The sequence below is a fragment of the Anopheles cruzii genome, chromosome 3 (genome assembly GCF_943734635.1).
Source record: "Anopheles cruzii chromosome 3, idAnoCruzAS_RS32_06, whole genome shotgun sequence".
Classification (NCBI taxonomy): Eukaryota; Metazoa; Arthropoda; class Insecta; order Diptera; family Culicidae; genus Anopheles; species Anopheles cruzii.
In genome coordinates, this window is record NC_069145.1 from 74089321 (window position 1) to 74156161 (window position 66841).

General features: G+C 50.3%; 12 protein-coding genes across 15 annotated transcripts in view; 6 read left to right on the plus strand and 6 right to left on the minus strand.

The window, feature by feature from the left end:
* Window positions 1–1968: 1968 nt before the first annotated feature.
* LOC128273766 (uncharacterized) lies at window positions 1969–2671 on the minus strand. The gene is made up of 3 exons (XM_053011803.1): window positions 2587–2671; window positions 2362–2523; window positions 1969–2299 (listed from the first exon to the last, which is right to left on the minus strand). Exons 1-3 carry the CDS (start codon window positions 2638–2640, stop codon window positions 2099–2101), a joined length of 417 nt encoding a protein of 138 aa, XP_052867763.1. The 5' UTR covers window positions 2641–2671; the 3' UTR covers window positions 1969–2098.
* A 556-nt stretch (window positions 2672–3227) lies between these two features.
* Window positions 3228–3905, minus strand: LOC128273925 (37 kDa salivary gland allergen Aed a 2-like). The gene is made up of 3 exons (XM_053011998.1): window positions 3813–3905; window positions 3560–3727; window positions 3228–3494 (listed from the first exon to the last, which is right to left on the minus strand). The coding sequence occupies exons 1-3, from the start codon at window positions 3864–3866 to the stop codon at window positions 3294–3296; spliced, it is 423 nt and encodes a 140-aa protein (XP_052867958.1). The 5' UTR covers window positions 3867–3905; the 3' UTR covers window positions 3228–3293.
* Window positions 3906–4453: 548 nt separating this feature from the next.
* On the minus strand, window positions 4454–5005 carry LOC128273944 (uncharacterized). The gene is made up of 2 exons (XM_053012018.1): window positions 4932–5005; window positions 4454–4865 (listed from the first exon to the last, which is right to left on the minus strand). The coding sequence occupies exons 1-2, from the start codon at window positions 4998–5000 to the stop codon at window positions 4497–4499; spliced, it is 438 nt and encodes a 145-aa protein (XP_052867978.1). The 5' UTR covers window positions 5001–5005; the 3' UTR covers window positions 4454–4496.
* Window positions 5006–6024: 1019 nt separating this feature from the next.
* On the minus strand, window positions 6025–6621 carry LOC128273905 (uncharacterized). Its single transcript, XM_053011978.1, has 2 exons — window positions 6511–6621; window positions 6025–6445 (listed from the first exon to the last, which is right to left on the minus strand). Exons 1-2 carry the CDS (start codon window positions 6568–6570, stop codon window positions 6065–6067), a joined length of 441 nt encoding a protein of 146 aa, XP_052867938.1. The 5' UTR covers window positions 6571–6621; the 3' UTR covers window positions 6025–6064.
* A 12267-nt stretch (window positions 6622–18888) lies between these two features.
* Window positions 18889–19842, minus strand: LOC128274081 (beta-1,4-galactosyltransferase 2). Its single transcript, XM_053012168.1, has one exon. It carries the CDS (start codon window positions 19840–19842, stop codon window positions 18889–18891), a length of 954 nt encoding a protein of 317 aa, XP_052868128.1.
* Window positions 19843–21013: 1171 nt separating this feature from the next.
* Window positions 21014–22901, minus strand: LOC128272466 (WD repeat-containing protein 55 homolog). Of its 2 annotated transcripts, none has more exons than XM_053010283.1 (3): window positions 22749–22901; window positions 21733–22644; window positions 21014–21668 (listed from the first exon to the last, which is right to left on the minus strand). In XM_053010283.1, coding segments are annotated over exons 1-3 (1413 nt in total). In that variant the 5' UTR covers window positions 22751–22901; the 3' UTR covers window positions 21014–21169. The 2 variants fall into 2 exon arrangements, with proteins under 2 accessions (XP_052866243.1, XP_052866241.1); XM_053010281.1 differs by having other exon boundaries at window positions 22704–22901.
* A 412-nt stretch (window positions 22902–23313) lies between these two features.
* On the plus strand, window positions 23314–25993 carry LOC128271982 (programmed cell death protein 10). 2 transcript variants are annotated; one of them, XM_053009684.1, is made up of 5 exons: window positions 23314–23821; window positions 24449–24626; window positions 24705–24837; window positions 24902–25066; window positions 25146–25993. In XM_053009684.1, the coding sequence occupies exons 1-5, from the start codon at window positions 23747–23749 to the stop codon at window positions 25228–25230; spliced, it is 636 nt and encodes a 211-aa protein (XP_052865644.1). In that variant the 5' UTR covers window positions 23314–23746; the 3' UTR covers window positions 25231–25993. The 2 variants fall into 2 exon arrangements, with proteins under 2 accessions (XP_052865644.1, XP_052865645.1); XM_053009685.1 differs by lacking the exon at window positions 23314–23821 and adding an exon at window positions 24280–24348.
* Window positions 25994–34731: 8738 nt separating this feature from the next.
* Window positions 34732–42212, plus strand: LOC128272541 (protein timeless). Its single transcript, XM_053010366.1, has 13 exons — window positions 34732–35923; window positions 35993–36465; window positions 36543–36684; window positions 36799–37017; window positions 37090–37158; window positions 37224–37447; window positions 37513–37711; window positions 37793–38405; window positions 38479–38679; window positions 38898–39012; window positions 39848–39910; window positions 39999–40229; window positions 41321–42212. The coding sequence occupies exons 1-13, from the start codon at window positions 34769–34771 to the stop codon at window positions 41412–41414; spliced, it is 3798 nt and encodes a 1265-aa protein (XP_052866326.1). The 5' UTR covers window positions 34732–34768; the 3' UTR covers window positions 41415–42212.
* Window positions 42213–58235: 16023 nt separating this feature from the next.
* LOC128270971 (uncharacterized) lies at window positions 58236–59171 on the plus strand. The gene is given in 1 exon segment (XM_053008401.1): window positions 58236–59171. A coding segment is annotated over 1 exon segment (936 nt).
* An 801-nt stretch (window positions 59172–59972) lies between these two features.
* LOC128273476 (trypsin-1-like) lies at window positions 59973–60907 on the plus strand. The gene has a single exon (XM_053011442.1). The coding sequence runs from the start codon at window positions 60000–60002 to the stop codon at window positions 60834–60836; it is 837 nt and encodes a 278-aa protein (XP_052867402.1). The 5' UTR covers window positions 59973–59999; the 3' UTR covers window positions 60837–60907.
* A 378-nt stretch (window positions 60908–61285) lies between these two features.
* LOC128270972 (leucine--tRNA ligase, cytoplasmic) lies at window positions 61286–65064 on the plus strand. Its single transcript, XM_053008402.1, has 2 exons — window positions 61286–64724; window positions 64792–65064. Exons 1-2 carry the CDS (start codon window positions 61286–61288, stop codon window positions 64998–65000), a joined length of 3648 nt encoding a protein of 1215 aa, XP_052864362.1. The 3' UTR covers window positions 65001–65064.
* A 784-nt stretch (window positions 65065–65848) lies between these two features.
* LOC128271911 (cytokine-like nuclear factor N-PAC) overlaps window positions 65849–66841 on the plus strand; it is a 3618-nt gene continuing 2625 nt past the window's right edge. For both annotated transcript variants that reach the window (XM_053009592.1, XM_053009593.1), the window contains exons 1-3: window positions 65849–66167; window positions 66562–66687; window positions 66778–66841. The exon at window positions 66778–66841 is cut by the window's right edge and continues 63 nt beyond it. In XM_053009592.1, the coding sequence (XP_052865552.1) occupies window positions 66127–66167; window positions 66562–66687; window positions 66778–66841 (231 nt within the window). In that variant the 5' untranslated portion in view covers window positions 65849–66126. The remainder of the gene's footprint in view (window positions 66168–66561; window positions 66688–66777) is intronic.

Here is a 66841-nt window from a genome sequence, read left to right on the forward strand (position 1 = left end):
TAGACGTGTTCTTAATATTGAATTATCTCCCGAGCGAAAGAATATTAAAAGTTTCGTGTCTTCCCGCTATCGCGTGCGAATCCAAAAAGCCCCCTCGTTGGTGGCACTTAGGCGCTTGTCCCGAGACAATTTCTCGCGCGCAGGCCGATCGGGCAAGGACATTCACCCGGTCGGCCTGGTGGTATTAGTAGCGGCGTTCGAAGCGAGATCGCTCTCCCGTGGCCAGTAGCGCAGTCGTTGCGACAGTTAAGCGGGCAGATCGATATTCTCGCCGCTTAACTGACAGTTACTACTCTTGATCAATCAATATAACAGTGATGTGGTTTTTGAAATCGTTATAAGTCATCGCTACACTGCTGGTCAATGAAATAGGTAATTGTGTGAAGCTGATACAATTTGAAATGTACTCAAGCCATTACTAAACCAATGATCACCAAACTAATACTGTACTTAGATATACTAGTTTTTGTCATTTTTTTGCTATGTTGGTGATACTTATGTCAAAAGTGACAGGTGTGTTACCACTTATTATGACAGCAGTCTGATTTGGCCTGGTCAATAAAATAGGTAATTCGTTGTATACAATGCAATTTCACCAGACGTTTTGAACGAAATTGGTTTAATTGGTCTTGTTGTAATCAATTTTCAATTGTGAATCTAAAAAAAAGGGTTATTTCCTGGTAGAACATCTAGAATGGTCAGAAGAACTCATTGCAATCCTTGAGGAAAGAAAGATTGTGAATAATCTACGCAACGAAGGCGCGAGGTACAAAAGCATCGCCGAACTACTAGGAAAATCAGTAAATTTTGTGAGAAATGCTTTGTTGTGAAAAAAAAACAAAGGAAACGCGAAGTAAACCAAGAAAAACCAGACCAATGATAGATCATCGCATATCATTTTAGGCCAAAGCGGATCCGTTTGGTGCATCCAGAGCGATTTGCTCAGTAATAAATAACATTATTAGCCCAAAACCTGTCCATAGGCGGTAACAAGAAGCTAATCTAGCAGGGCTAATTGCAAGAAAAGTGCCACTATTGATTTAAAAAAAATTTCAGATGAGGTAACAGTTTGTTGCTCAATATCGTTCATGGCAAGGTACCGAGGGTTACGAAAAATTGGCATAATATTTTATGGAACGACGAAACCAAAATAAATTTGTTTCGTTCGGACTCTCAGTGTAATGTTTGACGACCTGCTAGCAAATAATTCCATCCCAGGTTTACAAAAAAATGTTTTAAACATGTAGGTGGAAGTATCATGATTTGAGGATGTTTTTCATGATCTGGTATAGGTCCCTATTTCAGAGTAAAGAGCACCATGCATGCTCTCGAGTATAAAACAATTATGGAAGACGTTTATACTAGCTTACGTAGAAGAAAACATGCCACTGAGATGGATATTTCAACCAGAAAACGATCCCAAGCATACGTCATAGCTTATGATATCGTGGTTTGATGGCAATAATGTGTCAGTTTCGCCTTGGCCAAGTCAGTCTCCTGACTTAAACCATTTTGAAAACTTGTGGAATACCTTGAAGCAAAAGTTAGCTGGACAATAGTTTTCAAACAAAGATGAATTGTGACAAAAAGTGCAGCAGGAATGGTATTCCATTCCAGTAAAAATTTGTCAGGATTTGGTCGATTCGCTGCCAAGAAGAGTGCATAAAGTGCTCCAAAACAACGGTAGACATACGGAGTACTGACTAATTTTGAAATAAAATATTGATTTTTGACAATAGAAAAAGAATAAACCGTGTAAATTCATTAAAATTTGCCATATACGCAGAATTACCTATTTTATTGACCAGGTACTTTTAACTGTTTCCTATTGTAATAAGCAAATTCCTAGAATTTTTCAGTTATTTTAGACTATCTTTATCTTATTTTTAGTACTTCTATCTTATGCTATCATTGTAATACCTGTGAATTCAATAGGTTTTGAAAAATGATCAAATAACGCAGCTTAAATACAGTTACCTATTTCATTGACCAGCAGTGTATATCAGTAAAATATTCATTAAAAAGTTGCAACAGGCCATTACTGGAAGTTTACTGTTTTTTAAACAGTTGACACGGGTCCGGAGCTGCCATGTCCCTTTCAATTACAAACTCTGGCATTAAACACCTTCTTGAAGGAGTACTGAGACTCGCCTGCCATCATGCACCTGTAGAACGCATGTGCACGCTGAGGTTTCGGTAGGGTGTACTTCAATCGCCGGGTCATGCACCCCTCGAGATTATGGTTAAGCCTCCGGGTTTCATCTTCGAAAACGGCCATCGGATCGAACAAACTGTAGAACTGAAAAATTTACAAAAATATGGTTCAATTCTCCCCAAATCTTGACTATCCTGAGTACTTACATTTCCAGCTCCCTTTTCGTCGACAATTTTCGTAGTCTTAAGGATGCAGTTCAACGTTGCATCCATGTCAACGCCCGGAATCTCGTCATACTCACTTGCAGCACATAGCGTTTGCTTTGTCGAATCGCTCAAGCCACATGTATCGAGTGATTGTGTATTTACCTGTCAGGATACGGCTGTTATACTTAGTTTGGCTAATTTTATTCTACCCCATATAAATATTACCTGCATAAAGCAACAGGCCCACAAAACGCACAGTAGAACATGTTTCAGCAACATCCTGTGAATAGCTAATCGTTCGGTGTACGAGCCTTTTGAAGTACTGCCTTAAATACGTCGTTCTTTTATACCATTGATTACATTTCTAGTCCTTGTTTACTGTTTGTTGCTAATACTTCTAGTCGTGATTGTTCTTATCTCGGACAGGTTGTGTTAATATTAGTTTTTACACATTATATCAGACAAATCAAACGCACGTCAATCAAACACCTCCCAAGGGCAACTACTGGACATTAAGTAAACTTTTGAACTTTGCTTGATCTTGACCACCACGTGAGGTAGTCGCTGATGTACTTGTGACCTTATTTTAAGATTTACATGTTGTCATAAACATGGACGACATTCTAAAACCTCTGAAATACGATTCTCCCGTTTCTACAGATAACTAAGGGGAATTCGTTTTTAAAGTCAAGATCTGTTCCTTATGAGATCAATATGTTGTCACAATACGCATCACATCAATTAGCATGTGGCGCAGTTGACCATCTAAGAAGCAGGTATTATGTGTACAAATTCTTTCTGTTTCACATTTTCGGATTCCCACTTAATTTTACCTTTTGTAGCACGGTAAACAAATACATATTTTTGTCAATTGCTCTCTATTTTATCATTTTATCATATGATGCATCGGAACTCGCATTTCTTATACACTTTCATTGGCATACTTTTTGGTTGAATACCTTCTTGAACGCAGCTTTTGACTCCGACTCCATTACGCATTTGTAGAATGCGTGCGCTCGCTTGCCTTGCGGCAGGTCTTCCTTCAACTTTTTAGACATACAAGACTCAAGACTGAAATTATGCTTCCGACCATTCTCTTCGACAGCGTTCATCGGTTTAAACAGTGCTTGGAACTAGTAAAATTATTCAAAGAGATCAGTTTTGTTTAGATAGACACCGCCAATATGGAAATACTTACATTGCCAGCTCCACTTTTATGTACCATGTTTGCCGCCCTCATGACACAATCCAGTGTTTTGTCCATATCAACACCCGGGATACGCTCGTACCGATTTGCTTTGCACAACTTCTGTTTTGTGGACGCATTGAACACGCTTTTGCATTGATCCAACGGTTTGGCAGTCACCTAGCAAAAGTAAAATTGATTTGAATATGTTTGCTTGACACATTTCTGAGAGAGATGGTTTTCAAAATCCCATGTCTTATAATACCTGCACAAAACACCAGACCAATAGGCAGCACAACAACACTTTCTTTAACAACATCTTGCTGTGTACGGGTAACTGTGCAAATGACTATTCGAGCATTTCGCAAATTCGCCTCCTTTTATAAGCGTGTGAGGTTTTGTTATTGCTTGCTGTAACTCGCTAAGGATTATTTACTTTTAATATAGGTGTGTTTTATTTGAATAAACATTTCATCATAAATATTTGTTTGAGCAAATAAATCATACCTAAATCAAACACGTTTGGATTAAACAAATTTCAAACATACTTTCTTGATCTTCTCATATTGTCGCTGGTAGAACTATGCCTATTAGGACTTTGAATTAATTCATGCGATTTTACAGTAGGTAGCATTACTGATTAAATGTTACAAATTATTTTTTATTTAATACGTGTTTGACAACTACTGTCATTAAGCATTCAAGTTAGGAATTTTAATTCAAGAAGTTATGTTCACCCAATGTTCAAACGGTAGTATCTTTCATCTTCATCTTCTATCTTATATATCTTTCATTTTCTTCTATCGTCTCCCATGCTCCCACGTTCGTCAAGTGTTTAATATCTTGAGTTTTTTTAATTTCGTAAAATAAGTTAATTGTAAAATAAATGCTTCTAACAATGCCATAGTCCTGTAAACACTTTTATTAGTCTGTGTTAACCTTGAATAAATCATTTTTTACATACTTTCTCATTGAGCGCTTTCTTGAACGCTTCCTTTGAATCACTTTCCATCATGCACTTGTAGAACTCGTGAGCCCGCTTAGTTGGGGGTTCCATGTTGTGGCTACCTCCAATGCACATTTCCAAAATATAATCGTGTTTCGGGTCTCGCTTGATTTTGTTCATCGGATCGTACAGCGCGTGGTATTCGCCCATACCGGTTTGATCGACCACTTTAACGGCCTTCAAGACGCAGTCTAACATTTTGTCCATATCAGCTCCCGCAATGATTTGGTACTTCGTTGCATCGCAAAATTTCTTTTTTGTTGCCGAACTGAACACACTGTTGCATTTGCCGGCAAGTAACTGGCCAGTTACCTAGAATAGTATCGAATGTATTACTATTTATTCCTGTAAAATATGGCCATTTTTACGCCTTATTACCTGCGAAACGGCAACAAGACAGAGTGTCAGCAAACAGCCTACGGGAAAGGGCTTTATAGTTGCCTTCATTTTGAAGCGATAATAATGAAGTTTTAGTTTTAGACGCAATTCCTTTTTATATCATTGCTGTTAGTCCCAAGGCTAGGGTTTGTTTACCGTAACTCAACACGGTGCTTTACTTATAGGTGCAACTATTTATAATAACAATATTTGCAATTGTCTGCTTCAAAGTATTTGATGAAAGCATCGTTGATCGATAATCGACATCAACAAAAACACTTACATTACAATTATAACACACTAGCAGATCCCGGCGCGCGTCGCTGCGCCTCATTTCATCCTTATTTCTCGATTGGGAGGCGTTTTAGAGGACTTCTTGGTGGGGTATCCGAACAGCTTCGCTTTTCGCTTCCCGTTACTCATACTTTTCAAACGATCGGGCTTCCCGGTGACGTATTCGTTCAATTTCCCTTCCCGCCTCCCGTTACTCCTCCGTTTCCCGGTGACGTATCCGATCGCTTCCCGTTGGATACATGTCAAAACTCGCACCACCTGAGTTTGGCTGAAATTGCTTGAAAATTATCCGAGCTTTGCTGACATTAACCCAGATTTTGTATGGCAGGCCACTTTTGTAAAGAGGGGAGGGGTTTGAAACATTCACCACAACATTTCCGCTTCCCCAAAACTCCCGCCTACCGAGTTTGGTTCGATTTGTTTGAAACGTTTGGACGTAACGTATGGGCGTTACGGTACGTTACGTTTGTATGGGAGCCCCCCCTCCCCGGAGGCGTGGGAGGGTCAAACTTTCCTATTCACAATCCGGGGTCACAAAACTACGCTGTGCAAAATTTCACGCGGATTGGTTCAGTAGTTTTGGAGAAAATGCGGTACAGACAGACAAACAACCATTTTTATATATATAGATTGGATCACAGTTGGGTTATGTTTGGATTATTGGTAATTCCAATAACTTGAATAGGTTTTAAAATCAATAAAACCTAAAACTAGGTATTATTTTACTGGTTATATATTATGTGCGGTAATAATAGGCAAAAGGAAAAATAAGAAAAACATCTCCAAAAGAGTTGCTTTTGATAATATCATTGTCAAGTCAAGATTTTTATTACTTTGCTTCAAACCTGCGGAAACCATTTTTGACATATCTTCTCATTGAGCACCTTCTTGAACGCTTCCTTTGAATCACTTTCCATCATGCACTTGTAAAAATCATGAGGCCGTTTGGTTGTCGGCAGCAGATTGTGGCTCCTGCCCATGCACGATTCCAAATTATAATCATGCTTCCGATCTGGCCTGATTCTCTTCATCGGATCGTACAGCTTCCGATAATCCGCCATTCCCGTTTGGTCGACCACCTTAACCGCTTTCAAGACACAGTCCAGCATCCTGATCATGTCGACTCCCAGAATGGTTTCGTACCGTGTTGCATCACAAAATCTCTTCTTTGTCGCTTTCTTAAACACTGTGTTGCATTGCGCAGTTGATTCGCCGATCGCCTAAAAGCAGGGTAGTTTTATTATTTACTTTTTGCTAAAACTAAACCTATTTAGTCTTAATTTACCTGCACAATGACAACTAGACTCAGTGCTAGTAGACAGGCTACGGGAATGCTTGTCTTCATTTTACAACCGTTGCCGAACCGTTGGTGAAGCCGTTTAATGGGGTATTTATTAACGTGACTAATCTTTTCTATATCACTGCTAGCGTTCTCTGACGATTGAGACAGCTGTGGTTTTGTTTGTTTCAACTCCACAATAAGTTTTTTTAATTTATAGACACAACCTTAAATGTAACAACTATGTTTGTGATCAATATAACAGTGTCTGATCAACAATGCTTTTATTCTTCGTTGATCATGCCTATTGAAAATTGGTTCCTCAACTAATACAATTAATATAAATCTACCAACCATAACGTGCAAACATTAAAACAATTCCATTACAGCAAGTACCATGGGGCACAACGCATCCAGTGAGTACGATGAACACGGCGATCAATATTGACCAACGACACCTGTTAACGTTCAAACATCGTGATCTGGAAACACCTCGCCGGCGACGGTATCGTTCGCGCCGACACTCGCTCCGGACTAGAAGTGGACACCACTTGGCCATCTCTCAACGATGCAGTTCCTGGTGCTCGTCCAAACGGTTTGCAGCATCGTTTTCTTCCTACGGGCCTGCGCGTACCTGTACTACGGCATCGACGGTAAGGGGTGCCCCTAAAAGTGCAGCGCCACACGTCACTAATGAGCCGTTTTCCGTAGCCTATCGCGCCACCCATCGCAATCCGATACGGGCCACGAAACGGTCCCCATTAGCGCCCGCCGGTGCTCAGCCGGTGGCCAATCAAAATTACATCGCCTGACAACAAGCATCCAATTGACGCGTATCGAGAGCGCCGGAGCGCTCCTTGTGGCATTCTACCAGAGGCGGCCACACCACGCCACGTCGTCGCCCATTAAACTGTGCGGCCCACCGCAACTAGTTCGCCCCCGGGCGGCCAAAGGATTATGTTACCTTCGCACTGGCTGGCGACCGTCTGCCGGGCGTGTGATCTCATCGGGGGCCACGCGAGCAGGTGAACCCGCAAGTGTGAAAGTCGCATCGATCGGTCAATCGAAGCGGAGTTTGATTTCGATTCCCAAAACCGATCCACTCAGTCGATCGATCGACCGAAATGGTACGGCTAATTTATTCCACCAACCAGCCCGATCGGTCGAGTGTCGTAAATTTGTTTATAGTATCAATTAAAGTGAAATAAAATATTATTTAATTTCAAATATCTACACTCATTATTTATTCCGTTTCGATAAATTAGCGGGCTTTATGTCGAGCACGCAGCGCAAGAGCGATTAGAAGAACGTGGGGTCCCCGGGGGCATCCCGCAGCCATTGTTTTAAGACGATTTTGGGGGGCGGGGGGGGAGCTCCAGCTCTGTTCTGAACAGGTTTTGATCCGCTGGCTGTTTGCACTGCCCCTGCGAAAGGCACCCACGCGGCCACTCGAGAAAGTCTTGCGACGCTCGCGACACGCGATAGGCCACCTCCGTCCGGTGGCTGATGAGTTATTCGATGGAGGCATCCCGGTGCCGGACGCCTCCTGCATCGACAGGGGCTAGTTTATGGTACCTCGGACCGGATGCCTCCGAACGGTTCCTTTCTTACAGTGCACACCCGACGATGAGGTGACGATGGCCGCACGGTGACACTCGCCCAGCCGCCGGCGGCGGCAGGTGGGAATATGTAAATTGGTGGGCACCCGAAATGGTGTCCGCCTGAGTTGCGAGACCACAGCGTCCGTCCGGTGACACTTGTTTTGACCCGATGAAGTCACTTGTTCGCGGCCGAGTCCAGCAACCTGCAGCCCGGGCCGACGGGCTGACTCGGAATAAACGATCACCAAATAGTCGTCCTTGCCCAAATGTGGCCGATCGTCGGATTCCTTTCTGGAAGCCGAGTGGTTTTTTGTTTGGAGGGAGGCACACAAGATTTATCACGACATCTGTTTGCCTAAAGCGCCTTTTGGGCATTGTGTTGCGGTGCATACTAATCGGACAACCGAGCTAACTGAAGTTCTTTTTCGTCCCGGGAGGATGACACACTCTCTCTCGCTCTCTCTCCGTGATCGAGCAACACCAATGCGGAACGGTGCGGAATGGTGAGTCTCTTATTTATGTCATCATTAAGCGCGTCCGATTTGGTAGGCCTTGGGCTCCGACGGGTCTTTTCTCAATTTTCAAGCGCTGTGTGTCCTGTCTTTCTGCCCGCCTGACGGATGGATGGACCGGGACCGGGGTCCCGAATCCATTCGGCCGCGCGCGGTTTACGCACTTGCTGCGTGGCGAATCCACGCTGCGCTGCGGTGGTGTAATTGATGGGTTTATTAAAATTGTTTATAATGAGCAAAGGAGCACGTGTTTTGGGAGTGTTGCCGCGCAGCACGGGGCACGACGTGCCGTGTTTGGGGACACCAAATATCAAAGTGCAACGAACACGCGCCGTTTGACAGTTGAAGAATTGAATCTGATTTTTGCGCCAAGTTCAGCCCTGGGAATTGACATGCCAAAAAAATGGAAGCTGTTACTCTCTCTGTCTCTGCCTCTGTCCACAGCAAACGGTTTCCAGCGGATTACGTAAAACATACATTTGTCGGTGAAGTGTTATGACGCTGTCCCATCCCGCGTAATGATTTAATTCGACTGTCGACCCAATTGCATATTAGAACGCCGATCGATCGATCGGCGCTTTCGAAACACGCTTCGGAAGCCCGCGGAAAGGAGTAGGAAAGACGTACTGAAATTGAAACATGAACGACACACACACGCTAACACACTTCACGGATCCGGTAGCTACGCACGATCGACGGCCCCCGGGCAGGCTCAACAACCGGCTTCTCCAGGAGAGCACCCTCGAGCGACGCCTCAAGTGCCGCATCGATCGGGGCGTCGATGATGCCATCATTATGCTACCGTGATTTGCACTCGAATTTGGATGCCCGAGTCCCAAAAGCTCGGCGGGGGGCGGGGCGGGGCAGGGTGTCCGTTGTGCCCTGCCGAACGTGCCTACGCCCCTGCGCCCGATCGCGTCAAGTGATCGGTGACCTTCGACTCTGACTCTCGGCCACGATCGGTTGGGTGTAAGCGATCATAACGCTAATAGCCCCACGAAATATAACAACTCGTAAAAGCTCGGCTCGCAACAAATGGTTGCCCTCGGGTCGGAAGGGTGCCAGATGGTGCCGCTGGAGCCGCTGGACCACCGGCGACGTTGGGCGTGCGTGCGAAACGTTCGATCGGGGCCATCATCAATGAAACATGAACGAGTCCCAGAACAGGATCATAAAACGCGGCGGGAAAGAAAGCAGCAAAAAAACCGACGGACCATCCCACCCATCCGAAGCCGGCGCATTTCACTTGGCACGCTCCTTGGCCGGGAGTGTGCCGCGACTTAATGCAAGATGCCAACTTTTACGATGCGGCCCATTCGGGGTTTCGGGACCGTAAACATGTTCGCATACCGCGCGCCTCCCCCTGAAGTCGAGTCGCCGGATCGAAGGTCTGGCGAAGTGAATGTCCAGCGCACCGGGAGTGCAAGGTGCCACTGAGGCTCCAAGTCTGCGAATTACATCGAAACGCTTGTTGTAAGATAAGACCACTCGGTGGGTTTACGAGTTACGCCGGTCCGTTCAGGGGCGTCCGCCAGTCCGATCGCGCACCAATCTAATAAAGATTACGGCCCTCCGAGTCTGATTGCGTCATTTCCTGGCGCGCGCGCGCGCACACCGGCTCGGTCTTACGCGAGTGGCCTCCGCGAGGTTTGTCTCCTATTTTGGTGTTGTGGAGCCGCAGGAGACACTACACTTCGAAACATTCGTACCTCTCGTGGGGTGGATACGTCCAGTACGAACGAACCGAACCGAATCGGCTCCGCTCCGACGCACAGACGAAATCCTATATTTAGCTGGTCACCCTCTTGTCCGGAAGCCCGGCCACGAATAGTAATTATTTAAATCGTCGCCAGCCTCATTGTTGATTCCATCTTCAAGTACCCGATTTGGGATTCTAAATGGCGGCTCCGGAAGAGCGCGCAGAAAACTTCCGATGGCCGTCAGGCGTCAGACTACGCACGGTACACAGGTTGAGCTACGCGCAGAAACTTGATGTGGTCCTGCACGTTCGGAGTCAAACCCATTCATAACAGAAACTTCCTCGTTCGGTACCGCGTCAATCGTCTACACGACGCAATTACGTTCCCCGTCGCAATTGCAACAGAACGCCTCCGCCAACGCCTGACCGAAACCACGGCGTTCAATGAGCCGTGAATCTAAACTTCGGTGTTTATTCAAATTTAGATACATTTTTGAGATTGAGGCTACAATCGTTTTGATAGCTATAAAGTTGCTAGAACTTTAACCCTTACAGTAAGACCTCTTAATGACGTTCACTTTTGGACGTTCAGCAGAAGCTGCGTGCTAACTTCATCGCTTATCGACCCACCCAGCAGCAGCGCCAGGCAAATACGCCAACAACCGTCATCTTTTAGGCGCAAGTCACGCCGTGTGGTTGGCCGCGTGTGTGCATATGCCAAACCTGACCCAAAGAACCGAGCGACGGCCATGGCGGGTCCCGCAAGTGGCGCCAAGCCGATCGGTCGATCGCTGTCCGAAAACATTAACAGGTTGCTGACAGATCGTCGACTGGCTGGCTCTGACTGACTGACGCGACTGACGCGACTGGGACGCGAGGGTCGTGTGTGTTTGATTTGTTTTGTATTTGGAAGCGAAAAGGCGACACACAGTGCGCCACCCCTTTGCGCCATGTTGCCCCAAGGCCCGCTCGCCCCGCCCGAAAACGCCTTTAAATTATAGTTATGGACCTCGGAGGCACCAAACTGGTGCCATTGAGGCACTAACGCCCGGTGCGTCAGGTCCGGTTGGGACGTTGCATGGACACGTTCCGTTCGTGTTCCCGGTTTTTAGAGAGAGAGAGAGAAAGAGAGGCCAGGATGGTGATGGTGGTGGCTTGAATGGGGGGTGGCGAGGCGGCTAGCCTTTCGATGTTCATTCATATTTCATGCGCTTAGGCGAACATTGGCGCACAACAAATTAAAGTGGATTTTATCGGCCCAGGCCAGGCCCGGGCTCGGCGTCGATACAAGGCTTTCGGGGGCCGGGGCCATTTCCATAAATCCGATTTGCGCGACCGTTTGTTTGCAGTTCGTTCGTTGTGTATTCGCGTAAAGCGAAAGCAGCAAAAACAGCACCAAAGCACTAACCAAACCAAACGGAAACAATATAATCCAAACTCGAAATCATTAGCCCCAAAACGGCCGCGCCAGGCGCGCAGAGATCGATGCGAGTGGGGCCAGCAGCTCCGGAAAGCCAATTTATTGTGACAAAATATTCGCTCGGCCATTATTTTCATTATGTTAATTGGTCCTGCTGGCCGCCCCACGGCCAGACGGCGCGTTTATGGGTGACAAAATTAGTGCTTTGCATATTGGCGATCGCAGCGATCGTTGCTTTTGCTACTATCTCTATGGTAATCTCGTGCTCGTGTGCGCGCGCTCCCCCTTAAAAGCATTAAATATGAAAAGGCGTTATAAATATTTCAAAACGGGTCGATCGTTGAGTTTGTCAAAAAATCTAGCATTTGACGTTGACGCGGTTTTGTGCCACGTTCCGAATTCAATCAAAATAAGGAAAGATTCGCCTTTAAATCGCCCGTTAGGTGTCCCCGTCCCAACGGACGGGAATTGATGCAACAAAATTAAAATTAAAAACATTCAAATCACTGCGCAGTATGACTGCCCCGACTGGGCCGCCAAAAACCGCTCCACAAAACCCGAAGTGTCCGTGCTCCGCGGGTGGCTTTGGCAGTTGCGCTGCTGCTTCGGACGAGACAGCACCAGAAATGGCTGACAGATTGCAACTCACCAAACACCAAACAGTCCACCGATCATACGCAAGAAGGAACTGGCCACCGACAGCGCCACCGTCGTTGCCCAATTTGGATCCCGGTCGGCGCCCGAACGTCGTTCTTGCTCAGACCCGAAGCGATCGTTTAACGCGGCCAGACAGGCCACGCGCGCGTACTAGGCCGGATGGGGGATCGGGGCGCCTCCATCACTTTCGGTTTCGTTGCGCAGCCACGCAGATGCAAATGCATTCTCACGCACCGGTGAGCAATAGATCACCGGGACCGGCGGGGAACGTGCCTCGAGACGTACTAAACGTTTCCCGCCGGTGTGTGAGACAGTTTTGGCATCGCGCGCTTGACAATCGGGGCCGTCGTCATCGTCATCGTTCGTTCGTCCGGAATTAATGATGCATACGCCGTTTTAATTAAAACATTAATCTAACCGCCCAACAAGCCAGCCCGACGAGCCTTCGGTGACTCATGGCAATCGATCCCGATTCGATCGGGCCCAAATATGACAATTATTTTTCAATTAAAGGCAGATTTGAATAATTGCCATTCGGAAGGTTGTGGATCCGCGCCACGGGCATGTTGCGGTTGCGGTTAGCATTGATGATCGTCGCGCCGGGCACGCGCAGATCCTAGTGCTTTCGGTCGGTCCGCCGGTTGTCGATCAGCACCGGGGGCCTGTCAATTCTTCGCCAATCGCTGGCGAGACCGGGCTGTCAGGCCCGGTCAGTGCGGCCTGCTGACTCATACCGACCCGGCGCACATTGTACACACATTGCTGCAACCCCGGGCCAGGACGTGTGCCTTGTTCCTACAGCTTGGCAGGCAGGCTGGCCGACCGCGTCCGGGGTGTATTAATAATCATGGAGCCCCCCGTGGTGGAACAACCAACCACTACGGGTTCCGATCGATCCGCCACGTCGCGCCACGAGCCGTACGTTTATTACTTGTTGCACCTCGCACCCTGCAGCCATACGGCGGGCTATTACCAATTCCTCCCCCACCCCTGGGCGGGTGGGCAAAACAAAATGGTAAAAAATAACAGGTGAGTGACGATCGACTCGAGCTGATCTCGAGCCGATCGCGATCGCGGCCGGCGCTATGAAGTGCAGAGAGCGTGCCGCAACCGCTCCTTGACAGATGGACCATTGTTTACGTTTGTTGCGGATCATTATTATTCACTTTCAACATTGTCACTGTGCGACGACTGCCCGGCCTACTACTAGATTGGGCCAGAAGAACGGGCTGATTATGCAAAGCGCAACGAACGGGCCAACAAGATCAACTAATCGATCGTTAAGCGAAACAAAATAACCATCGCACAAGAGAGCACCTCAAGAGAGCAGCGCCGGCCGCCGGGCACCGTAGCAGTAGAACCTCTTAATTTGTAGCGCCCAACACCGAGTGCGTCCGAGTCTTCGAGCCTGCCCGTGGTGATAGTTAAAAATTTAAATTTTCCCTCCCAAAGAGTGTCCCAGGGGGACTTGACGTGCCTTTGCGATCGGGAATAATGATGGAATGAATGCAACCCGACATTTAACAACAACCTTCCATTGTGCCGCGGTTCGCGGGCTGCGACATCGGTGGTATTTGACGGTGGTGCCAAAACCATACTTGACCCAGTTTCTCCCAACCACCGTCGATCGATCGATCGATCGATCGATCAATTATAATTTATCGACGCCACTCGGGGTGTCCGGCTGTTACCGGAGCCTGGTCTACCTGTCGGAACGTGGACTCATCGTGGCAGCATTATGCACGAGTTACCAGCTGTGATTTCGGAACTTGCGGGTACTTGCACTTTACATGAGCCACACTCAATTCAGTTCGGCTCGTGAATGATTTGTCAATGAACGTGGAGGTTCCTACGTACTCCCCGGCCATTCTGGAGGCTGGAGCGCACCAGGTAGCTAACCTGGACGGGCGAACTAATTTATGGCCCCCGTTCGCAGCTTCCGAAGGGGGGGCCATCGGGCAAGTACTTCGGATTCAAATTAGATTCGCCAGCGCGAGTCACGTTTCACGTTGGCCCTCTCGGGGATCAGCCCTGGAACCCGGGCGTGTGTGTGTGCATGCCCGGTCATATATCCGGTGGCAGCAGGGTCTCTCGATTATCATATGGCCACCGCATACACTCAACTTGTACACCTTCGGCGAGCCGGCCAATCAAGAACCTATTCGAGCGTTACGACTGGCCGCTTCCGATCGGTCGCCCGGACCGATTTTCTTCATAAATAAATTAACAAATAAACAAGATCGTAACCGTAACAATAACACGGCCCAGTGGTAATAGGCTCCCCCCACCGACCGGTATCACTGCCGGATGCCGGAGGAGGTGAACCGGACACCCGAGATTTTATGCTCTCATCGCGTTCGCGCTGCCCAGGCGAAAGATGACTTTGGACCCAACGGTTTCATTGTTGTCTGGCCACGTCCTGACACTTCCAGACCGGTCCAGACTTTAATCTCGAAATGAACACCAACCCCTCGAGGAGTGTGGCTGACGGTCTGGCCGATGATTCAATTTTGTGGCCAAGTCTATGTGGCCCATTGGTTTGCTCGTTCGCATATTTATGAGAGAAATGAGTCGACGGTGGCGGCGGTGGCGGCGGCGGCGGCGAGTCGGGTCGGAGTCGGTCGGCCATTGCCTTGGCGCGACAGTCGGCGTCGTCGCCGACGGACACCGGACCGACGTCGCAAGCGTGGGTGTCCGCGTGCGCCACTGGCGCTCCGGCGGATGGATGCCCTTCAAAATGGGCCACGGTCTCGACTGGCGTTCTCGCCTCGAAGCCCGTTCTTCCCGTCCAAAGCCGAAGCGGTGAGACCCACAGCAGGAAGCAACCTACCGACCGCGGGTGCCCCAGGTAGGTTTAAATTTTGATAGCTTTGACACTCGCACCCCGTATTTCCTCGCGCTGCGGCTGTCTTCATCGGAAAGCAGGACTTTAAAGGCCGTAACTCCATTCCGTTCGAAATCTCAATCCACCAAAGGGGCCCTAATAAAGTTGTCCTAGCTTCTTGATCTTGATGCCCTGGCGCTGAATTATCCGCAGCCGCACTCGGGAGTAATCTTCCAACGCGCGCGCGCCAAGCAATCGCGCACGATATAAAGCGGAGTGTTAAGCTGGAAGACGAAGAAGAAAAAAGTGGACGTGTAATAGACGTCCCCGCCTTCCCCGGCATGGGACGGGTGCGGCCACCTCGCCCGGGAGCGTGGCCACCGCCGTAATCTGATTGCCATAAAATTTTCAAATGACTGCACAAAGAACATAATCCCCTGCAGCGCTCGTAACATTATCATGGCCCGTGTTCCCGTGGCGTTTGTCGCCCGGACCAATAAACTAAACTCCATTTACTCACCCAACCCCCCCGCCTCACCAACAGCGTCCTTCCAGTCCGCCAAGCTGTGAACCGGTGGGCGCCGGGACCGAAATCGCAGGCAGGCGCTTCTGAGCCCGGGCGGCCACGGGCTCCATCAATCATAAGCTCGTAATTCACCGGATAACGCATGCACCGTGCGTCACCACCCGCACACGGATCGTGGGGGTAATTTCTTATGTTTTGCCAACATTACGCCACCCTGGACTACCCCCCGAGTAGCCGCCGCGCTGGGTGGGTACATTGTGTTTCTTAGTTGTGCGCGGAGCTATTGCGCAGTCTGGCCGGCTGCTGATACGCCTTGGAATGCACCTTACGGAGGTTAGAGGTCGCCAAAGTGGGCCACAAATCATACGGCCCCGACGACGACGACGACGACGACAGAGATTGATTCGTTGAGACACGCAACACCTAAAACCTGTGGCCCCCTCAAAAAGCTCCGAAGCTTTTGCGCACTCATTAGCCCCCCCGTCGACGGAAGATCACGATCCTGGGGCCACGCCAAAAGGATCCGGCCCGCGCCGCATCAAAGCAAACAGCGTCCCATCCGTCACGTCGATCGCCGGTGCATCGAACGTGGTCCCACGTGGTCCGTGGGAGCACGTTTCCGGCGCAGCAGTAGCAAATGGGAGCACGGCCAGCAACGCGTCGGTCGAACGGCCACTCCGGGAAAACCTCCTCCTTTCTTCCTGGGGTGGAGGAAAAAGAAAATGGGCTCACCGGAACGATGGCCCGGGTTCGTAAATCACGGCCAGCCAACTGGAAAACGATTAATAAAAATTAATTACCCTGGTGCGATAATTCACGCCACGCTATCTGCTGCTGAGTGGTTACCGGAGCGCCAAAGAGCGACGCCGGTGAAGACATGCACTCACGCGTCGTCGTCGCCGTCGTGCACGAAACGTGTCTTTGTGCCGATTGTGGCGGCGTGAGTTATGGAAAAACCCTTGGCCGGTAGGGCGAAAAACTGGCACCTAATTGGTGCGCGAAGGAGCCACGGGCGAGGGCGATCTCCTCTGGTCGCGTAACGAGCGGGGCGCGTCCCGCCGATGCACGATGATCGACGGAGTGGCGCGTGAGTCGTCAACACCTTCTGGTGCGCCAGCATAACGCGGGTGATTTATGCGAACGGGCTTGGCGGTGGTCCGCTCGAGAAGGGTTGCGCGCTGGATAACGGACCCCAGCCACTAGATCATTTCATCGACGCGCGTGCGAAGATCGTGGGGCAACGAGCAGGAACGAGAGTCTATTGGGCGATAAAGAAGCAACTGTGGCGAACTATGTTTAGAAACGGTGACACTTTATCACGCCGTTTACCTACCGTAAAGTTGCCCGCAAAACGGTGCAACGGTGCCCTGGTGTCTGAACACGGAGGTAGCGCGCGCCGGAGCGTCTGTCGGTAAATCTTGTGACAATAATGTCCTTTCGGGTACCCTGTTAATACCCTGTTGTATGATTTTAGCGCAAGACAATGAGCGCTGGATTTTTTTTTTAATAATAGTGTTCTTATTTGAAGAACTAAGTGTGTCCAGTCCCCCGATACACGGTCCTTTTCAGGCAACCCAAGAGGAGCGCTGGATTTGACCTCTCCGTCTGGCCGATAGTGAGTCACAAAATATTGAGTAACCGAGCTCGGCAACCATGGTTTTCTATACGTCTTACTGCGTACCAAAATATTCTGACCTTTTACTGGCACGAAACAGAGCAAAGGGCATTATTTTAATGTTTTCTTAAATTCGGATTCAAATCAATGGAAGACAAATTGAAGGCTGTCAGTTTCGTCCACTTGTACGCCAGCTTGTGTGCACGACTGACAGCCTGTCAAGTTTTCTTGCACGCAACGAATTTCACGACGGCAACAACACGGAAACGGCAACAAATATTCAAATATTGGGCAGCTGTTACGCAAAAATTCGGTCAAAAGTAATTTGAATAAATTTGATTTGATTTATTAAGATTTGCCAAGTTCACCTTCTTTCCCAACGCACCAAACACACGCACGCTCACCGTCGTCAAATCGGGCGCCCGCTAATATTAATAGTAATTATTTGAAATTTAACGTAATGCTGTTCCTAAAAATTGCTCCTACCCGTTCGTCCGGTATTATCACGCAAAGGTTTTTTTGTAGTTTTGCTCTAGTAGTTGCATTCCGTCCGCTCGAAGATCGTAGATCTTCGACACTCGACAAAAGCGAAAATCAGACAGCTCTATTGTGATAAGCTTACTCGTCTATCGTCCGCCTTCAATGTCCATTGGACGCATGGCAGCGGGGAGCACCGCTCTTCACACTGGGACTTCTCTTCATCTTATGCTCCCCACCAAGCCAGTGTGGTCAATTTCAATTGTAATAGTACCTACTTACATACTATGCGTTAGAGTTTAAATTCTAGATTTCATATTCCGCGCGGGTTCTCCGCACGCCCTACAACTACCCTAGAGAAGAGAATAAATAGAAAAAACGATCTAATCATACTCCTTCCGATAGTGCTCGACTGCGGATCGCCAAATGTAGCCGACTGCTCTCCGTAACCCCGGCCACAGCACCGGCAGCGATGGCAACGGAGGGTTGTAGCGCAGCGTTTAATCATAATTGCAGGTTTTTGGTATTCTTTCGCTCGGCAACGCTGCGCCGGGCTACGCTAGGAGCGAATTATTAATAATTTGTGGCTTATTAATTGTAAAGTTTGCGATATAACAGTTTTGGTTTAATTGTTGTTGCTCATGTTGCTGGTGTGTTTACGTGTTAATGTCGCGTTTGTCTCGTAAGGCATTGTTTACTTATTCACGTGATAAAAATCCTGACCCTAGGACATCTTCCAAATCTTAAAACGCTGGCGCTGGCAACATAAACAAAACCGCCCTCCAGGTCACGCCCGGCAACCGAACGCAACGAATCAAGTACAACTCGCACCCTAATGTGACTCTACTTAAGATGGTGTAATTATGTTGAAAAATTGACTATAAAACGACTACGTAACAATAGCGAAGCGCTAATGCCACGGAACAATACTGAACTTTCTACTAATTTACTAGTTGTGCAACGCAAAACACCTACAGTTGCGACCTCTGACTCAAAAGATAAAACCCAGTTTTGCTGAAAAACCGAAGGGGCCGACGAAAAGCCAAGCCGAATCTAGGTCTCCACCAGGACGTGCGTGAAGAGGTTGTGCAGTTTCAGGCCAACCTGCTTGTAGACCAGCGAATTTAGGCCGTCGGTGTGGAAGCGCAGCTTGCCGTTTTTGAGGAACGCATGCCGATCCTTGTTCGGCGCCTCCTTCCGGTGCTTCAGCATCGTGTACTGGCTGTAGGCCGGGCTGAAGCGACAAATTTCGATCTGTTTGTTATGCAACCGGGCGTACAGATCGTCATCTTCGCCGCCCCAACCGCTAAACATGTTCGACATGCCGTTAATGTTGAGGAACACGCTCGACTCGATCGCAACCGCTCCACCGAATAGCCCGCGATACGGCAGATTGTATCGGAACACGTCCAAACTCGAGCACATGTGGCGCGGTTTTCGCGAACACGCGTACAGATGGCCCAGATTCATCGGCATCAGGTCGACATCGTGCAGCACCAGGCAGGGATAGTCGAGGCTCATCGCAATCAGTGCTCCGATGTTGAAAAGCTTCGCCCGATTGAACGGTTTCGGGTCGTACTGTTCGATCACGAAAATCCGGTAGTGGATCCGCTGCCGGCGCAGATAGTTGTGCATATAGATGAGGAACTGGTTGAGTTGCCGCTCGCGCTGCCGGTACGGTATGATGATGGCCGTACTGAAGCTCGGCAAACACTCTTCCGGGTAGTACTCGCCCCCGAGCCGCACATTGTTGTTGATGATCTCTTCCGTGAACGGGGGCCGGAAGAGGGACAGATTTTCCTCGATAACTTCACTGTAGTCACACCGGAGACCGTTGCGCATCTGGGAGATGTTTTTCGTCGTCTTGCGTATCAGCTGATCGTAGATGTTTTCTCCCTCGATGTAATCGTACACGCTGGCGAACCGTCCCGGCCACAGGAAGTATACCATCAGCACCAGGTACGCCACGTAAGCGTACACACTACTCGACACCCGGAAGGTAATCATCGTGTATTACGCCAACCGATTTTCACTCCGCAAACGCGAGTGGGGCACCTCTATTTCGGGGACCACGGAAGTCGGGAAAGATGTGAGGTCGGTCAGTTGGTAGGACGAATGATTTATTGGAAGGATTCGAGCGGTACCGCAAGGATTGGAAGGAAGTGAACGTAAACCCGACCAACAGCACCGACACAAGGTAAGGAAACACACACACACAAAAAGTGCATTCGAGTGCGGCCAGAGAGAAGGACGGAGTAGAACAAACAAGAACACAAACAATTAGGACGAAAATACGGACGTTTGTGCACGTAGCTGTGTGTGTGTGTCTGTGTTTGGGTCAAACAGTGGGCTAACAGAGAGAGGCCGGAAAGTAGTCCGCTACATTGGACGCGGAAGAAACGGGCCACCCGACTAAATGCGTCGATTGCACTTCGGCATGCTCGTCGGCACCGGTTTGGCCACGGCCGACTGCGATGATTTTGGTGATTGTGTCGATGACGCTGAAGTGAATGATTATAGCGAACACCGGCTGTCCTGCTCGGATTTCCTGGGCTTATGTTTTGGCCCCGTCTACCACCACCGCGCGGAACATCAAACGGAAAATGTTTTCGTGACGAAATTACAACTCCACCGTCGCACTACGTCCTTCAGTACGCACCTCTGCACGCCCCGGACGTCTGCCTTCTTGCCAGACTAAACTCTCAGACGGCAATTAGTTGTCCTTTTCCAATGTTCTATGCGGCGCGCGTCCTGACAGTGCGGCACATCGGAATCGGATTGTTGTTTGTTTCCGAAGCACACTCAAAACAAACACGAAGCGGGAACAGTAAAGTGAGTAACTGCAAGAGTGGTTTACTCAGTAGATTCGGCATGAAAGTGAAACTAGTGCTCTGCGTTTTGTAGTGTCACTCGTAACCGTTTGTAGGGTCAGATAATGAGATAAATCCATCGCACCCCTTTTTGGACAAAACCCGTGGGTCAACGCACGAGATCTACTGTTGTAGCATAAACAAAACAGAAAGTTGACAGCTGCTCAAGCGTTTGTACGAATCTTTCGATGGCGTTTATGACCACGTGCCCACGGCTGTTCGGGGTTAACCTGTTTCCTGTGGAACGCATTCCAAGCATTCGCTTTAAGATACTTTTTATTATACTTAATATTTTTAACATAACCTGCTTTCATGGTTTTTCGCAACAACCGTTTTGCGACCGTAATCATCATTGCGACTGCTTCGCCTACGGGACAGTGGCACACACGCAATCTCATTCATTCCTCGTTGATTCTGCTGCACTGCCAGCTCCTGCAATCTTGAAATGCTGCGTGAGCGCCGATCTATTCGACGTTCATGTCGGCAAAGAAATCGCGCGTATTGGTACGCTGCGAAGAGGGCAAATTGTGTTTCATGGCCCGTTTGTCCGGTCGGCTGTTGCACTGGATGTCATCGAAGTCTTCGAAGTATTTTACATTCCAGAACCGCACGTCATTGTCGTGCGAGCTGGTCGCGATCAGCTCCCCACTGCCACTGATGTCCATCGTGTCGACCGCCATCGAATGTTGGCCAACGATGCCCAGCATCCTGCCTGGTATCATGTGCATCGCTCGAATAACTCCGTCTTCACCGGCCATCACCGCAATCTGATCGGTGATCGGCACCATCCGATTGGCACTCGGTTTCGGTCCGCTAAACGCATCGCAATGGTACCCAAACTGCTCCCAGTTGAACGTGTAGTAGTTGCCCTTTGAGGTACCGACCACCAGTTTGCTTGCGCGCTTGAACAACCCCATGCAGTTCATTTCCTCCTCGTAAGGTTCAGATTGAATGTAAAGCCGTCTAAAAAAGGAAAAGAATGAAATAAGTTAAAATAAACACTGGGTCTCTCCCTTCGCCCAATTACCGCTGTGCAATGTTGATCGCCGTCAGCATTCCATCACCGCTCGTCATTAACAGGTACTTTTGGTTCCGATCGGTCGTGCAGATCGACGAAATAAAGTCTTCCACCTCATGGAGCGAAAACACTGGCTCCTTCTGGCGCACGTCCCACAGCTTCAGCGTGCCGTTGTCGTCACCGGTGGCGAACGTTTGCGCGCCGATGTTGGCCATACTGTAGACGGGTTCCTCGTGTGCCGCTTCCCAGCAGTGTGTCATTTTGCCCGTCGCGACGTCCGTCACCACTATCGATCGTTCGCGGCCGGTCGTGATCAGGGATCGCCCATCGCGCGAAAACTCCACACAACGCACCGATTTCGTGTGCAGTTCATGTGTGGCCTCGAGTTTGTTCTCCTCGTTCCCATAACGATAGAAAAGCACATCGCCAACGGACGTGCCTATCGCGAGCAAATCCTCTCGGGGGTGAAATGACAGATCGATGACGAAATCGTCGGTCTGGATGTCGGGTGGTTTCGAACGGGGCTTCTTAATTTCCGCAATGATTGCCTTCACCACCTCGTCCTCTTCCATCTCTTCATCGTAATCGTCAATAGCACGATGGGGGGTGTCCGTCTCGTCCTCCGTCGACGGCTCAGTGGGAGAGATGCTGCCATCGATACTGGGATCAGAATCTTCATTACTCATGGAAGCATCGGATCCATCATCTTCATTATCGCTTCCGGCTTCAATCGTAAAATCCGAATCGTTGGAATCGTTGTTCGAATCGTCCTCCATATCGATGCTCTGCTGCGTATCGTTCTCTCCCAACTGTTCGTCCGGACCACCAAACTGCTCCAGCAGGTAAGGGTCGTCCACTGTTAAGTCCTCGTCCTCGTTTTCGCTCAACGCATCGTTGAAATGGGGCGATTGAAAATTCCTCCTACAAAAAGCGAGAGTTTTCGTGGTCCAATTGCAGACTTTCTAGGTTATGGTGCTTACATTGCTTACAGCCACGGGGTTTGCGACAGCGAGCCAAACACTTACATGCCCACCAGTTGCCCCGCGCAGAATGCTAACAGCGTTCTCTGCCTGAGGCCCTCGCACACTACCCGATTCACAACAACAATGCACGCAGGTACACGAAACAATAAAAATGACCTTAAGACGAACAACACGAAGCAAGCAACAACAACGCGTTTTCCGTACTGTGTGCAGAATGGCCGTGACAATTATTATACGCCGTAATCCCGCTCAACGCTAGCGAATCCGCTTTCCTTTGTTGTGACAGCATAAGCAGCCGCCGAAACAGGGTGCCTAATGTCGAAGCATGCTCGCCATGTTAATCGCTCGAAGCAGCTATTATTTGGTGTAGATCGGTCTACTTCATCTACCGATTTAATACGAAATGACCCTTATTCAAAGCCAACCTACAAGTTTATCGCAATTCTACGCCAAATAAATGCGAATTGCAATGGAAAACATTTCACTAGCCGCCTGCTGGTCGGCGCAGAGCCCTGTCGCTCGCCGCCTGACAGCCGCCAGTTGTCGATGTGTCAGAAAATATTTACGTGAACTGGTTTCTCCGAGCTCCGTTCAGTTTTGTCGACAGAGTTTCGTCCCCAAAGCAGAAAACAACGCTTCCTGGTGCTTCCTGGACGTGTGCTGTACCGTTTCGCGCACTCAAAGCGGTTCCATGTTGTGCGGGCAGCTCGTGTCCGCCGTATGGTATCGGTGAACTTTATAGTTGGCCATTCTTTTCGCACCACTCTGCGCGCCGTGCTCGAGAACGAGTGTGTATGTGTGTCTGCTAGTGTTTCCCTTCCGAGGTCGATCGAGAAACTATCGAGTGTGAACCGTGAAAGTGGGTGCAGAGTACAGTGAATCATCGGAACGGGCGAGGTTTCTGTGACTTATCCTTATCGCTCTGTGTCTAATCGGACACAATTGCGCACACAGTACGGGACGTTCGTTGCGGGTTTCATCCGGGAGATCGCAACTTTCCAAAGGTGTCTGCGCCAAGGGAAGCCCCCCGAAAGCAAGCGATGACAATGGGGGACGATGCGCCCGTCGTCACATCCCTGGTGCTTCCGATCCTGATACGACCGATTCTGTCGCAGGTAATGCGCCGCTTCTACCGATCGTTCGACGCCATCAATCCGCGACGAATTCCGCGAATAACCACCGGGGAAGGAATACACGGTGCAGGGAAAGCCGTTTTACTAGTTTTAGCGACGCAACAGCGGCAGCAGCGAAACCATGGCCACAGGCTGCAGTTTGTCGTACGACGTACATTTAGCATAAACCACTTTTTTCCTTCCTGCTTTGCACGCCCGCTAATGGAACAGGCTCTGGTTGGTCGGTCGGTCGGTCGGGGCGGGTTTCTATCTACGGACCAAACGGTGCTGCACCGCAGTCCATTACCAGGATGTTTACGATTCACTTTTCATCGCTAAACGTTTGATTATGGTGTGCCCGTCCGGCGATGAAAGGTCCGGTCTTCCACTCGATCCACTCCGCTTGACGAATGAATTAAATTTGATGCGCTCTCCTGTCCCTGTTCGCTCTGCTCGAGGAACCGGATGTCACCGGTTCAGTGGCCGATGCCGATCGTTAGCGTTCGCAGTGAAGCGGTTTGCAAAAAATGGTAGCCACAGCCACAGCCAGTGACATTTATCGCTCCGTTAAAATCTAATTTCGAATACCATTTCGTTGCATAATGATGTATCTCGTCTTTTCCGATTCAGCTCGAACGACGCGATGTGGTTGCATCGCAGACACTTCGGGCCGCACTGACCAAAGCGGAACAGAGCCACCCGGGCCTGACGTACGATCTGGTGATGGGCATCATCAAGAAGGGGGACATTAACGTTAACATGAACGAGAGCATCCTCCGGCTACAGGGTGCCGCCACCGATACGGACCGTAAGTGTTTGTCCATCTGATGTGATGTGTGATCTGAGTGTAATGATGATTGATCAATTGGTTCTTACTGATTTCTAGTGATCGAATATCGCCTCAACCGAACGGAGGATGCGTTTCAGGAGCTGAACAAAAAGTCTGCCGCCCTCAAGCGAATTTTGAGCCGAATTCCGGACGAGATTGCCGATCGAAAAACATTCCTGGAGACGATCAAGTATGTGTGGAAAAAGGGCACTCAGGCCACTCCAAATTACGCTCTTTTGTGTGTTTCTTTGCAGAGAAATAGCTAGTGCCATTAAAAAGCTGCTCGATGCGGTGAACGAGGTGGTTGGCTTCATACCCGGTTCCTCCGGCAAACAGGCGGTCGAGCAGCGCAAGAAAGAGTTCGTCAAGTATTCGAAAAAGTTCAGCACCACTTTGAAGGAATATTTCAAAGAAGGAGAGTAAGTTGTCACCGGCGGCCGAGTTACACCATTCACCCTTACCCGGGCACCATAACATTCCACTTTCTCTCATCCTCAGAGCGAATGCCGTTTTCGTAAGTGCCCTGTACCTGATACACCAAACAAACCAGATAATGATCACGGTGAAGAATAAGTGCGAGTAGAATCGTTACAGTACACCGTCGCCCTTGGCGGCCTACATCCTAGGCACATTCAAACGGCCCGCATCGGTGGCAGCTGCAGCAGCGAATGTGGCGAATGTTGAATGAACGAAGTGGTGCCTAATGCTAGGATTTTGTTGTTTGATTCCAATTATTTTAGGCTTAACGTTATTATGATTACTTTCATTTGTTTTTCTTTTACTCTACATCTTCCCGTGCACAGAAGGAAGGCACCGGTTTTGTTTTCCTTATTGTTGACAGTGTTGTTAAAGACAAGTAGTGAGTGTCCGTACGGTGTTAGGTTCCGCGCGGATTATGTGCGTTCACTGCAACCAGTTCGAAAGGATGCCTCCTTTCGTAGATCAGTAATGCAAAACAGTACAGCACTAATTTAATATTTACATTGCAATAGGAATCATAGAGGTGCGAATATTACATTAAACAATATAGGAAAAAGATATAGACCGAGAGAGGTAAACGAAGGTAAAAGATTGGCGCCGCACGTTAGTGAGAAGCTATAAATTCTTATTACAATTAATGCTATTAATAAAAATATTACTGTTCGTTTGAACGACCCAACAAGCCAACGGCGGGGATAGTGAAATAGGGAGCAAAACATAGAAACCGTATCTAAAGAGGAAACTGTGGCGTCTTTCAGTCGTCCGCTGGCCGTTTGAATGACGCGAAACTTATCGTTCGTTCTACTGCACTCGAGGCTATTGTGGTAGAGCAGAAAATCCAATAAAACAGTATAGTTTTACATTCACGATGTGTGACTAACGTTTCCTTTATCCTGCGTTCATTGCCTGACATACGTCTTTCGAGTTGTGCAAATTAAAGCCAAGGTCATGGTCTCTGTCCTTTCCGGGGGCGTCGTGAGTGTAAGAAAGTCACTTGATTTCCACCAGAACGCACATAGACGATAAAATGCAAGAGAGCAAACGTTAATGAAGCTCCTACGGGCCATTTCATGCCTCACTGGTCAGTAGCTTGATGTTTCAATTAAATGTCAACACGCCAGTGGGAACAACCGACCGTAACCCGTGGCGCCACATGCATTGTATCGTTGGATCGTTGGTCCTACAAGTGGTCATTAATTAAATTTTCCTCTTGAGACGTCATGCCAGGAGCGTGGCCGGAAATCGCTGCTGCCGACGAGAAGAAAATTAAAACTAGAAAAAGGGGCCTCCATGTCCAAGCCGGACAAAAGGAGTTTTTGACCTTGAACCAACATTGGAACAGTGGAAATCTTTTGAAACAGGTAGGGTAGTGGGCAACTCAAATTGAATGCTCCGTTAAGCAAATTAACATGGAAAATGGTACATGATTCGATTGTGAATTGAGCTTCGTCCGAGTGAAATTTCAAATTGATTTGCACAATGAGAATGCAAGTAGCTTGTATAGTTTCAGGAAACTTGCCAAGTTTGAGCCTTGTACAGCTTTGGGTGCAAATGTCCATCACCATTAGTTGAGTTCCAAGAAAATACTTAATTTTAACTTTAATAAGTAACCAACGTTCAGGAAGTCCCATTTGGCTAGATTTATTTCAAAACGAACAATTTTCTTCAAATAATCGGATTATGGCAATTAAACGCAAATGTGAGATCTGAGATGGGTTCGCTGCAATAATTGTATTGCAATTAAAAGTTTGCCGCAATTTATCAGAGCGTTCCATTCAGCTTGATATGATGGTTCACGAACGGCAGGACCAATATGGCCAGGTTTGTTGAGAAATAACACCATTAAGACCCAGCCACTTACACCCTCAAGATAGGCCCCTTTGCCACAAAATATCCTCGGTTGGAACCCGGGTAGATATTCGCCGAAATATAAAACACACCTGTTCGTTTAACATCACGTAGTTCCGTAGTCAATCACGTATCAACCTTTTTTGCCTTTTTTTTAACACATGAACGCGCTTCGACAGCACTTTGCTCTCGCATCAGCGAATTGTTGAATATGTCGATTCCGAAAATGCTTCATACCTTTGTGATTCGCTTCCGAGGTAACCAACGGAAGCGTTGACGCTAATTGCGTTATCATTGGAAAATTCAAAGAACCGAAAGTGTTGGCACGGTACATCCCAACTTTTATGTCCAATCAAAATCGGTGTTTCAAACTTCAACCATAATACGTGCATTTTCTATATTTAATATTACATTTCCTTCCAGGAACATTAATAACAACGTACCTTGATTCACTGAAAATAGAACGTACTATTTGAAGCTCTATTTTCGCAGAAACTGCGTTAAAGTGCGAAACGCAAAACCAAACACGTTGCCTCACATTGTTATCACGTGTTTTACGCAGAGACGTCCTCGCCGACTGTTCGACATCGTGCTCAGAAACAGTGGCAAAGAAAATGCAAGAAATTCCATGCGTTCTCCCGAATACGGTCGGCGCGGTTGGTGATGTAACGTGCAAATCCGTCCGCCTCCGGCCCCGCCAAGCAACCATACCGAACCAACCAAGCATGCTTTCTGGAGATTCAACATTTGCATCTTGAGACGCCGACAACGTCCGCGTGAGATTGCGAAGATCCGTGTTAGATTCGGAGCCGCGGGGTAGGGCTTATGTTAGGCGTTATCGTTGGGACCTCTTGGATGGATTTTCGGTATGCATATCAGAGCAGAGCATGGCGCTTGGCGGGTGAGCAAATGCACGTGGTAATGTGTGTGCGAATTTAAATGTAATGGCCTCCGAAAGTATGTTGCCGGCCGGGGGCTATGTGGTAGACATCGCCACTAAAAAGCCATGCGATATCAACAGATGCCCTCCTCTCCGGGGAGGCCCAGAAACCGGGTACTAATGGGAGCCGGCTGGACCGTGAGTCGCGGGACGGCTGGCGAGACGGGTGGCGAACAGAAACATGAGCTTGCCCAAGCGCACGTTGCCGGTCCACGTGAAACATTCGCCCGTCGTGTTAAGCTGTGTGCTGGCGTGCTACGAACAGGCGGCAACCCATTCGTACGTGTGTGTGTGTGTGTGTGTGTCTGATGATTTGTTTTGTATACGGGGTAAGCCCTATGTACGGACAATACGGAGCGCAAACATTTGCAATAATTTTTTTCGCGATTTTGGTGGTGTGTTAGTGCGCGAAATACGCATTGCGATCCGGCGACTTACGTATTGCGTTTCCGTTGAATAAAACATTGACCAATAACGACGGCTAGTAGTATGTACACTCTCAACCGGATGCTACTCTAACGGCGATCTGTGTAAAGACGAATCTGGGATAAGGTAAAATAAAATGTTCAAAATGTGTCACAAGCCACGGTCCGGCACATACGTCCACAGTAACTTGTTTAGGCTTTTCTAAATTTTTAATTCCTTCCCATTCATGGCGACTCCCCGGGCACCGTGAAACAGAGTACGCAAAGAATTGTGCAACACTAGAGAACAGCGTGGATGTAAATAACATTGGCATACATTCGATGGTCCAAATGAATAGATTTCCTTTAGACGTTTCGAAAACAATTTGGGATCTATACCTAGCCGCGCGCTCTTAGTCTAACCGCGTAGTAGCCGCGTGTCTAAGTCTGTATCTTAGTAGCCGCGCGCAGTAAACGAATGCCAATCGACGACGGGGAGCCTCTAGGATGATTTGTACATAGGCTACTAACGTTCTCTCTCAATCACTCCTCTCTTAACTCAGGCGTTTTACTTCCCTACTGTCCTGCTCGCACCCGCGTGGTGACACTTTCATTCAAAAAGCCGCTCGTTCGCGCTGTTTACTAGTGGCCCGTTTTGCTGTCCCGCTTTCGCATGCTCGCTCCATTGCGCGTGTCCTTTTCGTTCGGTTCATTTCCGGATCCTACGGAGCCGAGCAAAATCCGAACTCCTGACGGAATCCTGCGTCTCGTCGGGCGGTTCGAAACACACGCCAGCAACCCGCCAGATTCGCTTAACGCCAGCGAACATTCAGCAACGGTCATTCGTTTCGGAAGGATCCCTTTGCTTACGCGGAGGTATCTCGAAGTTCGAATCGCGGAGAAGTTGTAGCGTACCGTGTCCGAGAGATAGCGAACCGCCATCCAGTTGTGCATCGTACGCCGATCAGCGTGGGAGCTCTAAAGCGGAGCTCACCTTCTACAACCTAACTACTAATTGACGGTTTGTGCTAATCCAAGGTCTAATACTATGTGTAGCTAAAGTCTGTTAAAGAAAGTAAGTTGCAAGTAGTGTTGGACATCGCGCAGATTGCGGATTGTCACTGGTGGAGCCGTTAGAGTGAAATTTAGTGCGAAGTTCAAACAAGTTTCATCAGGTGCAGCCTAAAACATAGAACACTACAAACATAGAATGAGAACAGTAACGTATTAGAACCGCTTGCCGATCTCTTTGCAACCACTAACCGTGTGTGTGTTGGCCGACTATCAGCGGTATCTGTCCGACGGCGTCTCACTCACCTTCCGCGCCACCGTAGAATCTAGCCATCCACTCACACAACGGTTGAGCAGATACAGATTAAATTACTTGCAACTCCGCCGGGCAATAGACACTTCCACGACGTAATCGTGCAGCGATCTGTGTGTGTTGTGCATGTAAAAGAAGAGGAAAAATACCCCGTTTGAAATCACGTTTTTGCATCGCGTTGCAGTCAGCTACGGTGCGTCATTCTCTGAACAATCATCATCACTCTGAACCGGCTCCCAACCATTTGAAGTGGTCGTCGGTACGATCTGTATGTGAAACCTTATCGTGCCCATCGAAGCCAGTGATCGTTGGTCTGTTCTGAGCTGTGATCGTCTAGAAGCGATAGACGAGTGGATCTAAGACGGCCATCGGGTACGAAAAACAAAAGAAAGACAGTCCGGGTGTTAGAAGATCCCAGTCGATTACATAGACCATCGATCAATTTAGTGTCGGACAAGAACTAATTCTCCCGGGAAGTGCACGACGAACGAGCAGTCCTACGGCAAACGCAATTTGAAATCGACCAGCACAACACCAACCTGATCGGTGACGTGTGTCATTACGCATGCAACGGAATCAGAAGAAGGTAGGTAACACACATCACATGTTCTGACCAACGTTGTCCAACGGAGTCCCATCGGTCACGCTCCACACCGGTCGGTCTTGCACATGTCCTCCGGGCGTGGGGTTTATGTAACGATTGCGTTGGTTCTTCTGCTGCTCGTGTGCAAACACCACATGAGGTGGAAACAATTTGGCCACCATTTGGACACCAGGGATACGGGCACACATTGGGTGTTATAAACAGCATTCTGGGACGGCTTCCAAGAAACATCGGCACCGGCAGACCAAATCCGTACAGTCAGAAATCGGAATGCCGCTAACGGTATGTCGATCATCTTCCACGTGAACGGAGTCGGATATTACATTGGGTGCTTCACGAAGCATAAATGGCGCATCGCGCGGCACCGTTATTTGATATCTACTTGCAGGATTAAAGCGTCAAAGTTCAAAGTCTTCCCGAAAGCATCTTCACCCACATTAAGCAAATCCTTGAATTCTTCGAACGCGGGATGCTCTCTGAGTGGCATTCAGTCAAACGAGGCATAGGGCTGAGAGGATGTTGATGCCATCACTTGGAACAAACATCATTGGTTGTTGTTTCCGGTTCGGAACAAACACATCGGCGAATATTCAACATTTATATTCGCAGCATTGTGAAGCGATTTGAGCTTAATGTTTCTATTGAAAGGGCGAAATCTCCTCTTGCATTGTTTCGTCAGATTATATAACTTGCTCTAAAGAACTTCCCATCGCTAATTAGGGGACTTGGTACTTGGAACACGCAAGATGCAAAGGATACTAATCCGATTTTGTCTCCTCTTTTCGATCCATGCTTCCGAGATCTCTCCGGTCGACAATGCTTGGCTGATTTTTTTAAACTTTTAAAACTATTCCGCTACCCACGGATCCATTCGAATGGTATTCGGGAGGACGTGCGTGCGTGGAATGTGAACATGAAATTAGATCAATTTCAATCAGTGAAAGGGTGCAGAACTTTACGTACAGTTTCGCTGTCTTGTACGCAATGAAAAGTTCTACTTTCCGTCTTTTTTTATCGAATTATTTAAACTTTCAAAAAACTACCAACAATGAATAAGACCCTCAATGATTGTTGCGTTGACTTGGGATTAATAAAAGCTTGCGTATGAAATAGTTAGAGTTCATTTGTGCCTTAATACTTATTTGAAAAATCAATTTCCATCAGTCACTTCCCACACGATGAACTCCCAAGTTCTCCTCCGAGTTGCAACCTTAATGGGATATTGGCAGAGTTTCACTATTGACTATTGACATCGAACGGCAAACCGCCGTAACAAAAACGTGACAAACTTACGTGAACTCCGTTTCTCACCCACACGGACAGACGCAATATAATTGTCCCTACATGCACGACGAGAGAGGCAACTGTAGCAACTGATGTCTCGGCGAGCGTTAGTTGTTAGTGTCCGCAATGGATATCTTACTAAGAAAATAAGCAACGTCCGCAGTTGGGGGAAATAGAAAATTGGAACCAAAAATTCCTCCTTCTATCAGTGCCAAAAACAGCCCAGGTCTAGTTCCTAAAATTAAAGGATAAACTTAATTTCAATCAAACTCTCCCAATCGGCCAATGTGACGCAATTGGGCCACAAAGGATGCCACCGTGTAAGGTGGGAAAGCCGTGAAGCTACAAACCGCGCGTAATTGTTTTAAGTTGGTGAAAGTTTCACAACCGTTTATTCACGAACTACATCCTGCTTTGGTGGGTGAATGAAAGCCACCTTTAAGTTTTATTGCGCGGAAAGACTTAAAGGTAGGTCTTAATTATTTAAGAGAAGGCGAGTATCGTATTACAAGAGACGAGTTTCGTTCTAACCGGGAAACAAATACTCGACTGGCGAAAGCAATAACAAATATCCGTTCGAAAGGGTCATTCATCAACAGGTTCGATGTGCAGTTTCTCTCTCGCGAAACGCGACAGTTATTTCTGACAACGAACAGAAACTTCATTCAACAGGTTTATCATGTTTACTTTATTCAATTTTAATGCCACAAACTGTTTCATGTTGAAGTTATCGACCTTCGAATTTATATTTTCTTCGAGATTTCAAACCTTTCAAACGAGAATGTTTTTCAAAAGGAACACGATGCAAGACGCCACGCCGCGATTTCCAGTGTCAATACTTCATCTAGTGCTGCCAAGCGGGCCAAAGATGCACTGTGCCAATATTTGCATCGCTTCTTTTGTCTTGACTATCTCTTCGTCGGGATATTGCATCCGCTGTTTTACATTCCGATTGTGACTCAAAAATCCCACGGGTACCCTTGAAAGTATTTCGCATAATGTCAAGCGACCAGAGCGATTATTTTCATTTTCAAAAGTCCATTTTGGTTCAAAACAGGAGTTCACTTTTAGCCTACGTGGCGGAAAATACCGTTTTGAGGCATGTTGACGAGACGAGTCCCGGTACAAGAACAACTTCAGTCACGAGGATCATAGGATTTCCAGTCTGCGAATTCTATTTCCGTCCAGAGCGACGCTGTCAATCCTTAGCGGATCAGTTCTGCTCCACTTCAAATGCCTTTTCCTTTCGTAAAAACTCTTTTGTAGTGTACGACTATGTTATTCTGGCCCACCACGAGACCACAACGGGAGTTCTATTTATTTCTCCGTGGACAATGGAATCCACGTGGGAAGCGGTAAGGAAAGTTTGTACCTCGAAATGCCGCCTCAAAAGGGAACAGCAACGGAGCTGTTTTCGTTTAACAATAGGTTTCCGAGAGAAGTCAGCTTTGTTGGTGACAACTTTTAGCCGGTTCTATACCGAGCTTTTACACGGCTCGCCACGTGAAAGTGAGGCTAATTTAAGCGTTCTAAACTCGGTTACAGAGCGAGTCCTTTTTTTAAACACCAAGCATGGCCAAGCCCGGTCAAGTTTGTCGAACTTTTCCAGACTGTGTTGTGAGAAGTTTTCCGACCATCACCGCAGGTGCTTTCAACGTGCCGAGCGCCGCAACATAAGCGCACGTTTCGGCGTGAGTGCTGTGCAACAGTCTGTCGGTCTGGACCATGTGCTTGACATTTTGTCTTTTCCCCCAGAGCAACAGATTTCCCGAAGCCCGGAAGCTGTATCATAATTCTGCAGTTCACGATTGAGGCGAGGAAGCGAGACATGGAGGACAGAAAGTTATTATAAAGTGTCAATCGCACACCAAAATGATCAACACCCACGGTTCGATTTGGCTTGGCTTCCGCAAACCGGAGGACCGATGGGTCTGGCACGTCGCGGGGGAACCGCAGTCGATGGCTTAATAAAGCACGTTGTGTGTTTTCCGTCGCCGTGTGCTTTCTTCCTATTTTTCCGATACTCAGCGGCCACCGGCTGAGGCAGAGTTCACTTGTAGATGGCTATTATATACCACTGCGGGTAAGTAGAGTGTGGTTTAGGAACCACATCGAAATCGAACAAAATTTGTAACGGTCCCTCCGGCTTCAACTGGCCCTTTGCTATGGCTTCCTGCGTGGGCCACAAAACAGCCGCAAGCACGGAGCGTAGCGTAACGGATGGTGGGCAGCTTAACCTAACAAAGACCGGACTCAGCACGATATCAGAACCGCCGCCTCCAGTGACTGATAGTCTGGTCTGTCTGCTTTGGAAAAATTGTGTCCGCTTCATCGCGCGTCGGCGTTTTTTATTTGTCGCCGCTGAAGTCTGGACAGCGCTGTCAACGAAAGGTCAGCAAAAGGACACCATTATTTGTGTCCATATCTGTCCTAAGACAAATTCCATCTTGGCGTGATTAGAAACACAGTTGGTGCTGCAATCCTGAGACGTTTGGACCCATACATGGACATTCCGGCAGAGTAAGGCGAGCAGCCTTAGAAATTAGTCTGGTTCCAACCCCTCCTGCTTAGGTGGTTATGCCACACAATTCCCAAAATCTAAAATCGACAGTTACATAAATTTGTTTAGCATTGCAGCGAGCGTTGGCTTCTTCCGGGGAAATGGAAGTCGAATATGGAACAGGAATTTCGCCAAAGCGGCCAATATTTAAGAAAAATCGTTTCATGATTGAGGATTGGTGTTTGTCCAGTGCTCAATTTAATCAATTTTATTTTCTCCCAGAGGAAGGTGAAAATTCTAACCCTTTTTTTGGGTTCATGATTTACTGTTCTACAATCGAGGGCTTCAAAAAGGAGGGCCACAAAAATGTCCTTCTGAATAAAGCTTAATTTTTAATAACTTTTAATATTTATTTCGTTCTAAGCGGCCGGACCCAATGGATACAGCACCTCGCTACCAGCAATCAGATCCTTGTTCTCACGGTGTCATCGTCCATTCAAAATATTGTCCTTCCAAGGCAGCCTAGAGCGCGAACGTGAACCTCCCAGCCCGAAGAGCACCCGAATAGGCCCCCTGCCCCAGTCTTGGGTCACCGGCCGGCCAGTGCTATCTTTCCATTGCCGTTTGTCGGCTTGCTGGCTCTTTGAAGCGGAACGTGTTGCCCATCGAGCCACCGGCTTCACTGTCGTGATACGAAACAGCGGAACCGAGCTTTCCGGCAGCTCATCAGCCCCGCCATGGAATGGCTGCTAGCGAACCCGCAGATCAACAGCACGTTCGGCTCGCTCGGCACGCACGTCGACGATGCGTTCCACGTGAGGGAGGACTGTCTGGTAACGCTGGAAGAAATCATCTGTAAGCTGGCGGTGGAGGATGCGACCCTGCGTACGTTTCGCCGGGCGATCGGCTTCGGGCAGAACGTGAAGAATGACATCGTGCCGCTGCTGGTGAACTCGAAGGATGCCAAAGTGATCGACACCACCATCCGGCTGCTGGTGAACCTGACCGTGCCGGTCGAGTGTCTGCTTCCGGTGGACCTCGTGTCCAAGTCGGAGATCGGCCGGCACACGATCTTCGAGCTGAACAAGCTGCTGATCACGAGCAAGGAAGTGTTCGTCGACTGGAAAACCACCAAAGCGGTGATTGACCACATGAAGGGCGTGCTCGAGCGGGACAGCAAGCTGTCGATCCAGCAGTGTGACAGCATGAACAACTGTCTGCTGCTGCTGCGCAACATCCTGCACGTACCGGAATTGGGCCTGCACACGCCCGGCCACAGCACATCGTTCCAGAACCAGATCATCTGGAACCTGTTCACGCAGAGCATCGACAAGCTGCTGATCTACCTGATGTCCTGCCCGCAGCGGGCGTACTGGGGTGTTACGATGGCCCAGCTCGTGGCGCTCATGTACAAGGACCAGCACATCAGCACACTGCAGAAGCTGCTGAACCTGTGGTTCGAGTCGACGCTCTCGGAGAGCTCGGAGGACAACGAGAGCAACACGTCGCCCCCGAAACAGTGCAGCGGGGACTCGAGTCCCATGCTCACGTCCGACCCGACCTCCGATTCCTCCGACAATGGTGAATGTCCACGCAGGCGGACGCCACCCCACCTGCACCACCAACCCGACAGTCTTATGAACGCTGTTTGCATTTTAGGCAGTGGCAACACGCCCTCGTCCATGAGCAAGGATTCGTCCGAGCCGACGGAGACCATTTTCTCGCGCGCGATCAAGTCCCACCAGATGTACCACCATCAGTCGATGAAGGCCAACGCCGGACCGCCGTCGGACTGTTGCGGCCCCAGCGGCAGCAGCAGCAGCAACAGCCAACAGCAGCAGTACTGCGAGAGCCCGCCGCAACCAAGGACCAGTGCTACGGACGCACAGGAAGTTGGCCGAAACTTTGTATGTCCTGTGTGCACTGTGCTGGGTTTTTAATTTATTAACTTTTGCTTTCAGACCAAAATGTCCAAATGTGCGGCCAAGGGTCCATTGGAATCGTTGGTCCCATCTCCCTCCGGGCCCTCCGCCTTTTCCAGCCCACCGCACCACCACCACCACCACCACCATCACCACCAACAACCGGCGACCGGCAGTGAGCCAGCATCATCGCTGGCGGGCGCCACCGACAGTGGTCACTCGTCGCAAACCACATCCGGTGGCTCGGCGTCGCCGGCTCAGCAGACGAAGCAGAGCCAGGTCTCGCTGTCGGAAAACTCCGACTGCGGCTACGGGACGCAGGTGGAGAAGGAGTCCATCTCGACGTCGAGCAACGAGGACGACAGCCCGCACCAGAAGCCGGTCCATCAGAAGCCACCGACAAACCAGAAGCAGCGCTTCAATGCCGCAAATAAGCACCGCAATCCCGCGCCGGCTCAGGAGAAGAAGGAACTGCGGCGCAAGAAGCTGGTGAAGCGGGGCAAGAGCAACATGTCAGTAGGAACCGGAAAGGGCGCCCCAGTCCCGGCTCGTTCACCGCAACTGAGATTTGTTTTCCAACCTTTTCCAGCATCAATATGAAGGGTCTGATGCACCACGTCCCGACGGACGATGACATATCGCATATCCTGAAGGAGTTCACGGTCGACTTTCTGCTCAAAGGCTACGGCTATCTGGTGCAGGAGCTGCACTCCCAGTTGCTGTCGGATTTGGTGAGTCCTGGTCCGATGGTTCACTTTCCTGCGGTTTGCGGAGAAGGTACCCTGTGACGGTTTTTAATCATTCCGTTCGAATCCCTCTTTCCGACGTTCCGACTTTATCCACAGCAAGTGCAGATCGATACGTCTCACTTTTTCTGGCTGGTGACGTACTTCCTGAAGTTCGCCACACAGCTAGAGCTGGACCTGGAGCACATCAGTTCGGTGCTCAACATCGACATCATCAGCTACCTAACGTACGAGGGTGTGATGCTGTGCGAGCAGCTGGAGCAGCTGAGCCGTGTCACCGAGACCGACGTTAAGCCCTGCCTAAGGAGGATTCATTTGGTACGTGACTCGCAGACCATCAATTCGATTACCAAGTGTTTATTAATGTGCACCGTCGTACTCTGCCCACAGGTTGTAACAGCGATCCGCGAGTTCCTGCATGCGCTCGATACCTACAAGAAGAGTACACATCTATCGGCGGTAAGTTCAGCCTCGGAATACACCCGTTTACTTCATTTCTGACTGTGAACCGCCAACCGAAACAGGAAGACAGAGAGAAGCTCAAGCTACTTCAGCAGCAAATCAGCTGCACCGAGGACCTACGCTGTCTGTTCGTTCTGCTGCTCCGATGCTACAACCCCAACATTCAGAGCCGCCAGTATCTGCAGGATCTGGTCGTGACGAACCACACGCTGTTGCTGCTGCTCGACGGTGTCCGCGAGCTGAACGCCGATGCGACGCCGGGCGACATGTTGACCCACATTAAACAGTGAGTAATGCCGGGGATTTAGAGGCCTTACAGCTTGCCAACTTCACCGTCCTGTCTTGTTGTAGGTTTGCCACCGTGGAGATCATGCACCAGTACGGGCTTCTGTTGGAGGACTTCCGCGAGAATGGGGCGTACGTGAACGATTGCATCTTCACCATGATGCACCACGTCGGGGGCGACCTGGGACAGATCAATGTGCTGTTCCAGCCCAGCATCCTCAAGACGTACTCGCAAATCTGGGAAACGGAGTACGAGCTGTGTGATGTGAGTGTTTGCTTTCAGTCCGAACTGTTTCCATGCTAATGCCCGGTTCTTTACATGCTCCACCACCACGACGACGAACAGGATTGGTCCGATTTGATCGAGTATGTGATCCACAAGTTCATCAATACACCGCAACCGGCACCGTTGACGCTTTCGACGACGCTGCCCGAGATCAGCACCCAACTGCGGACGGGCAACCTGCTCGGGTGGACCCAAGAGGAGAAGGACTCGCTGCACTGGTACTACGTGCAGTGCCGGCAGAGTAAGTGTCTGGTGGGGGACATCCTGAAGTTGTTCCAGGAGAACGGGAACCAGCAGAAAACGCGCCTCTCCATCATCGAGCAGCTGCTCGAGCAGGACATTATTGCGCTCGCCCAGTACGACGATCTGATGAAACTGGAGAACCCGGAGTACGAGCGCAACGTGCAGACGCCGGCACTCTCGGTGGCGTCGGTCGATTCGGTGGGCCGCCGGGAGGACGGCGACTCCAAGTCGTCGCCCAAGGCCGTGGACGACATTCAGGTGTTGCGCGACCGGCTGCAGAAGGAAAACCGTGGCAAGCTGATAGCCTGGCTGCAGAAGAGCCTGCTGGACTGTTGCTTCGTCAAGCTGAACCTACTGAGCGGCCATGATCACGTGAGCGCCACGAACACCGGACCGTCCGTCATGGAGCCGGTGTCCTTCCACTGCATCCGTAAGAACCCAAGCCGTCGATGTTCCCGGGGGACAAAGATACTAATTTCTGCCCGTTTTGCACGAACCCACAGTGAAGAAGAAATCGATCCCGGTGGTACCCTGGAACCAGGACCAGTTCGCGATCCTCTCGTACCAACCGTTCATCCTGCTGCTCCACAAGCTCGGCTTCCATCTGCCGGCCGACGCGAAGAAGATGTTCGTCCGCATCCCGGAATTCTGGACCGCCGACATCCTCTACAACATCGCCCGCAAGCTGGGACCGCTGGACAAATGTAAGCCGAGTTTCCTGGGCCGAGAGCCGGGCCCTCCAGCACGCCGGAAATGGACCGCTCCCCGATCGCCCCCCACGCCAAGCTGTGAAGCTGTACCGATAAACTTGTTTCTGTTTTTTTTTGTCTTTTTATCTGCCTTCCACCCTCGGCTGGACCTCGGCACGCCTCCACTTTCGGCTCGGCTTCTCCGCGCGTGACCTCCCGACCGCGATACGCAGCGATTCTTAAGTTCGATCTCAAGTACCTCAACAAGGTGCTCTCGATGGAAAAACAAGCCAAGGCCGACTCTTGCCCGCCGACCGATTCTCGGTTAGAGAACTTTGGATTATCAAGGTCCAGTTAGCCAAGTCCTACCATCAGGTTAACTACTTTCAGTTTGATGTTTTGAGGATGCCGCGTCAGGGGTCGGCGCACCGGGCGAGTGCCTATAGTAGTGCTGCCGGCCCCTGACCGCTGCAGGCCCGGTGCAACGCCCGCCCTCCCCCCGGAGGTGGTTTGACCATCCGTGGCGCCCGTGCCTGCACTTAAAACTATCATATCGAATGTTTGTGTCGTTGGCGTAACCGTTTCGCTTCTGTTTGTGTTTGTTTCTAATGAGTTATGTACCCACATCCGCACACCACCACCACCACCGTACACACCGGTTCGAGAGGAGTTGCATTTCACCTGCACGCCGGCACTTTCGGCATGTTTCCGCCCGTGTCCCCACCGAGAAGATCCAAAAACAAAACACAAAGCATAAAGAAGCATAATCTTACATCCCAATCCCAATTGGCGACGAGCAGGATGCACCACACACCCACATCAGTATGTTCGCTCTGCACACGTACGCACGCACGCACACACGCACGATTTTTACCAACCCATTCATTCTCATTCCGTTCATTAACTTAACTTCATCAACCGGTGACGAGGACGAGCTGCTGTTACGGTAGCGAGAAGTGGCCCTCGAGTTGGTGCGGCCGGGATCAATAATTCCAACGTTAATTTAGTGATCCTGGCCGCACCGAAACCTTACTCGAAGGCCACATTCGCGTTCCCGTCAACAACGCCGTCGTCGTCGTGGTCGTCGTCGTGGTCGTCGTAGTAGTAGTCGCACGATAATCCGCACCTATGGAAAATGGCACCGTAGTTAATAATGTTTCCATCGCCTCCTTTTCATCCGCAGGTTCACTCCGCAGATCACCACCAACTGGCTCGATGTAGTGATGCGCAATAAGGCCGCCCAAAGGTGAGTCTATTCAGGTGGGGAACATCAAAGTCTAATGTCTAATCTGTCTATCCGTCTTTCGAACTTCCGGAACTTCTCCTTCGCGCAGCGGAAAGCGTAAGTTCGATCTCGCCGGACCTTCGAAGGTGATCGAAACGGCGAACGTTGCGCATCCGGGGGCCAAGGCGGACGGCAAGCTGCCACCCGCCCAGACGAAGCTGCTGCACGACCTCTCGATCATCGTCGAGTCGAACGATGACGACGACGACGAGCTGCCTGAGGATGACGATGGGCTGGACAGCACCGAGGTGCCGGTGCTGGAGGAACACGACGTCGTCAGGTGCGTTTATTGTAAGCGCTTGGCCACGAGGCCACCGAACCTCCGGTTGGGCCGAGGGATAAATTATTCGTTCAAGCAATTTTCCAGCGCGAATCGATCAGCGCGCCAATAACTGCTGTGCCACCGCACTGCCCAACATGGGCACTCGAATTAGTGCAACGAGCACACCGTTTGCCGTCCGTAGACAAAAAGCGGGGTAAACGGTTTTGTCGTGTAAGGTCAGCTGCTGTAGGGCCCAACAGCTGACATGACTTTGCTTTCACGCGAACCGAAAGTGGTCCGAAAAACAGAGCGTCAAATCAAACATGGGAGCCCTTCGTCGAATGATCGATCGATTGGACAAATTATGCTGCCCTGCTTGGGCACACACACACACACAGAGGTATTTGTTTGGCCGCGAACCCTTGAAGGCGGCCGGCTACTGATTCCCGGGTGGTTCGAAAGATCATTTATTTTCATTTTTTACCTCCCCGAAAGTGCCACGGGACTGAGGGTGGTGGACCGATCGGTATGATTACCCCACCGTTAGCATAACTTATGTTCTGCGGCACGTTGTTTTGTAACCGACGACGCGGACGACGGTTAGTGAACATAATTCTTTTCTAACAACTTCCTTCCACGGGAGTGAATGGCCACATAGTTGGGGAGGTACCGTGGCATAAGTCAAACAACGCACACTCAAGGGTTTGGCTGGACGAGTGCCTAGTGCGCGTCTAGAACAGAAAACGCAGCATAGTCCAGGTCCCGGGCCCGGGGGCGGACGGATTGAAATGTTCACTTAATGGTGATTTATTTCCAACAACGATTGCAGCAGCAGCAGCTGCCACAGCAGGTGAGGTAAGGCATGCCGATGTTTGACTTTGAGCATGATTTTGCTCCGTGCTCCGGTGATCGGTTTCGGTGCAGCATAATTGATTGATTTTCGTGACGATCGTTATACGATCGCGCAGCATAGGCAAGCGCACAAGGCGAGGGATAAACGGCACTCAATTGAACCAGGAGGATCAAAGTTCGAAATTAAAACAGTGGCTTCGTGAAATGTAATCTCTCTCACTCACGCGATCACCTTTACTCTCTCTCTCTCTTTACAGTGCTTGCGAAACGGCTTCCGTTGCGTCGGACCTGACCCGTATGTACGTGAGCGATGAGGACGACAAGCACGACATCGTTCCGCCGATTCTGTAAGAAGCCACGTTGACATACACTACAAAGCAATTCGCGACCAACGCAAACCCCGAATCACGGCACACTGTGCGGAGACGAACTGATCGAGGATTGGAAGTTGTGGAACCAAAATTTGCAATTTAGTGACCAGTGACCCATCTCCAGTTCCAGTATCTCAACGTGTTAGGTGCAACGCACACATATCCTTCGGTGTCATAGCACCCCATCGGCGCCCCACCAGAAGCAGCTTCGTACAAAGCCAACCACACAATAAACGTCCCGGAAAGAGAACCCTAGCAGAGCAACTGCTAGCCAACCTGCTCCTTGTGCGAATCGGAAGGATGATCAATAGAGAGAGTGAAAGAGACAGAGAGAGAGAGAGGGAGTAGAACTAAAATCAAAATTCAACAAATAAATTCTCCCAAGCAATGCTGGTACAAAGCATTTCAGTATCTTTGGTCAAACCAAAGCCCTAACGATAGTAGCATTAGTAGTAGTAGTAGTAGTAGCAGAAAGGCAACGTTTGCGCTGCGAAAGATGTATTTTTAATATTTCGCTGTTTATTGCTCTCCATTGGCTGTTGAAAAGGAAACCAACCATCCATTCGCCGTTCCAAGCGAGGAAGGACCTGAACGGGACCGAGTGGGAATGAAGGAAAATCAGAGGAAAAATGGATTATATTTACAAGCTAGTGAGGTGGTCCAGTACCAGTTTTACACACTCCAAAAGCTACTGTTATCTTTCTGGTGCCTTTTGGTAGTGCGCCGTTTTTACATACTTTCTAGTGTTGTTGTTTTCGATATCGTTTCCCTATCGGCTAGTGTCCCGAAACTGGCAAGCCCTCCACTGAGGGCCACTCAGTGCCACAGAGGGCTTTTTTGTATCACAATTCGCGAGCAGCCTGGCAAGCGTAGTAAAATGATGCTCGCAGCTTCGTGATGTGATTCGAATTGGCTTACCGAACATCGAACAAAACTGTGAACATAGAGCTTTATTTTATTCGTACGCATTCCTCTCCGTTGGCGAGGGCCTACGTGGTGATAAGAAGGATGTTGTGTGTTAGATATTAACAGTGGATTTTAAATAAATGTAGTTACTTTGGTGGATTTACTGTGATCGCATTTACTGTTTGGTTTTACCGAGAAAAGCTAACGAAGAAACGGTGAGTAAAGCGAATGAAATTAAAGGGATTAAACATCAAGTAGAAGCTGGGAATGGTGCAAAGAATAGTAACTGTAAAACTAGAAAATTAACCAAACATAGAACAAACCAATCCAGCAAATGAATCCGGTAAAGATTCAATCCCTACAAACTGAAACGAAAAACTGATGAACCAAAGGCACATCGAACCCCTGGTGGCCGATGCTAACCGACAGCCTGTCATGTCCACACACGTCCTGTCATCCCGTGTGCGGTTTTCGGTGACGGCTGTGTCGGTCCGAGGGTGCCCACCGTTATCGGATTGCCGGTGCCGGTGTCAACCAATTGCTTCATCTTTCGTCACCATCGCCAGGAGCCCCCGAGCCGGGCGGGAATCGACCCAAACCGAGAGAGTGCAGGTGGCCGGTACGACTTCGGTTGACAGTTACCGGTGCAGCTGTCCGTAACACGTGTTGGTGGAGTTTGCAAATTCAAACGCAGCGCGAAACCTGAGACAAAACCTGAGCGCACATTTTCTGCACGTCCTTCGGTCCCATGTCTAATTGAAAAGTCGTGACCGATCGACGTGCGCGGTTTCGCGAGCCAAAATGTCACGTTACCTACATCGCTGGCATCGCATGCTAATGACCCGTGCCGCCATGTGCCGCCCTGCTATCCGATAGCGGCGCGACCGAAAGGAGCAAAGGGTTCGAGCTCAGAACTCTCCCCAATCGCCTCCACCGTCGGCCCTCGAGGGCAATTTTCTTCCGATGACACGTCCACGCCCTCGATGGCAAAACACCGGTCGGCTAACGAGCCACAGCCGGGCTGTCAATGGCGGTTCAATCGGCGATCGAAATGGAAAACGTCGGCCCAGCATTGCGCCAACACGCCACGGGCTGCGATCAGGTGTCATAGTTGATGCTCGGCTCAATTCGTCACGTACGTGTGCGGCAAGCCAAGCATAACCCAAGCTGCGGACACGGAATTATGACATAAATAATGTATGTATCATAAACCGGCGTCGAAGAAGTCGAACACTGCAATCGAACTCACGGCCCAGCGGCATTCCGGCATTTCTTTTCTCCCAGCCCATCGGAACCGACGTCGGAATACAAGTGGTGCGGTCAGGCCGTGGCAATTAGCCGAAGATCAAGACCGTTTCCGGACGTTAAAAATCGATTACCCTTGCCCCTGCCACCGCTAACCAGCGCTAACTCATGCCTGGCCATGCATTATTGATGCGGACTCATCGGATCGCAGTTCGACACTAGATTTTGGTGCCGGTGACGCAACGACACGCGTGCCCGGTCAAGGAGAAGGTGAAAAGCCACGTTTTGCGACGAAGAAAGCCCCGCACCGGGCGCGAAGCGTGAACTTGAACTTCACGGCCGTTTTGGTCGACTGCCACGGGCCCACTGGGCCGTTTGTTGGGCTGTCGTCGTCGTCGCATTTCATCGCCTAAAAAAAAGCGGCGCAAAACATCCGCTTTCGGGTCAGTTCGTCCACTTTACTAGCCACTTCCGGCGCCTTCCGACCGTTGTTGCGAAACTCTGCCGCACGCCTCAAGCGCTTGGCGCCAGAAAGGGTCCCAACGGCGAGCCGCTAGGTTGGGGGTTGCCAATCGAGGTGTTTGAATTAATGAGACCACCTCCTCGCACGGTGGACAATAGTGAAGGTCGTAACTGACCACACCCCTACGCTCCGGGTGGGTCTTGGCGACGGGTGGGTGAAAAACACGATCCCTAACTCACGTGCCGCTCACGATCACGCGCGACGGTGCGTAAGAACGCACGCAAAACCGATCACAGCTGTCCACGTGTTCATTTGCGTACCTATTAACAAGAATAAATCAACGATCCTTGCCCTGGCCCACCGATCGGCCACCGATGCAGCCTTACGATTCGGTCCGGTTCGAGGCGACTACGACGACGAGTGAATGCACTCCGGCGTACCGTCCGGTGCCCGTCGCCCGGCCAGACTGACGCATAACCAGTCTGTCCGGTGGCCACGCCAACATGTTGCACAACATGGCCGAGCATGATCATGAGCCGGGCGCGGAGGATTACTTTTGCGCCGTTGCTTCTTGGTCCCTTGGTCGCGGCGGAGGGCTCGGAAAGTGGACGCCTCGACGGCTAATGTGGTCATTATCTGGACGTGCGTGACAGTGAGCAGTGTAGGAATGGGACACACCAGTTATCCGTCTGTTTTCAATTGATTGGCTAGTTTTTCATGACCATCGGAGCACGGGATGCAGTGAAACTATCAAAATATTGCCATCGTTAGGTGAGAGATGGAAAAGGAATCATTTCTGACTTCAACAATCGTCACAAGTGTGTTAATTAATATGTTTTAAAGTTGTCCGCGAGGATTTATCCTACTCGAACCTGAAGCGAATTCCGATTTTTGTTATTAATTACAAAGCCCATAAGAATAAACTTCAATCAAACGCAAAATAATACCTCCGGAGTACCAAGAATCAGCCGACGGTAAACGGTGGATAAATTTCGCGTCAACAACAGGATGCGGTGGACTCGGAGGGTTGCGTTATTAATTACTACCGCCCCGAATTGCATCGCCAACATAGCGGCGTTTAATTAACTCCACGTACGGGGCACAAACAATGGCCCCATTGGCCCCTGTTAAGGTTGCGTCTACAAAGCCCTAAATGAACAACATGTTCAAAAAAACATAATACAAAACTCTCTTCAATGGCAGCCTTCTCATATTTGTCTGCTAATTAATCACCATTCAGTGGTGTGCGGAACCCGCGGATTTATCTGGATTTTCGTTCCGTGTCGCAGCGTTCGGGGTACACAAAGCACTAATTTCGTCCCTCACTACAAGGTGCGTGGGGATTAATCTATCCATCACCCACCCATCGGAGATATAAATTTAATGTTGTTTTGGACCCACACCGTGGAGTAATTAGCTTCAGCATGAGTGCACCTGGAGTGATGCAATACATCCTGATACCGAACCGGGCCCCAAACATCTAAATGGAAGTTCCGTTTCGGTGAGTTGCTGCTGCGATGTTCGGGGGTTCATCTCGCAAAACCCAACTAAGCCGTCGCTATGGTGCTCGGTGGCTTGTCAGTGGCTTGTGGGAACAACCGCACGCCTTGATGGTAAACTGTGGCGGGCGCCCTAATTCGGAGTTGATGGTGCATTCGGCGGTTAATTTTGTGTGCGGTTTCTCTTAGTTGCTAATGGTGCACGCCCGTTGCCTATTTGAAGTCATGTGTCAACTCAATTAGAGCATTAAATTGCGCCGCTCTATGGTGCAACGGTGCGCTATTAATATCTGCGTGCTATATTATGCCGCGAACAAATTGTAGCAGTTACTTCAAATATTTTTACAATTTTACCGACACCTTTTTCCGTGCCGAGTACTATGTTGACCATCGAAAATGAAAGTAATGTCGAAAGGAATCTTTCGTTTCAACGCGCTCCTCAATTGTGGCCATTGTGAAATGCCGATCTTGAAAAGAGCGTGCCCATGTCGTGAAAATGGGTTACCGGTGTACTTGTAGCTGTGGTGGCCCATCGAAGGCCCATCAGATGCCATCATCACCCTTCTGTAGCTTCCGCTGAAGCACACATCCGCCCCATCGTCAACCGCCAACATCTCAGGCCAGCCGGCAAAGTCACGCTCCGGTTCCAATCTGTCCCTCTTACCGGGTCCGTTCGATCGGTTTGTGACGGACAAATTAATAATTTATCGACCTTTCGACGAACGGTCGGCGAACCATTTAACACGTTTGAACCGTCCCTAGAAGCATCGGCATTAAGGACCCCGCACACGACATGCTGCCACATCAACAGCCCACGAATATCGTCACACCTTAAAGATTGCAGAAAGTGCAACAGCGCCAGACAGTGCCGACCCCCCCCAAAACGGTGTCTAACGCTACGATGGCAATTGGAAGATGATGTTTGGTCGTGACTGGGACTGGAAAATCGTGCCGAAACTCTTCACCGTGCGCACCGCTGACGGCACCGACGCCGTTATTAATGCTAAATTGAAAATTGGCGATCGATAATCTCTTTCACGGTGCCGCCCACCCGAGTTCCGGGCCGCGGCCAAGCCTGCAAACTGTTTGAACAACACTTTTGCGACCGGCAACAATCGAAAAGCGATCTACAAATGCGTTAAAACGGCAGTTGAGATTGGCCGATTGGGGAATTGGCACGAAACGGCGCTCAATGAGTACGAAGTGAAGAGAGGCGGAACGAATCTCTAAACCGAGTCGGAGTCGAAAGATAATTCCATTTAGTGCTAATTATTATTTTAATAAAATAAAAACGCAGAGTTTTTGTACCAAACAAATAAAAGTATATGAAAAGGTTAAGTTCAATTCTTGAGAAAAACTTTACAGTCAATCAGTCGACCACTTTCGCTGTCAATATCTTTTCGCAACCATAAGCGAATGGACAGTGATGACGAAAAATCGGCAACATTGTCCACCGTCGTCGTCGCCGTCGACTAATCCAAACTCTGCACTCTTGCCACACCGCCACCAAACCCTGGAAGCAGCATCATCTCATCGCCGACGACAATACACACGCCATTTCGGTTGTCAACGCGTCACCAGTGTTGGCAGAAAAGCTAATGTGAACTCCAAAAGCCGGTGTCCCACGAACCTAGGCTCGGTTTCCCGAGCTGGCCCCACCGACATTGTAGCTTTCAAAGTTTGTCTGCTCGAAGCCTTCAACCGCCGGTAACGAAAAAGGGGTACCGACACGTGTTCAGCTTTCAGTTCTTTCACTTGCAGCGAACGGGTTGACAGGTTGGACCACGATCGGCGCCGGCAAGGGCTCGGTACGGGCTTGCGAGAGCAAATTTGCCTAGCTAACCACCGGGTCCTTATCTGTTGACCAAGCTGTCTTTTCGGGCTGCCCAACTTTGACCGGCCGTAACCGTTTCCCGATGTCGTCACGCCGTGGTACCACACGGTGGTGATTAGACCTTCAACGATTAGGCTCCCAAATCCGTCCCAAACAAGCATTGACGCGACCGCGTTGCCTTGAGGGTTCATAATTTCTTTCCCATTCGCCCGTTGCCCGGGGTTGCTCCCGTTTGAACGCCCTGCCCTTTGGCCTGACGGTCACTGGGTATTTGGGTGCGATTTGAATGGACCAGCCCCACCTCTCCCGTTTGAAAGGGCTTTTCGAGAAGGGCCACCCCAAGTGCTCCGTGCCAGGCGACTTGAAAGGTCACCGGCACGATCATGTTGACGTGTGGAGAGGCCCGGCGAACCACCACCGAACCACCTTTGTTAGTGAGCCACACCACGGCATGAAAGGCACAAAAAAACACCATCCACCGACAGTACGCCCTAAGGGTGGCCTCCTTTCGGCCCACCGTGCGCCGTGTCGTCCTACCGCCCGGCAGGGATGTGACCATTATGAGGGAACGGAAAACAAAGTCGACGCCATCGACCGACTGAACCGAACTGGTGGCCACCAAACTGTGTGAAGGCAGGTCAGGTGGCCATCGTCGATTCGATTCCCACCGACCCGAACCTCGGGGTGGCTCGGTGTTTTTTGAGCTTTCCGATGCGATAGCCTCGTTCGCGGCGCGACGCGGCGGTGCATTGTGACTAAATTAGACCGGCAGCCGTTGGCGCATTAAAATTGTACCGCTCCGAAACTGCACAGCAGAGCGGACTGACTGCTAAGCCTGATGGCTAAGCTTCTGCTAAGGTTCCCCCCAAAAAAGGGTGCCCGCGAGACAGACGATCAGATCGGGCGCTGTCGCTTCGGAGCCATCGGAGCAATAAATTCTTCATGCCATGATCGGATGCTGCCGACGAACAAACCCCCGGCTTGCCTGCCGTTTGACCGGTGCCGGCGGCCACCGATCTGCTTTTATTGCCTTTTATGCTGCGCGTGGCCGTAGGGCTCTAGGCCTCGCGCTGCCCACTTTACAGTCGCGAGTTTACAGCGTGTGCTTTTTTTGTCTCTCTTACCTCTCGGTTCCTCCGGGGGTGTGTCGGCATTGTAAAATTGAACAAATAATTACAGCAATAAAATTGATTGCTATCGAATGTTGCGACAAAAACGGACATACATTTAACATATTTTTATGGCACGATATTGATTAGATTTCGGGCAACTTTCCAAGCCTTAGATAACTAATACTGAAACAATTCTGTTTTTAGAATATTTTTGAACTACTCGAAAGGGAACTAAATTTGGTTTAAAGGCATTCCACCATCGAGTTCACAATTCGCAACTGTGCCAACAGATAATCCAAAATTGGTGTAAAGGTGCTCTACGTGCTTCATCAATCGAGGGGTCCTTCGGGTATTAACATCGGGCTGGGCAGAACTTATTTTTATTAATTATACCCTACAGAGCCCAGCCCTGCGCGGCAGGCCGAATTTGGCACTGGTAGTAATTTGTCGCACCGGTTTCGGTAACGGCACTACACGGCGGCCATCAACGACCCGGCCCGGCGACAATGGCGCGGCCACCCGGCCTACTGTAGCGAAACGCAGCGAATTGACCTATTGCTGGTTGGTGGATTGGTTGTTAGTTAGTTTTTTATTGTCATTTTCTTGTACCTCCTCGCTCGCGATTCTAAATAGTTTGTGAAGTGAAACCGTCCCACGGACCCGTGTGACCTTTGCCAGCGGGCGATAGTGGGTTCGCGAATGTGTGTTGTCGCGGAGCTATTTGAAGCGTTACACGGTTTAGCGTCAACCAAAGGTCGCCAACGCCTGGCGCGTGATAGAAAACGGTGGCAATCGATTTGATTCGATCTAGCCGGAAAGCGTCCAAAATATTTCATGTCGTTTTTTTTGCTTCCTTCTGGCACGCGCGGAATGGTTTATTACACGGGTTTTTTTTGCTATCTAATTCCGATCATTTTTTAATTGCTTCTTCTCCGCCGCCGGCCAACAGTTCCCGTACACAGCAGCCGAGGTTGCTAATGCTTAACCTTAACGACTCAAGTTCGATGGAAATCAACATTGAATCCGCTCATTAGCATAATCCTTTCCACGAACCGAGCTGTCCCCCGTCCACCGAGAGAGTTGTTATCCTTACTTCCTTCGACTGTTGATGGACGGGAAACAGAATACGTAATGCTAATTTGTGAATCGCGAATTGGCATTGAATGGGGTTGCTGAAACGACCAACGATGTGTGACCGAAGAAAGGTTAGCGCTCCGAGCGCTTGTAACACTTGATGTTTATAGCACTGTCGACACGACCATTACTGGCACGACCTTGGCATCGAAGCCGACGGTGAAACATTGTACCGAAAGCCCAGGGGGGGGCACATTCTTTACGCCATCGGGTGCTTCCCAAGAATTTCGGTAGCATCTGACCCTGCGTGCCCAGGCCGTGACATAATCACTCGCGAACTGCACGGTGCGACAATTTTGCGATGGCGTGTCGGCCATCGCAAGGCGCGCGATGATTTACTGGCCCGCGCGTTGAGACGCCCCGAAGCCTTTTCTCACGCCAGCCTGTCTGCCTCGAGCGGTGTTGATGACGATCGAGTGATGGTAATCGCCACCCAGAGCGCGCAGAACGAGCCGCTTGACGCCGCCGTGCGCGGTCGGGAAGGTGATAAATTTGCCGTTACTCTAAAGCTCGCTCGCGTTTACTGCTTCTGCCCGTTCATTTAACGGTCCATTATTCGGTAGCTGCAGCGAGAGTACCCGAGGCTTTCATAACACAGAGCCAGCCCCCGTCCGTCCGTCCCGGGTCCGTCCGTCCCGGGTCCGTCCGTCCGTGCACTAGTCAGCACCTGGCCGTTTGGGGTGGAGAGCTTCCAACTTTATGCGCAAAACGTGCCCGAAGGATAAATTAGTCCGATCGTTTAGAACAACGGAGACGGAGCCCGAAAAGGACACAGCGATCGAAATCGCGTGCGGCCGCTTGTTGGCGCAATTCTGATTCTAATGCCTTGGCCCCTAATGGACAGTGGCAGGGACGGCACGAAGCTGATAGAAGGCTGACCTTTCAATAAAATAAAAACGATCCGCCAAGCAAACATGCTGCTGAGTGAGTTTTGTAACACCCGCAATCACGGTACCAAAGATCATCGATCATCAACCCAACCCCCGCCCGGGGCGTGTCGGATCTGTGCCACCAACCTTCCGCCCACCCACGGGCGGTAAAACCATAAAAGTCAATAATCATAATTATCATTTGTCTTCCAGCGGGCTCGATCGGGAGCTAACGCTCGAACGATGAAAGTTGCGCAGATGAAAAAAAAACAACAGAAGCGATCAATTTTTTGTCAATAGTACCATCGAAAAGGCTACGAAAGGCCGGTCTACATTGTACCCCACGATCGAAACAATAAGAAGAAAAAGAATGTAGCGCGACCGATCGACGCGCTCTCGACGAGCTCCACTCGAATACGAAAGACTGCAACGAAAGCGACGAACCCGGTGCGCAATCCGATCGCACGGGACCCGGCTTCGGCCCGACCCGGCCACGCGTGTGCCAGTGATCGGGTGCGTCAAAAGTGCACCGCTCTGCAAAACTCGGCTGGCAGCCCGTCCTCTCTCAGCATTCAAACGAGGTCTGACAAACCCCGCGCCGTACCGAACCGAACGGAGCAAATAAAACAAAAGTCCAACCCGGGCACCACCGTCACCGGTGTCCTCGTCGACTGCGTCCCCACTGCGCGCGCGCGCCTGATGACGAATCCTGCACCACCGCGCGCGATCGCGCAAGGAAGGGGCGAACCAGCGCGAGCGGCACACACGGAGTGCTGTTAACTATTATAAAGTGAACTTGTTTCGGTCAGATGTTTTCAGTGCAAATTTGTACGTCTCGCTAGCGTTTAGTAGCGCGTGGACTCGCGTGTAGCGTGGCGGATCGATGCTCAAGAGCGTAACGGGAGCCAGCAGCAGTAGCCGGTGCCGAGACGAAACCGTGTGATCGTTCGGGGTTTTTGGAGGACCGCACAAATTTTGACCGAGGCCGTCAGTCACGCGAGTGCAACAAAGAACAATTTTTGTGAATTGAAAAGTGTCCCAAAGGACGAACCAGTGAGAACGTTGTGCTCCGTGGCGACCGGTGATTGATGATCCAGTGATCGATCGCACTGATTGATTGAAGTTCACAAATCAATGCAAAGTTCACCCATGATCGAGTGTAACCGAATGACTGTTGCTCGACTCGCAAGTTCTAAGCCCGGACTAGAGTTCTAGTGCCCTCTTCGTCAAGTGCGCCCAGTTCTGCCGGCCGCACCAGCACCTCCCGACGACAGGCTCACCTTTTCTTCGCGCTGCTGTTAGCTACTGCGGTACTTGTCCCTACACTCCCAGGCAGTTTCCAGGCTGAGCACAGCATAATGATGGTAACGTAAACGTTCGTAAACAGCCCGCGGAAGCCCGTGTTCACGTCAGGCGAACAAGGTGCGATCCCCGTCACCCGACCGGTGACAGATCGTGGCCCATCGCGCAAACAGCATAATGGGGACCAAATAAAGCTATCTCCTGCCATCGATCGCGGGCTGATCGGCGGCCCATAAATCATTCGTTCGGAGCGGATGCACCTGTAGCGTTGCGGGTTTTTTTGTGGTCATGCCTGTTGAAGCCACCCCATTTTTGGATCGGCCTCGGTCACTGCAGAGAGAGAGATGCGCGCATTCGCCCGTAACCGTGCTACGTCCGGTGATCCTCTCGTTCGTGTTATTTTTCTGCCTCTTCATTTTCGTCCCATTGGCCATCGTGACCCAGTCGGGGCAAGTCGTGAGTGTTATTAATCAGATATGTTGACCGCTCGCAAGGCTCGCACGTGATCACTGTGTTGCACTTGGCGGATCGCCCAAGCAGAAGTCGATCCGTAAATGGAATGTCATTGTAGTGGCGGGCTGCAGTTCTTGGTTGCAATTTAAATCGGCGTCAAGTCCTCCAGGTCCAAGGCACGAACTTTGTAGCGAGCGTTCGTTGCACGGCTGGGCCGGGTGTTATGCTGGCTGCGTGTGCGGATGGCTTTGGACGTAATCTTTGGCTCTGTCCGGTGGCCGTTTCGAAAGGTTGAACTCCCAACACCGCAATAGAAAGGCTACGCGGCTACCCCAAGATGAGAGATGGTAATGGAGATTGTGGCCAATGGGGTCAAATCTGTTTTTAACTAGCCAGCCGAGTGTCGAGTGTCAATAACGACCCGCGCGGCCTGCGACCAACCGACCGGCGTATCTGATCGAGATGATGTTAGACGATAAATATGTTGTACACTTTATTCTACCACGTGTAAAAACGAGGTTCCAATCGGAAGAAGGGACCACGTGTTTGAAGCGTGGGCCAAATGAGACACGAAATTTGTTGCCACCGTGCCACTCACACTTCGATGCAGGCTTGCAGATAATGCCGGCAGCGTGCACGTCAATTAATCACTAATAGCCGTAGTGGCAGCGATTAATTATGCGACGCCTGAGATGAAACAAAACGAAATGTGTTTCGTAACCTTCTCTCTTTGGATCCCGCCGGTGCCGGTTCCTGCTTCTGGCGACAAAGTATGGCATCCGTTCGACTAAACATCCACCCAATTAAGAGTGACAGGCGCACCCGGGGGCAACGGAAGTATCTCTGGTGCCTCAAGTGCCAAGCAATCCGAACACCTTCTCTCCACCCGAAGGTTGTCCGATGGCGCTAGTTTGTCAATAAGCGGTGGCCGGATCGATGCTCGAGGCCTTCCCTTGAATGCTTCCGCCCCTCGAAGCAGTCATATCTCACCTCAAAAACCACACTCGTTCGATCACACCTTCATCACCCGAGAGAGTCATATGTTTGGTGTTGCTGGTTGCTGCGGTTTGAAATAATTCATCACACCGCCAACCGCGGCCAGTAATTTCAACAACGGATGCAACTAGCGAGAGAGAGAAGCCTCTGAGGAGCACTTGTAGTCGCGTCCCTGGGGCTCGCGAAACGGACGCACGGACTGCTTCAATCGGACAGTGAACGAGGCGCGAACCAGTGAGCTTCGTTCCGCCGACGGATGTTTGCAATTTAATTGCCCACTTTTCTGGGGGTCGACTTTCTAGGCCCGAAAAATGGCAAACTTTCAGTGTCACGCAGCAGATGAAACCGAAAGTACACCGACCAAAGAATAGTGTAAAGCACCTAGCCAGCCAGCACCACGTAGTGACGCTTCGGTCCACTTCACGCCTTGTTGGGTGGCGCATTTTTTTATCGACCTTAACTCAATTTTAGTTTCAAACAGCTGCGAGCACGCTGTAATCCGTTTACCGGGCCCGTTTCGTGGCAGCTATTGGATGATTTAATTTGGCGCTCCACCGATGCTCCGGATGCTCCCGGCCGAGCAATCGATTGGCGCGAAAAAGGATGAATAATGGCACGGTCCGTTATTTTCTCACCGAATCGAGATCCGTTTGTTTGATATCGATCGGTTTGATCGGAGCCCCGTTGCGCTGCGATAAGGAGGCGCTCATTCGAAGCGTATAATGCCCGCCGGGATGGCGAGCATCGTTTATGTTTATCGCTTCGCTAGCTAAATAACGGCTGTGCCGCGGCTAGCTCGGGACGGGAACCGACGAGGGATTGGCGAAGGCCCTTGGGATCGAATTACATTGTATCATTACATCGGACCTGGGGTAATATTTCAGCAACTCAGGTTCGGCCGCCAGGAGTTTGCAACCGAGGTGGCCTCAAAGTGTGGGGCAAATCTGGCGCGACTAACCACGGCCGCCAGCATAATTGACCGCCATCAAGCGGCATGACGGTATTTGCTGATCCTGCCGCCGCGATTGGCACCGCACGGGCACTTTATTAGTTTGTTTTGATGGGAGTTTATTAAAATTACCCACTAACCGACGGTTTCATCGGACAAGGTCCATCTAAATTGGTCCAGTGTTTTGCGCGTGCCCTGTTCATTCAATCAAATGATTTTGTAATCATCATTTGCCTCTTGGGTATTGCGTACGAAACATTGAGTAAAATATTTTCACAGGTTTTTCAATTAACTTTAAATGTTCATCAATAATAATCGAACTGGTTGATAATCATATAAATTATCATCGATCATGTGCTCGACGTAAGCCTGAAACCATTAATCGAGTGATCGCTTCAGGCTGACCAATGGGTTGACAATTCATTTGGACGGCAAAGTGTAAACACGATGTAATGGACTCAATATTTTGAATATTTTGTCTGATGTAACACGAGCCCATTCGTTCGTGTTTACCTCCATCGAACGTATAATCCCTCTCGTTTACGTGTGTCTGGCCCACGGACCACTATGCTCCCTGGAAATCGTAATCCGTGCCACCGAATGTAGCACCCATTTTGTAGAACGGCCAGACCCGGCCAGAAACTTGCTTAACTAACGGCAACATTCATTCACCGAGCGGTGTCACTTCACGCCCGGAATGGTCCGGTTTTCCATTGAAAACTCTCACCCCGGTGACGGTGGCGGTTGATTTACGTGACACATTTCCCATCGGTCGACGTCGCGGTCCCGGGGGCAACCACGAGGGTCAACATTTATTAAAATCGACCGACATCGGCCCCGGTGCACCTGAAATGGTGCGGTTAGACATGGTCAGTTTGTGTCAGCTGCATTTCACCATTCAGAAGCGCCGAGAGTGTGGCGGGTTCTTCGAAACGCAAAATACAGTCCGCGATCCGCGCGGTATCGCATTCTGCGAAAGCGTCCCTCCCTAAGCAATCCGGCCGTCCGGGCCGGAGGTTAAGTAAACCGATCGCGCGACTCGGCGTCCACGATGCCACAATGCACGACGGACCTGACTGACACCCGGCGGCACGTTGAAACTCAACTCCCAATTCCCACCGAGCTCCAGACGTCACCGAGGGTCACCGACGTATGGGATGTCGGTGTGTCTTATTTATCGTCCCGCGCATTTGATACCGCACTCGCACTGCGACCTGATTCCGTGCCGACCGGTTGTTCGGGGTCCAGTTCTGAGGGCGAACAGTCTAGTTAAAGTCTAGCCCAAGACACACGTTGGGTCCTGTGCCGTGGCCGTGCGTAGAGTAAAATTGAATTACACATTACGCAACCAACGCGACCATCGCGCTGTCTATCGGTCCGACTGGCCCGTCCCGAAGTGACCGGAGCGAGTGTGGAGGGTGCGGCTCCGATCACTTTCGATCCGTGTGTGTGTGCAACCAGCTGTCACCCTGGGCACTGGGTCAGCGCTCCAGGAGAGCTGTAAAGCCACGGTGAAGAAAGAACCGGGTCCAAGAACTAGGCTGGTTACCTCACTGGATGCGAGCCACTCAATCGGCGAGTTAATGAATGAAAGTGTTTCATTGCGCATTCGCAGGACCCCCTGCTGATTCAATTCGCGGATCTTTAGGTTACGTTGGTTTGCCCTCCGTTTTTCCCCCCTCCCGTACTGACTCATGCGTTATTGCAGAACCATAAAATTACGGACCTCGCGGACCAACGCTCCGTTCGGCGCCCTAAAACGACAGGTTGTTTATGAGGCTTCTTCTCGGTGGGTCACGTTTCGTTTCGGAATTCGTTCCTTTTCCTTTTCGTAACGAACTCTCTTCTCGCAAATGTGCCAATATTTACGCACGGGACGCGTGTCGTTAGGGGCACCGTCCTAGACACAGACGCAAAATTAGGGGTTCACTTGCACGCGGTCCGGTCCGGTCCGTCCGCGATGGGGGCCATCGAGGCCAGGATTTGCGCTCAAAGAGGCCCGCAGTCCAGAGTGGGCAGAGGTCGTCGGTGCTCCCGATGATGGATTTGAAGGGTTTGTTTTAAGGCCGTTCAAGAGACCGTTAATTGGTGCACTAAGCCTGCACCAATGTGGCCGAAGTGGCCCGAGGGCTCAATCCGCAGGTCGTTCCCCCGCTGGGAACCGATTTCGGGTTGGAATGAAAGTAACCGCGCGGCTAAGCTTAAGCCGATGTATGTTGCAATGGTCAATCAAAGTTAATCGCGTCGCGCCAACACGCAATTTCGTGCCACAAGTCCTCTCTCTCCCTCTCGCGCTTGCTCTGTCAGTTAAGCGGTCGGACCTGGGAAGCATAATTGGAAAAAAGGGGCCACAAGACTCGGGCCAAACACTAGGGACTCTCCCGCAAAGTGGCTACTATTTCGGATGTTGCTTACCATTTTTCGTCATTTTGGCACGCTAGTAATTGTGAAATTGCAGTTCTATTCCTTTCGGCAAATTGGTTGATGACTCATTTGTGTGTGCCAAGGACACCAGAAACAATTTGGCGGGCTACGTGTTAATGGAATACGGCTAAAATTACGAAAAACAATTTCCTCTGTGGCATTTCATGTGATCGCCTTTTAACTGTGTCCCACACTTAAGGGATACAAAAAATGAGACAGACCAATACACGGGCCCGACTCGATGCTGATGATCAATACATTCATTTGAAATTTGTTGCCCCAAATTCAATTCAAAATTTAAAGAGATTTCTATTTCATTCAACTTTATCTTAATTTTTGAATGTTATTAATTATTTCAAGTATGTTAATTTAAATCCATTAACACATTAGTCACATCGAAAATTCTTTGTCGAAGCGTTCACCGAAAAAAAAAAACCCTGCGAGTTCTCACGTCCACAGCGACAACCGATGAGTATCGCCTGTGGTGCCAGATGCAATCTGTGTTCGTGTATCATCGTGCCATCTAACAATCCTCTCATTACACGTAATTGCGGTAGCAGCCACCCAAAAGGGGTACGGCCGGTCTTCACCGTGGCCAACCGATCGTGATTTACCGTGCCCAATGCAATGCGACGAGGAATGCATGCTGCGCAGACACCCGGCAATGGCTTCAGATAGGAAAAGTCAAGTGCATAGGACCCATACCGTTGTGGCTACGCTGGAAATACCGTGCGACGTTTACTGGCCGCGAATGAAGATGTGAAACACGCCGATCGATGAGCGCCCGATCGGCTCGATCGGCGAGACATGACGGATCTTACATATCCGATTACCGATGAGAATCGACGCCCCGCGGGTGCTATGTTAATGGCTTTGGGCTGTCCTTTGTGCATTGTGTTTGCTTTTGCCCTTTGTGTGTTATTAAAGATGCTGCAAGGGTCGTACCAAAACGTGTGGTTGATAAAACGTTCACAGCTGTTATTTCGAATGTAGCGTCGAAGAATAATATTGCAAATAATTCTTTAAGTAAAGCTTGATAGCCGGGTTTACCCGTAATTAACCGGTCCAGGGAAACGAATCAAATTTTGAACAAATTAAAAATTGGTGCGTAACGGATTGCATACCTTAGGCGTTATCCGAAAGCGGTCTAAGATCTAAGTTCACAGTCATATTTTTTCAGGCAAACCGACGTTACTGGAATATCTGTTTCCAAGATAAGAGTATTTTTATGATAAAACGTTCAATTATACACACGAACACTAGCATAACAAGGCGCCATAAAAGATTATTGTTTGCTACCAGAATTCCTTCTATTGGTACGGGACCCAAACATAGAAATTAAGCATCGTTTGCATAATTACGGCCCAGTAACAACGGTATTGTTTGGCCTATTGGCCTTACCTATTCTGTTGGTCACCAACCTATAATGATCAAACCCGCTGATGTCTTGGGCACTCCATGTTGTTGACACTGACATTTTATATTGCCTCGGCGCATGGGCCATTGTGTATCGTAAAGCTGGAGAGCCATCGAATCGGTTGCAATCGCGACGGAGGTGTTCATTCTAACCGTTAGCACGTGGCTTTCAGTTTGTATCGCGGGGGTTGTATTTTTAATGCTTCACTTCCTGATTGTTTGTCCTAACCTTGTTGTGTTTATGGTTTTTTCCCACCGATAGCCACCGTTAGCGACATGCTTTCTACTGTTCCTTTTGGTTGCTGCCTACCAGAGCGGTGTATCGGCGAAAGGAACCAAGCAGAAGCGCCTTCTCATCGATCTGGGCGATCCTTTGCTGACCGTCACCGATCCAACCGTCTACTTCCACCACCAACGACCACCACCGGTACTGGCGACTCCGGCCTTCCCAACCTTTTACGCACCACCACATCACGCCGGTCTACCACCGTCCTACGGCGAAACGCACCCGAGGTCTCTGGCACCGCTGAAACCGGCGACCCTGTTCAATGGTAACCTCTTCCAGTACTCCAACTACGGGTCTCCGTTTCCCTTCCTCACGGGGAACCATCTCGGTCTGGGTGACGGCGAAACGTACGTTGCCGATGGGCGCATCCTGAAGCAATACGCCGTGATGGAGTTCCACGCCGAAGAGCGGGACCGTAATCTACACCACGAGCGGCAGCATCTGCTCCAAAACGCTAATCCGTTCCGAACCGCTCCAGTTCGTTCGCCATTCCCGGCGTATGTGACCAAGTTTTCGTCCCCTTACGAACCACTGTACGCCGGATCGCCGTTTGCCGCACCACTGCCTACGTTCGCCCCGCCACTGCCTCAGCTAAGCCCGTTTAATCCCCGCTTCGGGGTACAGCATGACCAGCAACGATCGCCTCTGCTGACTAAAAACCATGGTCCCATCGCCCTGGGCTCTGGTTCGCTGGGATACATCCACGGTCCGAACGGTGTTACCGTTGGCTCTGGATCACTCGGCTACATCAGCCACCAGCAGCACCGGGAAACGTTGGCCGAGTTGATCGAGCGAAAGAAATCCAAGCACCTGCCCAGCCCGCTCACGTTTGGCCATAATCATAACTGAGGGATCACAACGGGAAAGTTGTAGGTTAAGTTGTTATCCTATTGCTTTCATTTCTTCGAATCAATAAAGAAGCTAAGCGATCGTGCGCCGCTTCGATCATCTGCTTAGCGATTGCGCGCGCTGGAGAAGGTGTGCTTACGGTTCCTGTGCGCCATATAGTGTGTATTAAAGAAGCAGTGAAACATGTATAACTATGTACATAGAAGAGCGTGTACAGAACCGAGGACGGAGGACCCAGAGTGTACATAAAAGAGCGTAAGGTTGGCTCCTGAAAATTCCTATACGAACGAACCTACGCGTGCGCTACCGAAGGTAGTTGCGATTGTTAATAAAGTTACGTTATTTAAATTATATTTATCTGTTCTTTTTCACTATCATCAAGGTTCTCGAAATGAATGAATCGTGAGAGTATCACATTGACCCGCGCCAAGCGCACGTGGCGCGGACCCTTTATGCGAATGAAGAGGAAAAACCCTGGGTAATCCGGAAGATTGTCAGTGAAGAGACTCGCATGCCGACCGAGGACGTACGCACATTGACCGAGACTGACGCGGTGGTGCTCGAGATTATGCTGAAGCTCGGTTTTGTCGGGTGTGTCCACTTCAGACAAGAGTCGATTGTTTACCAGTTATCGTAGCAAACAATCGTTAGAAAGCATTTCTCTTCAAGTGGGTTTGTTTCATACAATTCTTAATGGGTGACGATCGCCCATTGGTGGCGTTATCAGTTAATAATCCACAGTTTAAGTTCACTGCCACTGTCAATACGCAAGCGCAGTATATAAAACGCGGTACAACCGTTCCAGTAACCATACGAGTATCGGACAAGATGTCGTTCAAGATTGCAACTGTACTGGCTTTGGCTGCTCTGGTCTGCGTGGAGGGACGCAGTGCTCCGGCACGGGAAGATCCGTGGAGCCGAGTTCTTCGGCCCCTGCCCAGGTTGCCGCGGCTGCCAAGTTTCGCATACGGTGGACATCGTATCGTCGGTGGATTCGCGATCGATATCTCCGAGGCTCCGTATCAGGTGTCGCTCCAGAATCGCGGCTCCCATAACTGCGGTGGTTCGTTCCTGTCCAGCAAATGGGTCCTGACGGCGGCTCACTGCACCGACGGTGCCTCCGCGTCTAGTCTGGCCGTTCGCTACGCATCGTCGGAGCACGCTAAGGGCGGAGTCCTCGCCCAAGTTGCACGCGTCGTCATGCACCCGAAATACGACGGCAGCACCATCGACCACGACTTCTCGCTGTTGGAGCTCAAGGAAGAGGTCCGTTTTGACGACCGCGCGCAACCGGTGGAACTGCCCGAACAGGACGAACCGGTAGAGGATGGAACCCTCTGTAAGGTGTCCGGCTGGGGTAACACGCAAAACTGGTCCGAATCCACGGAACGGCTTCGTGCTGCCACGGTCCCAACGGTAAACCAGAAGGAGTGTGATGAAGCCTACGCTGACTTTGGTGGAATTACGGACACTATGCTGTGCGCCGGCTTCAAGAAGGGTGGCAAGGACGCCTGTCAGGGTGATTCCGGCGGTCCGCTGTTCTCCGATGGCAAGCTGGTCGGTGTCGTTTCGTGGGGATACGGTTGCGCCCAGGCCGGATACCCGGGAGTTTACTCCCGTGTGGCCTCGGTACGCGATTGGATCCGCAAGACATCTGGAGTTTAGAAAACCTTCGGATAACCCTTCCAACCGTGCACAAAAACGATTCAAATAAACGAGAAAACCACTGCATGAGAAAATAACCTTCGAGTTGTATCTACATAATTTAGTCTTTCCCAACCGAAATAGAGTTGCTAAATATGGTTTGCATATTCCATTAGCATTTTCACTGCGTCAATTCGGTGTTTAAATATTGCTCCCAAAGCGAAGCATTAATAACTTTGAATTTTTGCGCAACCATACGTTTCTGAAGGGACCGCGTATTGACGTTGGGCCTGCGGTTAAACGTCAAACGCGTCCGCCTCCGGCAGCCACATTTTTGCTTACGTTCCATACGAAAGACCAGGTTCTGGGCAAACAAACACAAAAGCCCGATCAATTGCATCGACACACTCGTGAACCTTACAACAAAGATGGTGAGTATCTGGAGTGACTGATGCAATCCGTTGCGCCGGATGCATCACGCAAAAATCAATTTCCAATTACTCATTCCTTCCCCCGGGTGTCACCGCCAGGCCAATGAGCGAAAAGGGACGTTCAAGGTGGAATACCTGCAGAAGATCGAGCGGCAAATGCAGGAACGATGGGAGCTCCGAAAGGTGTACGCAACGGAACCAGTGACCCAGGCGCGCCAACGGGACGATGAGAAGTTCCTGGTTACCTTCCCGTACCCGTATATGAACGGTCGGCTCCACCTGGGACATGCGTTTTCCCTGTCGAAAGCCGAATTCGCTGTGCGCTATCATCGGCTGAAGGGCCGTAAGGTGCTGTTCCCGCTTGGGTTCCACTGCACCGGAATGCCGATCAAAGCGTGCGCTGACAAGCTGAAGCGTGAAGTTGAACTGTACGGCTGTCCGCCAGTGTTTCCGCGGGACACCGAACCGGTCGCCGAATCGGCGGAAGATCGGGACGTGGTGCCGAAGGACAAGAGCAAGGGTAAGAAGAGTAAGGCGACCGCGAAAGCTGGAGCAGCCAAGTTCCAGTGGCAAATTATGCAAAGCTTGGGCCTATCCGATGAGGAGATTGCCAAGTTTGCCGACACCGACCATTGGCTGGATTACTTTCCACCGTTGGCCATCCGTGATCTGAAGGAGTTTGGAGCGCACATTGACTGGCGCCGGACGTTTATTACGACCGATGCGAACCCGTTCTACGATTCGTTCGTTCGCTGGCAGTTTGAGCATTTGCGCAAACGCGGCAAGATCATGTACGGCAAGCGGCACACGATCTACTCGCCGAAAGATGGGCAGCCGTGCATGGACCATGACCGGTCAACCGGCGAAGGTGTGGGACCGCAGGAGTACACGCTGATTAAGATGCGCGTAACCGGAAAGCTACCGTCGGTGCTGTCTGCAGCGGCCGGTAAGCGTCCCGTATTTCTCGTGTGTGGCACACTCCGGCCAGAGACGATGTACGGTCAAACGAACTGCTGGGTGCATCCCGAGCATCGGTACATAGCGTTCGAGACGGTCAAAAAGGAGGTTTGGGTTTGTACGCGCCGTGCCGCGAGGAACATGTCGTTTCAGGGCTTCACCGAAACGGAAGGCGTTGTGAAGGAGCTAACCGAACTGGTTGGCCAGCAACTGATCGGTCTACAGCTATCGGCTCCACTTACCTCCAATTCCGTCATCTACACGCTACCAATGCTGTCGATCAAGCAAGATAAGGGAACGGGTATCGTGACCTCGGTCCCATCCGATTCTCCCGACGACTACGCGGCCTTGGTGGATCTGCAGAAGAAGCAAGCGTTCCGTGAAAAGTACGGCATCACGGATGAGATGGTGCTTCCGTACCAACCGGTGCCGATCATCGAGGTGCCCGGTTTGGGTAATCTGTGTGCCGTGCATGCGTACGAGAAGTTCAAGATCCAAAGTCAAAACGATCGCGAGAAGCTTCTGGAAGCGAAGGAATTGGTGTACCTGAAGGGATTCTACGATGGCGTGATGCTCGTCGGAGAGCACCGTGGCAAGAAGGTGCAAGATGTGAAGAAGGAGCTGAAACAGTATCTGATCGGACGGAACGAGGCGGAAACGTACTATGAGCCAGAAAAGACGATCCTCTCCCGTTCGGGAGACGAGTGTGTCGTTGCGCTGTGTAATCAGTGGTACCTATGCTACGGTGAGGAAGGTTGGAAGCAGGAAACCAAGGCCCACCTGCGCACGATGGTGCTATACCACGAGGAGGTGGCCCGCAACTTTGAGCACTGTCTCGAGTGGCTGCACGAGTACGCTTGCTCGCGAACGTACGGCCTCGGAACGAAGCTTCCCTGGGACACCCAGTGGCTTATCGAGTCCCTGTCCGATTCCACGATCTACATGGCGTTCTACACCGTAGCCCATCTGCTACAGGATGGCTCATTCCGGGGGGAAAAGCCTTCGCCTCTCGGCATCACGGCGAACGATATGACGCCCGAGGTTTGGGACTACATCTTCTTTGCCGACGCAGCGGCCCCTTCCAAGTTGCGCTTCCCGGTTAAGGTGCTGGATCAACTTCGGCGTGAGTTCAACTACTGGTATCCGGTCGATTTGCGCGTTTCAGGCAAGGATCTCATACAAAACCACCTGACGTTCTTTCTCTACAACCACACGGCTATTTGGCCGAAGGAGCCGAAACGGTGGCCACGGGCCGTACGCTGCAACGGCCACTTGCTGCTCAACTCGGCCAAGATGTCCAAATCGGACGGCAACTTCCTGACGCTGCACGAAGCGATCGGAAAGTTCAGCGCGGACGGTACGCGCTTCTGTTTGGCCGATTCGGGCGATAGCATCGAAGATGCAAACTTTGTCGTGAGCAACGCGGACGCGGGCATTCTGCGGTTGTACACCTTCATCGAGTGGGTCCGGGAGACACTCGCAGCGAAACCGATGCTTCGGAAAGGCCCCAAGGACAGCTCGTTCAACGATGTGGTGTTTGCCAGTGAAATGCACCTACTAACGAAGCAGACCGATGACCACTACGGTAAGATGCTGTTCAAGGAAGCGCTAAGGACGGGCTTTTACGAGTTTCAATCGGCGCGCGACAAGTACCGTGAACTGTGCGGAGCCGAGGGCATGCACGAGGAACTGGTAATGCAGTTTATCCAATGCCAAGCACTGCTGATCGCTCCAATCTGTCCGCACGTGGCAGAGTATATCTGGTGCGAGCTACTAGGAAACAAGGGCTCCATCTTGCAAGCCAAATGGCCCTCGGTGGGACGAATCGATGAGCGAAGCATCAAATGCAGTGCTTACTTGATGGAAGCGGCACATTCGTTCCGTTTGGCGTTGAAGAACGCCACCCAGCAGAAGAGTGGTGGTGGTGGTATTGGCGGCAAAGGAGGCAAGGCACCCTCCGTGATGGCCACCGGGCCAGTAAAACCAAGCGAGGCCACCGTGTGGATAGCGAAGACGTTCCCACCGTGGCAATCGTGCGTACTCGATACGATGCGTGCGTTGTACGATCGGAGTGGCGCTCTGCCGGACAATAAGACCATTGCGACGGAATTGGGACGGCAGGAAGCGTTGAAGAAGTACACTAAGCGCGTGATGCCGTTCGCGCAGATGGTGCGGGAGCGGGTCGAGGCCGTTGGGGGACCAGGCAAGCAGGCGATGGACGTGACGCTCGATATCAACGAGCGCGACGTGCTCTCAGCGAACGCCGAGTATCTACGGAACACACTCGAGCTGGAAACGATCACATTTCGCTTCACGGACGAACCGGACACACCGGAAAAGATGCGCGAAGAAGTCCGCCCAGGGGTGCCGTTCGTCATGTTTACGGTGAAACCGTTCGTAACCGTGACGCTCGAGAATCCGATCGAACGGTCGGGACTGTTCACGGTGACACTCAATCTGTCCGATGGCGACACAACTCAAACGCTGAAGGAGAAACTGGCAAAGCAGATTGGTTTTAAGGGTAAATCGAAAACTTTTCCCAGCAAGGGTTTTCTTCAAATGTAATCAATATGTTTACGATTTTTTAGCGGATCTTTCGGCCCTGGAAATCCTTCGCTACGAAGACCCGGTACTCGGGCCACGGCTGCTGCCAGCGTTCCAAGATTATCGCAGTGGCAAGACCACAATTGAAAACGGCACCTTCAGCGTGCTGCCGGAGAAAAAGCATGTCTTGCTTAGCAACGGATCGCCAGATGTTGTAAACACCGGCACAAGCTTCATCTACGTCATGAACTAATAAGGGACTACCGGAACGGAATGGCTGTTGAATTAATGTTTGAATTTGTTTCGAAACGAAATACACGCGCTACAATGCTAAAATATTTAAAAGCATCACACAATGCGTGTGAATTTTTAGGCAGAATTTGCTGCTTTCTCGTACTCATTTCATCCGCAGCCAACTTTAACGAGCATTTCGTACCATTTCTACACTATCAGACGCTCGACGTCAGACGAAAGGCAAACGTCACGTCGTCGTCGCGATGCCCGAAACATAGGAATCATAACAAGCGCCATTTTTTATTACCATCCCGAACGATAGGCAGTTGTTGTGAGGAGAAAACGGAACCGTGCGTGGTTCAGTTTGTGCGAAAAAGGGTGTCCTGGGATTGTGTGCTGATCCTGTGATTCATTTGTTGGCTCTGTGCCGCCAAATAGCACCGTGAGAGGAGTCCGCCAACGAAAGATAAATTTTTCTCGCTTCCTGTGCGAATATGCATGTGTGTGTGTAATCGGACGGACAGAGTAGAGTGGTGTGGCAATCGTCTTATTGCGCTTGTCCCGTGGTACACCCGTGCGTGCTTGCGAGTGTGAGTGAGACCAACACAGTACACGCAGCAGCGCCGCGGACGACGACGAGTTGGGACGAAAGTGACGCGCGGTCATTTTTAACAACACACGGCACCTTCGTGCCGTCGCGGCAAGCAGTCGAATTTGCATTGTGTTTTGCGCCCAATCGAAGCGTTGTGTTCGGCGAAAGGGGGAAAAACTAAAGGCTAAGAATTGTTTTCGCGCAACCACCACCGCCATCATCATTCGCCTCCTCCCGTTCGGCTTGGCGTCGGCTTATCGGACACCTAAGTTAATTGCGTGCGCGTTTGTGTGCGTGTCATTGTGCGAGAGCGTGTGACGTAGCGCCAGTAGCGACATAGCAGCAGCAGCAGCGAGCGGTTCGCGACGGTCGGAGTGTGAAGCCTTCTCATCTTGTGTGCACAAAACAGGCGCGACAATCGTAGTAGACAGAGCCGCGGAAAACAGTCAACAGTGGCCTGAACGTAGAATCTTCCTGAAACCAAAGCAACTTCGGAGGCATAGTGCGAGCGAGTGGAGCCAGCAAGAAGGAAAAAAAGGGAAAACAAACAAACATGTCCGACAGCAAGGGTTACGCCGTGAACGATCTCGTTTGGTGAGTTTGGCAGCACGATTTGCGTGGCGTTTGCCAGCGGGAGCGAAAGCACAACAAATGCCTGTTTGCTGTTGGCCGGATATGGTGCCCTTCGGCGCCACAATTGACAGCATCCCCGGCTGCGTGGTCGATGTTTTGGGCATCATGTGCAGCGTTGCATTGCATATGCGCTTCGCCATGGGAACAGTCAGTGGGAAAGAAGCGGGAGAATGGAGCGCACAACATAACCTCAAAATGGATGGTTCGCGCGCTCTCGGCATTTGCTTGTTGTGAAATGGGCTCGGCGCGCAAAATGGTCACGAAAAAAACATCGGAAACGTGCCCCGGCAACCGTTTAAACTGAATATATTAACTCTTTTAACCCTTTTTCGATTCTCGACGCGCACGGATACAGGGCCAAAATGAAGGGCTTCTCACCGTGGCCCGGCCGGATCGCCGTTCCACCAGCGGAGTTGCGACGCATCGCGGTAAAAAAGAGCAATCCCGTGCAATGTATCTTTTTCTTCGGTTCCAACAACTAGTAAGTAACGGCCCGCGGGTCCGTGGATCACGGGGAAACCATTATTCGCCTTTTTACATCGTGTCCCGCCCTAACTATCCCCAATTACAGTGCGTGGATCGAGGAAACGCAGATCAAACCGTACGTTGAGTTCAAGGACAAACTGCTCAGCTTG

What these genes read in the sequence shown, in the direction of transcription:
- LOC128270972 (XM_053008402.1), top strand. Translation starts at nt 61,286, where the DNA reads ATGCATCACGCAAAAATCAATTTCCAATTACTCATTCCTTCCCCCGGG. An exon ending in AAAGCAGATTGGTTTTAAGG is followed by an intron (nt 64,725 to 64,791) that starts GTAAATCGAAAA and finishes ACGATTTTTTAG; the next exon opens with CGGATCTTTCGGCCCTGGAA.
- LOC128274081 (XM_053012168.1), bottom strand. Translation starts at nt 19,842, where the DNA reads ATGATTACCTTCCGGGTGTCGAGTAGTGTGTACGCTTACGTGGCGTAC.
- LOC128272541 (XM_053010366.1), top strand. Translation starts at nt 34,769, where the DNA reads ATGGAATGGCTGCTAGCGAACCCGCAGATCAACAGCACGTTCGGCTCG. An exon ending in CGGAGTACGAGCTGTGTGAT is followed by an intron (nt 37,712 to 37,792) that starts GTGAGTGTTTGC and finishes GACGACGAACAG; the next exon opens with GATTGGTCCGATTTGATCGA. An exon ending in GAGAACTTTGGATTATCAAG is followed by an intron (nt 39,013 to 39,847) that starts GTCCAGTTAGCC and finishes TTTCATCCGCAG; the next exon opens with GTTCACTCCGCAGATCACCA.
- LOC128273905 (XM_053011978.1), bottom strand. Translation starts at nt 6,570, where the DNA reads ATGAAGACAAGCATTCCCGTAGCCTGTCTACTAGCACTGAGTCTAGTT. An exon ending in GTCTAGTTGTCATTGTGCAG is followed by an intron (nt 6,446 to 6,510) that starts GTAAATTAAGAC and finishes CCCTGCTTTTAG; the next exon opens with GCGATCGGCGAATCAACTGC.
- LOC128273925 (XM_053011998.1), bottom strand. Translation starts at nt 3,866, where the DNA reads ATGTTGTTAAAGAAAGTGTTGTTGTGCTGCCTATTGGTCTGGTGTTTT. An exon ending in TGGTCTGGTGTTTTGTGCAG is followed by an intron (nt 3,728 to 3,812) that starts GTATTATAAGAC and finishes TACTTTTGCTAG; the next exon opens with GTGACTGCCAAACCGTTGGA. An exon ending in ATAAAAGTGGAGCTGGCAAT is followed by an intron (nt 3,495 to 3,559) that starts GTAAGTATTTCC and finishes TAATTTTACTAG; the next exon opens with TTCCAAGCACTGTTTAAACC.
- LOC128273766 (XM_053011803.1), bottom strand. Translation starts at nt 2,640, where the DNA reads ATGTTGCTGAAACATGTTCTACTGTGCGTTTTGTGGGCCTGTTGCTTT. An exon ending in GGGCCTGTTGCTTTATGCAG is followed by an intron (nt 2,524 to 2,586) that starts GTAATATTTATA and finishes GTATCCTGACAG; the next exon opens with GTAAATACACAATCACTCGA. An exon ending in ACGAAAAGGGAGCTGGAAAT is followed by an intron (nt 2,300 to 2,361) that starts GTAAGTACTCAG and finishes TAAATTTTTCAG; the next exon opens with TTCTACAGTTTGTTCGATCC.
- LOC128271982 (XM_053009684.1), top strand. Translation starts at nt 23,747, where the DNA reads ATGACAATGGGGGACGATGCGCCCGTCGTCACATCCCTGGTGCTTCCG. An exon ending in TACGACCGATTCTGTCGCAG is followed by an intron (nt 23,822 to 24,448) that starts GTAATGCGCCGC and finishes TTTCCGATTCAG; the next exon opens with CTCGAACGACGCGATGTGGT. An exon ending in TGCCGCCACCGATACGGACC is followed by an intron (nt 24,627 to 24,704) that starts GTAAGTGTTTGT and finishes ACTGATTTCTAG; the next exon opens with TGATCGAATATCGCCTCAAC.
- LOC128273476 (XM_053011442.1), top strand. Translation starts at nt 60,000, where the DNA reads ATGTCGTTCAAGATTGCAACTGTACTGGCTTTGGCTGCTCTGGTCTGC.
- LOC128273944 (XM_053012018.1), bottom strand. Translation starts at nt 5,000, where the DNA reads ATGAAGGCAACTATAAAGCCCTTTCCCGTAGGCTGTTTGCTGACACTC. An exon ending in GTCTTGTTGCCGTTTCGCAG is followed by an intron (nt 4,866 to 4,931) that starts GTAATAAGGCGT and finishes ATACTATTCTAG; the next exon opens with GTAACTGGCCAGTTACTTGC.
- LOC128272466 (XM_053010283.1), bottom strand. An exon ending in GCGATCAACATTGCACAGCG is followed by an intron (nt 21,669 to 21,732) that starts GTAATTGGGCGA and finishes TTCCTTTTTTAG; the next exon opens with ACGGCTTTACATTCAATCTG.